Here is a 68,832-nt window from a genome sequence, read left to right on the forward strand (position 1 = left end):
CCCAGTAGGATTTCAGAATTGTTAGAGACAAGCAATTGAAGCAGGTTCCCCTTTCTGCATGGAAATGTTATAGTTTTTCTGTCCCCATTGTATAATGAATGTGGGTGTGGGTATGGTGAGGGAGGCATAGATAACTTTATAGGTTTGTCAACCAATGAGACACCATATTTGTAGCTCATGAAAAGACCAACCTGCAGTAATTATGCAGAAATCTTCAGCTTCAAAATGGATGCAATAACTGCTAGGACTTTGCTTTTCTTTTGGGAGGAAGTTAAGTATAGTTGGTTAACAGAAGAGCAGACTGTGAAAGAGACTGTTAGCATTTGCCAAGCTTTTCATGGGCTTTCTTTATTTCCCAGCTTTTATTACACGTGAATTGAGGTTATGTGACAAATTCTAGCCTATGGACTGTGAGTGAAAATGAAGTGTGTCACTTTGGGTTGGAAATAATTAAGTTTAAGGCAAGTTTTGGACCTGCAAGTGAGGGACCCCAAAATGATGCAGATACAAGATGAGAGCCCCTGGGCAAGTAGAACAGCATGCAGTAAAGTTGCCTGACCTACATGGAACAGTGACAGAAGTAAGAAATAAACTTCTGTTATGTTAATCCACTGAGAATTTAAAGTGACTCTCAGCAGCTGGTTTTAGTTATCTGATTGATAAATAAAACATCATAATCACCATTTGATGTTCAAACCCAAGGAAAATATTCATTTTCTTTTAAGGGAAACCCCTACAGAAATTAGCATTTATTTCATCACATTTTTTTTTTTTTGACCCAGGTGTTAGGACAAATACAAAGAAGTTTAGGGTATATTCTTATCTCTTTTCTGCCAAAGTTCACAGTCCAGTTCCCTCACTTGTTTTTCTATAAAGCAACAAATGACCGAATTCTAGTTCAGGCTTTTTGAGATGCCATCCAAAGGCTTTTCAGAAAGCTCCAGATGACTCTGAGTAAGAAAATACCAGACACTCCACCTGTTCTGAATAAAAGCAGAAGCTTGAATTGATAATCCATGAGTGTGGCTTACCCGACCATCCCCCGCTGTGTTCTAATGACAGGACATGGTAGGTGTCTCAACATGTGTTCTGATAGCAGCATGTATACTCTCTCATAATGCTTTTTATACTATAGTGTGATTGTCTCTATATTTGTCCTATTTTTCACTAAACTATAAATTTCATGAAGGCCAGACAGTCTCTACATAGTGCACCATCAGAACTCTAGTGCTCTTTCTGTTGTTTATTGCTTTTTGAGTATAATTCTCATGTACTATCTGTCTCATGTTCTCTAACTTGTTGAAGATTCTTTCTGTACAGTCATGGAGAAGATTATGAATCTGGTTTTGAACATCTTCAGTGGGAGCCACGCATGGGACAGCAAATGAATACGCACAGTAGATAAGTAGGTAGATGGTTCTGGACCTTAGAAGAAAATTCTGGGATGGAGACATGGAAATCAGTATGGCAACAAAGAGGAGCACTATGAAGTCATGAATGTGTATGAAATCAGCTAGGAAGAGCTGGTGGATTAAGAAAGGGAAACATCTGGAAATGTAAATCCAACATTTACAAAAATCATGCAAAAAAAAAGGAGGAGAATTTTTTTAAAAGGAAGAAGGTTTAAATGTTACATAGAGGTAAAATAAGATAAAAATTGTAACAGTTTCATCACTTACAAGAATGAATAAAGATGTCACTGATGACCTTTACTTGAGTGGTTTCAGTACAGTGGTGAGTCTTAACGTAAGGAGATAAATGATGAGGGAGTGAAAAAGAATTCCAAAAATTTCACAATGAAGAAAAGTGGAGAGTACTCTCACATGTCCTTCAGGACTCAGTAAAATATCGCCCCCTCCCAAAAGCTTTCACAGATACCATCATCACTTCAGACTTCTATCACATACACATCATATTTAGTCCTACCCACACCTTTATTTTTTTATTGATTACATGATCCATTGTAGTCAACAGATGATTTGTCTTTTCCACTAAATCAGTGGTCTGAAACTTCTTGGGGTTACAGATTTCTTTTAAAATCTTCAGCTATCCTAAAAACCAACTGTACTAAGAAATTCACACATGAACATACCCACAAATTTGTGCATAAAATTTCAACAAATTAAATGCAAACCCTGAAATCTCATTCAGGGTGCCCAGCGTTAGAAGCCCTGCATTACACTTCAAACATTTTTTTACAATAGAAATTGTGTATTATTTGTTTTCTATACCTTGTACTTGACACAGTGCCTATTATATAATACATGCTCAAAAAATGTTGAACAAATGATGAACAAATGAATGGATAGATGGATTAATTAACTAATTGATTGCAAATTAGAAATATGCACAGAGAGTGTTGAAAGTATGAAAGCGTGAGCATCCAACACTACCTTGGGAAAACAAGAATCCTTGAGCACAGAAGTTTGAAGGAGGATATTGCTGTAATAATAAAGTGAGGAGGGGCACTTCTTACAGAAAGAACATCAAATGAAAGACTACTAGATTATTTAGAGAGCAGGTAATTTAATACAAATGGAGTACAAGGAGCATTGGGGAGTATCAAAGACAAAATGAGTAGCTGGTGGTTATTCTTCCACACTTTCAAGTGGGCCTAAATAGAGGGTATTTTTAAAAATCTCACAGGTTCCCTTGAAATTATTTCCTAGAAAAATATCAGCTTTTATTATCTAAATATTTGCCCTTAAATCACACCAAAATCATCTGTGTTTTATTAGTTGACTATTTCAAGTAAATATATTTTAAAGTGCAATTTAAAAAATTAATTACAAAATAGAACAATAAAGTAAAAAATTTACCTCTTAAAAATTTACCGTTTTACTTTCAATATATTTTTCTCATAGATCACTATATTCTTAACCATAACCAGCAGTACCAAAATTTATCCAAACAAATAGGCAAATAATTATGGAAATTTGATATAGTAAACCCAAAGTGTTGGATCAGACTAACAGATTAAAATATAAAATTTCCATTGTTTTCCACCTATTTCATCCCCAGTGGGAGGAGAAGAGATTTAAAAAGGAATAGTCATTGCTCATATACACAAATACCATGACCAAATTATTAACCTATCTTGGAGACTTAAAAATCTGTGAAGAATGTTAAGCTAAAATGGCTCTTTGGTCTAAAAGATTTGAAATATATGTGTGTCTGAAACTTCTTTCAACATGAAAGCATCATTGACTCTTTGGAGCCCTTCTTGGTCTATTTTTCAAAGAGACAGATTTGAAAGGAGGATATGGAAAGGGAGATATATATTAAATGGAAAGATTATACCAGAGGTAAAGGATTTCAGATACCCCAGAACTCATTCGAAATTCCCAGAGCTCCAATATGATTAAATATCTATTAGACTAAGCCAATGCGATAATAATCTCCTTTAATTATTTATAATGTTTAATGTATTTCTCTATCTTTTATCTATATGTTTCTTGTTTTAGGCCTAAGAGGTAGTTATTACACCTAATTCATAGCTGAAGTGTTTCAAAAACGTCTGTCTTATGTCCTGCTCAAAATAACACACCTACAAAAAGGCAAAGTAACATCTGAATTTGCGTGGTTAACTCAATTTTAATTAACTCTTTCCAAAGAAGAAATTTGCCTTCTATGATTGGTAACAACACAAATTTGCTATTTAAAATGACTTAAATGGGTGAAATCAGTTCCTACTGAGTCATTCTGTAGTTCATCATAAGAATTTAAACCGATTGATTAATATAGAGAACGTATGTTGATGATACGCTCAAACTCCTAGGATGGATGGAAACAATGTTCTTAGGTTTCATAACTATAACATTTTATCTCTGAAATTTCACTAGAAACTCTTGCAAAATTCTCAAGCTAGTGTGGGTGGTTGTTGGAATTATTAATTAAAATTCTTTGGTTTGCTTTGCTCAGTTCAGTCGATCAGAACACAGTTCAGGGGAAGGCAAGAGTGTGGGTAGCTATGTGGGCCACTTCATTTACTTTAACCTTGCACAGTTGTATCAACAATGGAAAGAGAAAAGATTGTAGCCTCTTAAAATAAATGAACATTTCAGTGGAAATTGAAACTAACGCATCATCACAATTAGGAAATCAGCATAAAGTTCATGGCCCTTTTATGGTTGGATCATCTCAGTAGCATCATTCTCTCAAAGAACAGTACATTTCTCTCGTTAACCGAAAGGTCATTATCAACACTCCATTAGTCACAAGTACACAGTGTAGTTTATCTGAAACAAATATTTGAATGATCAGTGGTGAGGGTCAAGTGACCATACATGAGCTGGGGATAGCGCATGGCTTTAAACTTTTCCTGAATCGATGTAGTTTTAAAAGTTTCTCTTTCTATATCTAATTTAGCACTAAAAAATGTTATTAAACACAAAATGTTGTTTAAGTGAGTCAGGCTGAGTTTGCACTTTGCTCTGTGATTTATTGAGTGATCCCAGACAAATTGTTCACCTCTCTGTAACCTCAGTTTCTGTACCTGACTGAACATGGGCTGCCAGCAGTTACCTACTTCATGAAGATGTTGATCGAATCAAGTGAGAAAAAACATTTAAAGCCCTTAGTATAATGTTGACATATAGTAAGTAATCAATAGATGTAAGATGACATTATTATTACTATTAATTTATTTCTTGTCTCACTGAGAAAGGTTTGAGCCAGAAGAAGCAAGGGAGTATTTAATATTTTCACAAGTGCTGCTCCCTATCCCCATTCCTAAATGAATGGGGAAGCCTTATGGAGGGGAAATAATTGAAGGGCAGTAGGAAGAATATGATAACATTGCCATGCCTTCTGTTTTAAGGTTTCATGGTGTGGCTTTGTTTGGTTTGAAATTAATTCTCATACTTATATGTCCACATTAACTTTGATTGCTAAAAGTATTCCAAAAGCCAAGTGTCTTTATTTTATGTAGATAAAATCCTTCCTGTGATCATTACCACATTCTTGACTTCTTTTGTGCTGTGTTCTGACCAGCACAGCTAAGCAACCAAGACAAAGGTTGTAGTTAATAACTCCATCCACAGTTCATCCCATAGAATTTCACAATAGAGTCTAATGAAACTTCACAGATAAAATATCATGGTTGTGATATTTGGTTCAGTCCATCTTAGACTATATTAATAGAATGCTGCTCATGTATACTGACTGAATCTACCAAAAAATGCTGAATCTTATGTTTTAAAGTTTTGTTCTTAATATATTAACCATATTACCTCTGTAGCAATATAACATATCCAAATTACCAAGTTGATGGGATCACCAGTCAAACTGATTATTTTGGAAAGAGCACTAGAATTTGAATTTTGTTAGCCAATTGAGTATAGAAGGTCTGATTTGGATGATCCATGCAGCTTTTCATTATTTTAGTAATCAATAGTAAGCATAAGCTGGGGCTATATACAAAGGAGACCAGAAATATTAATTAAGAATGTGCAACATTATTTCATTCGCCATTGGTTTTCAAGTAATTTATGTTAATATAGACACATTCCAGAGAATGGTTTCTTTATTTACACTTTATTTACTGTACTATATTTAAGGCCTCAGGAAACAATTTTTGATTTGCACAAATGTTTATGGTTAAAAATGGCATGATTGCCTAAAGACGATGCTGTGTAATGTTGAAGGTAAAGCCAAGATAGATTTGTCTTGCCTGAAAAATGATGGTAATGTGTGGAAGAGGCTAAAGTTGATTCTAGATATTATTTTTCATGAGTAACAAGGATTCTCTTAGCAGATTCATAATAGGATTAGAAAACTATTGTTATAGGAAACATGTATGGATAGTCTTTCTTGTTCTCTGAAAAAAGAGGCCTTGAGAAATTTTATTGCAGTGTACTTTTTGAGCTAGTACATGACTCAGGTTGAAGGACTCTTGAAGGGATATTCACTGCTATTTTCAAAGTTCAAACAATCTTACCCATGGTCATGAGATTTTTACTTCTTTCTGCTGCTTGGATACCAAGAAAACAAGCTCCCACTTTTAAAACTATCATATATAGGACAATTGATGGAGAGCCTAAATCTGATTTCTCGTTAGTGAACATAAACAATATGCTTTGCCCCCCACAGAAAAGTTCAAGTCTTTGGTTCACTTGCACCTTGGATTGTCTCCTTGAGTTAGGATTAGCAAGTGGATAGAGATGGCCCTATTCCAAAAAGACATATAAAGATACTGTGTCTTAATCAGTACAATGACATAACTGCTGGTGTCATTTATCTGCTCTTGTACTTTAAAATACTTCTCTATTCATAAAAATCTCTGAAGATCTTGCTTTGTGAACTTTCATTCATCCAATCAGATTTTAAACTTAACCAATTTGTTCTTTAGGTTTAACTCTGATTAAATAGAGTTGTTTTAAACAGATGCTGTTTAATTTTCTCTGCTTGTTTTATCTTAATTTATAATATAGTAGCAACTGAGATCTTTTTACACAAAAAATAAACTTTTATTTTGTAAAGTTACTGGTGAAATATTTTTTAATCCAAAAATATTCACCCATAATTTCATGGTACAAACTAACAATTTTTCTTTATATTTCATTGAAATTCTTGTCCACCTATAGTCACTGTGTACATATAATTTGGCAAATATCTTTTTGATTTTAAAAATAAATCAGAAGCATTTTACAAGCTATAGCTACATCTTCATATTTATAGTTTACAATATTTTACTATGTAAAAGTATTTCATAGTTTGATAAGATTTCACATGCAGAAGTTTCCATAATTTCATATTGTATGGTAGTCATAGGCTTAAAATAAATATATTATAAGGAAAAAAACTGTGAAATATGCTTCCTTGGGGTTAGCTGTGTTGAGATAAAATTTTGGTGGTGTGAAAAGTCCTACTTGTACATTATCTGTGATGACTCAAAAGTTGGTAAATGAAGATATGGGTATAACATATCCATATCTATCTATCCCTTCCATTTGTATTCAGAAGGATAGATATTATAAGAAAGTTCAATAACAACCACATTACCTGGTGTATTCTACCTTTAGTCTTTACATATACCTCCATGAAACAAACATAATAACTTACAGTCTGGATAGGACTAAATTCAGGGCATGATCAGGACTATGAGTCTCCATAAAATCTCAACAACTTGTTTATTATGCAAGATAGACCAACAGATTTAAAGAGATAGCGTGTGCTATAGTAATGGTTTTTCAGTGTTTGGTAGAAATATGAGTATTTTAAGAATTAGGGTAGTTCTAGTCAAGACAGCAGAGTAGGTAAACACTGAGCTTGCCTCCTCTCACAATCATAATTACAACTAAACTACAGAACGGCTATCATTGGGAGTCACCTGAAGTCTAGCTGAACAGAAGCCTTACAATTGGGGACACACAGAAGAGTTCACCTAGAGACTGGTAGAAGGGGTGGAGATGTGGAACACACTGGTCCCACAACCACATGTGGCAGTTGAAAATGGGAAGGGATATCTTGGCTGCAAAGATCCCACCAGAAGAGCAAGGGGTCCCAGCTCCACACCAGGCTTTCCATACAAATTAGGCATCTTGGCTCATGCTGCAAACTTTCCTAAAATCTCTCAAAGTTTCACAAAACCTAAACAAGCAGCATCTGGCCTCGGTGTGCCCCATTCATCTTGCTGAGCAGCTTTAAGCCTAGCACTAGTTGTAGCCAGCCTCAGTTCACAGTTTGTCCTCTTGAGACACATCCAAGTGGGTAGAGGTCATCTTCAGATTGCTTAATGGCTCATGCTAGGTGGCCTTTGGCAAAGTATAGGCTGTGGCTGAACTTGGCCTGTTGCAGGGTCCCTTCCAGGAGGCCCTAGACAGCACACCTGGTAGCCAACTTTGGTCTGAGCCAGTCAGTGGTGCACCCCTGGCCACATCCGAGATTACATACCCAAAGAGCAGGCTGGGCAGGCACCAGAGTCCCACTAAAGCAAATCTTGCTCCTTAGGGTCAGCCCCAATACAACAACTCCTCTACTGTAGTCATGGCCAGTCCTCACAATGAACCAGCCTGAGCATCAATCCCTCCCATTAATGTGCAAACAGCAACCAAGGCTTAACTGCAACAGGAGGGCACATACAATCTACACAAGGGACATACCTGGAGCACCTGGCTCAGGTAACAGATAAGACTGTGCCACCAGGCCCCAAAGGACACCTACTACATAAGATCACTCTACTAAGATTAGGAGACATAGCTGCTCTACTTAATACATAGAAACAAACACAGGAAGGCAGTCGAAATGGAGAGACAAAAAAACATGTCCCAAATGAAAGAACAGAACAAAGCTCCAGAAAAAGAGCTAAACGAAATAGAGATAAGCAATCTTGTAATGATTTCCCAAGAAATCTCTAGTGAGATCTTAAATCTGGTAGCTGACACCTGGTGTTCCAAAGACATTGAACAAAAGCTATGTGTCAGCAGGCCTAGCATTTTTCAGAGCATAGAGCTACAAACTCTGCCTTGGGATTGAAGCACTCTCAACTAGAGATAGTAGACTCTTCCTCATTCAAACTGGACAAAAGAGGAAGAATGCCAGTTCCCTACAGTTTGAAGCCATTTGCCAGGGAGTGGCTATTGAGGAGCTTGACTCCATTTGCTGAAAAGGCGATATATGGGTGTGGTTGAAGATGGTGAGCATATAGGTCTGATGAGGTTGAATCTCTGGCATGAAGACAGAACCACCTGATTATCCTCCAAGTTAAATATAGAGAAGCATCTTATTGTATAAGCAATAATAGAGGGAAGAAATTTTTAACTTTACTTAAATATTTAAATAAAAAAGACAGTGTAATTTGAATTCTGGTTTTCGTTGTACATTAAATTCTCTGAAAATATAACTTTTGAACTTTAATTTCTCCCTGGTAATTTGACAGAGAAGAAGGCTTTTAAATGTTGGCATTTTATTAATAGAATATCTCAGTCTCTTTAATTTATTGAAGATTAATAAGCTATTTTGGACGATAGATATCAACATAATTTGGAATAAAAATTAAAACGAAGGATGAAGAGGCATGAGTGTAACATAACCTTAAATTTAATTAGTGACTGCTCTGACTCAGCTCGACACTGACTACTAGAGGTTTTTGGAGAATACAGAAAAGAATAGTGGTTGGAATTGAGAAAGAGACCTTATGAAGGTGGAAAAAGAACTTCCCTACCAGACTGCTCACTTCTTCACACAAATGAAATAGCCATGATTTGAGTATGTTAGGAATGAATGTTTGTTTCCCACTTCTCTGGTTTTCATGAGGAAGAATTTGCCTAAATACACCTGGCAAATTCACCAAAGGGTGAACCAAGTACACCCTTTGTTCCTTCTCAAGAAGGTGGACCGAGTTACCTGGTTGGTGAAAGACAACTCTAAAACTAGGCCGCATTCAACTTTCTCAGTGCATTGGTTAGCTTTTTCTGTGGCAACAAACAATGCCAGTATATCAGAGGCTAACATCCACAAATATTTCTCGTTCATGTTGCATAAGAGCTGTGGGCCAGTTGTACCATTACTCAGCTCTGCTGTGCTTGACTAAGCTTGGCTTGGTTATATGTATCTTCGCAGCCTAAAAACCTGGGCAGTTAGAGTATTCCTTATCTGAGTCACGCTGTTCTAATATAAGAGGGCAAAGTACACAACTCAACTTGAAGCTGCAACACAAAAATGACAACTATTACATCCGCTCACATTCCATTAGCCAAAGCATCCTCTAGGACCCAGCCCATAGTCAATAAGGTAGGGACATATACTGTTCCCACATGATGCAACATTTCCCATGACAAGGAGGAATAACATATAATCCTGTCATAGAAAAGAAACAAATAATTGGAAAATTATAATTTAATGTTCCATAATCACATATAAAGGCAACATGTCTTTCCATCTTCCTGAATACTAGGTCTATCATCTAAAAGTAGTGGAGAGCATAAGGGTCATTTACTGAATCTTTTAAAAACAAAATCATTTTTGTCAACATTCCTTAGATCATTTATCTTTTTGTCAATTATTATTAAATTTAAATGTTCTTGGTTACAAGTGACATAGAACACATTTTCATATACTTTTTAGCTACTGGAATACCCCTTCTATTGAGTTGCCTGATCATATTTTTTGCCTATGTTTCAGGTTCTTTTTCTTTTGCTTATTGATTTTTGTGTGTTCTTGATATATTCTAGATGTTAACCCTTTGTTAATTAAATATGTGGCAAATGACTTCTCTCAGACTAAGGCTTTACTTTTTCCTTTTTTAAAAATGATGTATTTTGAAACACAAAAAGTTTTATTTAATGTAGTATAATCAATAAATATTTTTATTTTTTAAAATCTTGTTTAAAATACCCTTCCTCACTCTGTGATTATAAAGGTATTGTATTATATTTTCTTCTAAAACTTTTAAGTTGTGCTTTTCACGCATACACACAAAAATGGATTTTAAGAAATTAGAAATTGATGCTCAGTGATTAAGATACTTTCCTAAGCTCAGAGTTAATAAATTAACAAGCTGGAATTTTGACCCCAATCAGATAGCTTAACTCTACAGCAACATGCCATTTCTATGCCAAGTGCAATTTTTATAGCAGGACTTATTTTGATTTGGGTGCCCTGCTGGGTATTCCCCCATCACCTAGAACTTTCTTCACCTTATTACAATTTCTGTTTAATTATCTGCTTCTAATCAAACTTTAAGATCTGGAAAGGCTAAGACTGCATCTACTTCCTTTGTTGTGCCATCCTAGCTTGTAGTATAAGTAGAGGGGATTCAATATGCATTTTCCAAATGAATGAATAAGGTCGAAGAAAAAAAAGAGACCCGCATGAATGATGTGTTGAGGAGTATGTACTTTTAGGGTATTCAAATCATCTGGAACCTGTAGGCCTGAAGCATTAGGAGGAGGCACCTGTACCTTATATGTAATACCGTGATTTTAATAACAAAATAAAAAAATTTATAAAAGCTATTTTCATTATTTTAAGTGGAAAGACTGTAAGAGTCTTTATTTCATGTATTATTTCCTTATTTCAAAGGAACTAAGAATGATATGTATGTATTATAATATTTATCCAGGTTAATAATTGCTGAACTGCTCCAATGACATATTTCCCCAATGCATTTGCCACAGTTCCATCATACCGTCATTGGAGAACCACAGGCCTGGTGTAGCAAGCAAGACTAGGAAGGGGGAAATTATTTCCAGCTATTGTATATCTCTGGGTTTTAAATGGAAAGCAGGCCTTCTAGATGAAAATAAGCACCCGCAACTAACTCTCCTATAGGAATAGAGCAATGTTCTCTGGGCCCTGCACTGAAAATACCTTGTTTCATACTTGTGGCTAATGTCACCCAAATGCAAAACTCAGTTTTACCATGGCATCCTGATTATGGGCTGTGCCAAGGATTGAATTAGGAATGCTGCTGTGTTTCAACTCTCTGTCCTTGACTTTTAAAATAATTAGTGTGCATCTCTAGCAATCAAAGTTTATTATTAAAATGATTTGATTTGAAAGTCAGTAGGCATATGTACAGAAAGGTTTATCAGCTTCCATAAATACAGGGAGCATTTAAGACTATCTAACATAAAGACTCTGTCTTCAGAAAAAGAAGGCAAACTTTTTTTCAATGGGTACTGGTCTTTATTTCTAACTTTTAGCTAATAAACATTGGTATTAATTAGCACTTCTGCACTTTATATTGGATTGTAATTATTTTAATATCTGTTTCTCCTAGTAGACCTTTTATTACAAGAAAACATCTTATGTATTTCTATTTCCGGCATTCAGGATTATGTCTAGAACCCCTGAGAGATCAATAAATCTTCTGTGAATTTGAGTCTGTAAATATATTTGCATTCTTCAAGCTTTAGTTCACCATATATTAGAAACTCAGTGTCTATGCATATGAGCAGAGGAATTCCTAGTATGACAGGTTATATAATTGCAGGTATTGGTGGAAAAATAAGTTTTGTTTTGTTTTGATTTGCTTTTCAGATATCTGTGCAAGATGAAGAGATTAGCCAGATTCATTTGGATATTTCTTTGTTGCTTTTTAGAGAGTCAGAGAGTTGATATGACTATGAAATTCTGCTTACAAGAGGATGGATATTTCCAGATGCTTGGAAGAAAGAGACACTTCTTTCACTGATTCTTAGTTAGAATCTTGCATGTACAAACCAGAAAGAAATCTCATCTCCACTGTCTAAATGCTTACTGACTCCAGAAAAAGGTAAAATTTTAAAATAGCAATGGAATGCATTTATCATTGTAGAACACCTGTGCAATTGAGGAAATCTCTGTTTAGGCTCCATTTCTTTTCAGGCCTTCCTTACATTTTTGTTGTTGAGTTTTGGTAGATCTTAAAAAACTTTAGCATTTTCTGGTTGTCTGATACCTAAAGTTAGAGCAGAGTCTACTCTAGAGTCATCTCAATCTAGATTCTTCTCCACAGGCTTTGTGTCTTATTTGTGCTGAGCCACAACTGACTTCAAAGTGAACTTTGGACAAAAAAGAGAGATAACCTGGAAAGGAAAGGGTGGGGGGGGCGGTACTTGAGTGCCCTGTGTTGTAAGAAGTTTCTCAAATTTTTCCTAAAAATATAGGAATCTCTCTTTCATATCAATAAAGTATCCTTTTCTGTTATCTCTAAGGAAATAAATTTTCCCAAATCGGAAAGAGAACATTCCTTTAATTTTAAGTCATATATTTGCTTTCTTACTTTAATTCTCAGTGACCATATAATGTAAAAAATAGGGGTCATTCTTGTATGCTTATGAACTAATCTTAACTTTGTATTCTGGATGGTGTAAAATGGTGAGTTATCCCGATTATATGCTCTCATGTCTTCAGTCTCAAACAGATGCTATCTGTGTAAAAGTGCTTTGTAGATTTGTTATTCTTCTAGTTCTTCTAGTACTTAACAGATAATCCAAGCCACAAAGAGAATGTATTTATTTTTTGTGTATAGCTATATATCTTGCATATTGTCTACATTAATTTGGGATAATTATAATGTCTCCACTTTAATTGAACATGCTTATTTAAAGCTGAGATTATGGCTTCTTTGAATATATCTGCATGCTCAGAGAGCTCCAATACAATATCCATAAACATTTGTAATTAGGTGAACTGGTGATGTATACAGGAAAATATATCACTTTATTTGACCAGATGTCCAAAAATTTCACTTTCTCTCTTTCTATTCTATGACTGTTCCAACTGCTGATTTCTAGGTATGTTGTTTCTGAACCACAGTTTGGTGATTTCTGATCTATTAATTAGGTCTCTATATTATTCAGAATGAGATTACCACACTTCTATGAGAAAGGAGATTATTCTGTTTGACAGAGGATTGCATTTCCTTTGCAAACAATACCTTGATCTTAACAGAGCATGGTCTTTTTTTTTGGGTGATACCAAACTTCCAAAAAGCATTCAAATACACCACTGCTTCATGAGATTAGGTCTGTGAGTATAGTTTATACTGTCTGAGACAAATGCTGGGAAATACAGTTCTCTCTCACTCTTCATACTTCAAATACCACTTTACAAAATGTACATGAAAAGTTACGCATGTGGGAGGTGTGATGAGTGACAATTATAACCAGCCAACCTGCCTTGGGAAAGAGTTCCTGGGAGAAAATAATCTGTCTGTTGAGGAAGCATGTGATGCCATATTACTTCTGTCTGAGATAGCTCTTAGTGTCGTGGACTCTACCTGCATGTGTCTGATATAGATGTGCTAACAAAATCATCCCAGACCGCTTGTGACTCATCTCTGCCTCAAGACAAGGCACATAGCTTCTAGACAAGAATGGGAGAAAGGTGCGTCCCATTAAAACATCATCTGGAGAAAAGCTAAATGTGCAGTAGCAGCAATATGCTCTCTCAGTATTGAAAATCTCTATCCCCAATAAAAAAGACAAGAGATTCTTATCTCCATTTCCCTTAGCCCTTTCTTTATGATGAAAGAGGCATGAGAACTAAATGTTAACTCAAGCTATATTCAGAACCTGCAATGTGCTAATCAGCACTACAGCCAGAGCATGAGGAAACCTACAGGAAAAGGAAGATTCCTGCTGGGATTACTAACAAATCACTTACCCATACTGTGAAGAGAACGGAGTCTTTAAGTTGTACCTTACATTTATTTCCTATAGCCAAAACTATAAGGAACCTATGGAACAAAGGGTAGCATACCTTTCACGCTACATACCTTTACTTTCACATTGTATGCACATACCGTCAAAGGAAATAGGTAAACAAAGTCTTTTAACTGTAATTCATAGAAACTAAGAATGATATATAAACTGAATTCCCCAAAGACTGGAGTCTTTATATTTTATCTTTGTCTGTCTGTCTTTCTGTCTTTTTCTCTCAGTGTTTTCTCTCTGTCATTTCTTGTCTCTCTCATTCTCTGCCTCTGAAAGGAGACTGTGCTCTGTCTGTGGAGTATGATAACTTCTCTAATAAAGATTCCTTTTGATTCTAACTCTGGCATGCACTTTAATTGTTTTCTTCACTAAGTCAAGAACCTCTCTCTCGGTGCAGAACTTGAATCTCCACTTGCGGAGATTTGCCCTGCCCTACATCATTTGTATGAATCAAACATCATAATATGGATAAGCTCTAGTGTTGACAAGAGATATAATTTACATGGTTGTTGGAATTCAAATGGTACGACTTGAAGGTTGGGAACAATTTGACATTATTTATCAAAATGTAAAGTGTGTATACTTTAGGTATGGCTCTAGGAATGTCCTCAAGAAATGGGTGCTAGAGCTAGCCAGAGCTGACTGTGAGCATTTTGGCTCACTTCTATGTATTTTAAATACTAATAAGCTACTGTGAGTGTGTAAAGATACACATAATAGAAGTTAACATTTTTTGAGTGCTTTTTGAGTGCCAGGTATTGTTTTAAGTATGTGTGTCAATTTACTTAATTCTTATGAAAATATTAGATATTATTATCACTTTCAATCTGCAGATAATGAAATTTAGAGGATAAATAACATGCTTAAAGTCACACACATAGTAGATGGCAGGCTAAAATTTCAACTCAAAAAATGTCTTCCAAGGAATCACTAAACTTAACAACTTGCCTCTTCCTGACCAAGTTGCTTATTTCAACAATGTTTGTAATAGGGGAAAAAGTGAAACCATCTAAGTAGTACCACTTCCAAGTTATTGGAATTTTAAGCATCCATTAATATGAGCTATATAGAGCTGAATGAACTAATTGAAGAGACAACCATTATGTGTTTTAACTTAAAAAGCGAGCATTAAACTATATATACTATGTTCTCACTTTTATACACTATCAAAACAAACAAGAAAAACAGAAGTAAAAACCCTATATCTATGTTTGAATAAGAATAGGAATAGACCTGGAATGATACACAAGAAATTATTAATAGTGGTTAATTCTGAGGTGTGCAATTAGAGGTGGGAAGGAAGAGAATATTACTTTTACTTTAAAGTTCTCTATATTGTTTTATTTTTATTTCCATGAGCATTTCTCACTCTATGATTTGAAATTGAAAAAGAAAAGATGAAAATATATCCAGAGAGAATAAATGCACTGCTCAAATATTGAACTTCTGAATGCCACACTTAAATAAGCACAAAGTGAGATTTCTATATCTCAAAACCCTTTTGGAATCCATCCTAAAAAACAAACAGACAAACAAACAAAAACCTGTATCTGCATTGAAAATTTCTCATAATTATTTCTCATGGGCCAACCTCACAATGTTGAATCGAGATGTAGCTAGCCCTCATTTCCTAAACCTCAGAACCCAACTCTGTTCCTCTGATGATTTTAAAGTGAACAAGAACCCTGATTACTCACAATAGCAGTGACCACAACAAGGTAGAAATGAAGCTTCTGAAGAGCTCATGTAACTGGTGCTAGGCTGCACCTGCAACCTATGACCTCAGTCAAGCAGCGCTTGATCCAGAATGATTAGACTCAGCGTTTACAGTCTTAGCACTTAAGAGGCCCAGTGAGTAGCTAAAGGTGATTCTGGTTTGTTCTTTCTCAGATATTCCACTTTTCAGCTAAGTGGACCACCTACTTTGTTCAGAAAAGGACATGAGAAATATCCTCAAGCAGTGGTGTGCTGAGCCAGCTGGGACTCATTTGTTAAAGCCAGTTCTATGCATTGCTTCCAACTTTGAATTTAGTGACCTTGCAACACTGAAATTGGTCATAATGGCAATATTTACAGCAAACAAGTGTGAAAGCTACAAATCAAGGCTCCCCCAGCCAGTTAAACATTTATTTGCATGCCACTGTCCTCAAAGCATTCTACTTCATTAACACAGGAACTCTGAAAGTTGTTCAAAGGCTTCAGAGCCATACTACCTACCTTGAGAAGCTCAGATTTTACTTCCACTCTCTTCTTATAAAGAAGTTACATAGGAATAGAGAAAACACTTAAGTATTGCTTGTCCAAGAAAGCAACCATTTTCCAGAAGGCTTAGAAGTAACACCAGAAGAATTAGCTTCGTTCTTACTTTACAAACTCTCCCACGATGCCTTACAAAGCCTCTATCCCTAAAATGAAAGAAGAAAGAAAAATACTTATCACAATGATCTGGGTGGTAAATGAACTTGGAGGAAAAAGAGTACCATCATAAATCCACAGTGAACACCTAAGCCCTGTCCCTCTTGAGGTCCACATACACCCATGAAAAAGTTCTACTCAGAATATTTCTTCCCAATCTTTTTACTCCTCTTGACATTAGTTATGGAGGCCTAACCGACAATTCTCGTGAGGAAATCTGTTTATTTAAAAAAACAAATCATTAGGCAATAGCAGCCAGCACTTTGTATTTTCTCCTTACCGTGAGTATTTAATAAGAAGTAAACAACTTTAAACCAGCAGCAACAGACACTACACGAGCAGCACTTCTCCTCACCAAACCTGTCTAGGAGCCCAGCCTGAGGGGATTCTGGCTTCAATGCACCCCTTCACCTGGCACACAGTTCTCATTGCCAACAATATTCTACATCTCAGTTTTTATCCGATCAGTCTAAAAAGCCTTAATACCTACCCTTAGATCATTGAGGTAAATAAAATCAGAATAATGAAGTTTTCAATTTTTCAAGAAGGAATTTGAATCACCTTGCCAGACACTTCATTATATAGATAAATAAATAAACACAGAAATGTTAGATAACTTGCACAAGGTCATGTAGTGAAGCAGCAGAGCCCCTACCAGATCCGGAGTTTACTCACTTCAAAGCCATGAGGCTGCAAACAGCTGAAATCTTTATCATCCCTCAGAGTTCATCTGAAAAGACTGCACCCTTTATTCCTTGGACCCCCAATGAGTATCACCCCTGTCTCCACTGAACCATCATTATACTTTGCATAATTTTATCATGCTAAGTCTTATATTAAAATCGACTGTCTTCTTCATTTTTGTTTTTGTTTTTGTTTTTGTTTTTTTCTTCTACTGGAAGATATATTTCTTGAGCTGGAACTGGATCTTACTTTTCTCTCTCTCCTCAGCAACATCTGGCTTAGTGCCTTCCTTGAACTTGGTACGTGCTTAATAAATATGTACTGAATAAAACTGAATTAACCTAATATTTGAGTTGATTTTTCTGCAATAGTTCTCGATTACACATATATAAGAAGCAACTAAAAAGCATATTAAAATGTAGAATCCTGGAATTCTGATTCAACAGCTCTTGAGAAGGTTCCAACAACCTGCATTTTCTTCAAACAAGTGATTCGACAGCATGGATCTATCTATGCTTTCTTTCTGAGTCTCTCTTGTGACAACATATTTATGAGATAGTTGGCTAAGATTAGAGGCATCATTGGGTTCATAGAGCATGGCAAAAAGTACAGGTCCGTACAGAGTTGAGCCCTAAAATCTTAGCATGATTACCAGAGATCTCTAACTCAAACGTTCTCAAATTGGCTATGAGGTAAGGAACCTCCAAAGCTGAGATAAAGTTCTCTAGGAGTGAAAAAGGGACAAATAAAGGCCTTCTGTCCACTGAAGTCAATGTGGAAGTCATACCTTCCATGAGTAGTCATGCATTTTAGAAAGAATAAAGAGCTCAAAGAAAGACTCATTACAACACTGACACTCTGCAATGTGATATGCTCAATTAGTTAATGTTTGTAAAGTGCTTTGATCTCATAAAGCAGTGAGATAATCCCAGGACTTGTTTACTGAGTGCCTCTCTTCCCAAGGTTTTGAAGAGATTTACAGGCAACAAGCCCAAGTCTTTGCTATCCAGTTCAGAGCGGCACTCAGATTCACTGGCGAGTGGTGGTTGCTTTGGTGCTGCACTGAAGGAGGGCATCAAGGGTGTACTGGTGGTCCATGTGGAAGAAGATTACAGACTCCTGTTCAGTTCCAGGAGGTACAGCCGATCTTCTGTGCTCACTTATCACCTGTAGGTTGATACCAGGGCATTTATCACACCATAGAGTAGAGTAAACATTTGTCAGAGAATCTGCCTCCTGCACTAGATGATGAGTTACTTGGGGAGAGAACCCAGGTCTTTTAGCTTTGTATGACCTGGCCATTGCCCAATTCTCCAAGTTTAACTTCTACAGCTTTCCTTCTCCAACCTTCAACCTCCAACCAGATTGGTTTTCTGTTGTTGTTGTTGTTGTCATTGTTGTTTTTCACACATACCAAGGTTGTTTCATCCTTTGGCTGTTTTACACCAAAGTTGTTCACCACCATGGCTGCCTTCTCATGTTTCTTATTCCAGCTCAGCTGTCACTTTGTCGTGTGATTCTGACCATTTTTATTTAAATATGTTGCTTCATAATCATCCTCAATCATATTACTCTGCTTTATAACAGTTTGCTTTCTTCATAGCACCTATATTTTCTGATATTATCTTATTTTTCACTTCACATTACTAATTTATTTTTTGACATTTTGATATTATCATTTTGGGGGAGTGGTTGCTATTTTTATTTTTTTCTTTATTTCTTTTACGTTTATTTCTTCTATAATATTCTGTAATCTTGAGAATAAGGACTTTATCTACTTTATTTACCATTGTAATTTTAGTACTTAGATTTTAAGTGGTCAGTAAAAATTGTTGATAGAAATGTTCATTGTTTCATATCTTGTATAGCACTTAATAAATACTTGTTAAATAAGTAAATACAGGAACAAATGTAAGCTACAGAAAGTGCTGATGCTTCAGGATAAATTCCTTACTTAATTAAGTTATTAATCCAAAGTGTGACAGGGTTGGATTTGTATTCTTCTGGTATAAACTGACAATCTTTGATTCTTAGCTATCTTTTAACCAATGATACATCCAGCCCTCAAACTTGTTTAAGAAACACTGTTTCTTATATCTTTCTTTTCCTTTTCCATTTCAATTGCTCCTCCCTAGTCCATGATTTTAAAATTTCACATCTATTATCTCAATAATGTCCTTAATTTGAATATTGCCTACAGAAAACCTCGCCCCAATGGCTTGTACATTATTGGCAGATTTAGCTGTCTCTGAGTCTCTCATTTCCCTTCTCCAAATGCTCCAATATTAATCCTCATATACTCTGGCATCTCTGTTTGCCAACTGTGAGGCTGTAGGCAAGTTATTTAACATAATATCACTTTCTATAAAAATTAGTCTGATTTGTAGTACCTAATTTATATCTTGCTAGGAAGATTAAAAGAGTTACTTCATATAAAAGATGGTCACAGTTCCTAGCATGGAATAGGGAATCACCAATTGGTAGTTCTTATTATTTTCTCATTAATAATAATAATTATAGTAACAAAGCTGAAATGCTATAGTTAGGGTCTTACACATTGGTCCAGGATTTTCTTTCTATCATAATTTTTTATGACTTTCCACAACTCTTTGCTTTTTTCCCCCATCTTTGCTTTTTCAAATCCTAACTTTGATTCATATTTTCTCAGGTAGAGACTATTATTTCCTCTTGCTGAAAATATGATAAAGATGGTGTTTTTAATGATACTGACCTTTCCCAAACTCTGTTTTCTCTCTCCCCTCAAGCTTTTCAGTTCTCTTTGCTACTTTCTTAGCATATCATATTGACTCGTGATACCTGTCCCATCACTGTATTTCTTTAAGTTTAATTTTTTATTTGTTTTTTAACTATAACTAGACTGCTGATCTATGAGACAGTTTTCAGTCTCAAAGAACCTAGCACAATGCACAACATCTTTTCTTTCTCCTGATAATTCCTTGTATTAGCCAACCACTTACACTGAAAGTAATGACATGAAAAAAAAAGGAAAGATAGGGAGGCCCATAGTTCTTATCTTTCAGTCTCTCTTTACCCATCAGGAAGCTAAAGGTAGAGTGTTGGCAGAATGTGTGCATGTATGGAAGTGAAATAAAAATAGTTAAGTTAGTTTTGTCCAGTGTTTCCTCTATTCTAGAAACAAAAAATTGCATACATATGTGCGATCTACAAAGGAAGAATTGTGTAATTTCACTGATTCTGCAAGCAAGTGAAGTGCTATTCTATTTACTTTTCGAAATCAGAATTGCACAACATAAACATGGATGGTAGAACGTAAGCTAATAATATACAATTTTTCTTTGTTTTCTTTACTCTGAAGGGTATTTTAAAATACTATAATAGGTCAAAAGAGAGACTGCAGAAGAAATGAAAAAGCTTTATGCTTTAGTTCCTTTAATGACATTTCCCCCTGCGTTTTAAACAAGCAGCCCTTCATTTTTACTTTGCACTTGGCCCGACAAACTATGTAGCTGCCCATAATGAGTATTAATATGTAACTTCATTTGAAGCTTGAGAATATTTGGATTACATATGCATTTTGTACTCATTCTTATGATATTGACTTATAGGACTCAGGGTTTGGGGTACACTTTGGAACAAGCTTTTATCTATATGTTCTTCGTTTTAGCAGAAAATGGTTTTAAAATATGGTTCTTGTTTAGCTTTTTTGGTTTCGAAAAGAAGAAATAATCTTGTTTATTTTTCTCTTCCTTTTTGTCTTATTTAGGTTCAAAGAGTTATTATATTGATCCTAACCTTATTGCAACAAACCAATTGCCATTTTATCAACAAAGCTCATCAAGTTAGGACTATACATTCTCTGCAAAGTAAATGATGACTGGACCACAGCAAAGCCTGCTGGATTTGGATGGCTCTTGACCTAAAGTAAATTCACTGTACAAGCATATGTAAATGTGTCCAAACATAGAAATCAAAGTATTTGGAGCTTCTGACCTGCCCTTTTCCTCTCAAACATCCTTCTTTATAGATTGTTTATAGGTGGCATACGTCCTACCTACAAGTGTCAGGCCCTGCTTATGGTACCATGCATAGGAGCATGGCCCCTTTGATTTCTTGTGTTCTATGACTTCAAAACTATGAACTTGGTTCACACTTCCTGAAGCTACACCTTCCCCTGACAAGGCCAAGGACTCAGGGCCAAAAGCATAGACTCACGCCGAGGCGGGTTAGATGAGGGCACATTGCCCTGTTTTAACAAGCTGTCAACAACTTAAAGAGAATTGCAGAACATTTCAGTTGGCAAGGTAAAGAAATCAACCTAAGCTGTCAGCTTGCCCAGATTAAGGGAGTCTTAATTACATATATAAAACTGAAAAGATCATAGGATCTTTTCTCTCTTCATCTCTCCCCCTCTCCTTCTGAGCTTTACAAATATATTTTGTACAGCTCATAAATTCCCATATCACTAATATGGTTAAGGATTAAAAAAAATACTAATAGGCTTAGATATATGTACAAGGCCCCAGTTGGAGCATGAAAAAAAAAAAAACTTTGTGGTTCCTTTTTTGATTCATTACCCAACAATGTAGGAACACTTCACTGGGTCTCCTGAGCGCCCACAATGACAGTACTTCCTGGAGGGGGTGGAGAGGCATGAAGGTGCCCAAAACATTTGTGAATCTTTTATCAAAATTACAATTCTGGTAAGACACCTTGGAAAGTTGCTGGATAGACAATCTAAGATTAATTTCTCACTTTGTTCCAGTATTACTACTTCAGTCCACACTCATCTTGGAAAACTACCATGTAAAATAACTTCCAGGCATGTTTACGTACTGAGGAAGGAGCAGTGTTTTGATTCTAGGAGCTAGATTATCCTGACCATACAGAAATTAATGAGAATGGGTATGTTGACTTTGAGTTAAAAAGTAATATTCTCTCTGCTGTGTAGAAGTTGCTGTGTTATATAGTGATGATGGTAGGATAGATGAGGAACCTAATCCATCAGAAAATAAGAGAGTGAGTCCCAGGAATGATACTGGAGTATAATCCCAGGATTATATTTGTTTCCACTTTAAATTTCCAGACAGGTAGTGAGTATGCAGGAATGGGTAGTTATTTAAGAAATATCAGAGAATAATGACATTGGATTTTTAATCAGGGAAATTATGTAACTAGTAATATTAACTAGGCAATTCTATAGGTTAATTGAGGGGATGGGTAGTAAATAGTTGAGAAGCGGGGCATATATTGGAAGACTTTGTGAGTATTTAAGCAAGAGATAGTTGGGGCTATTGTATTGCAGTTGAGATAAAAAATAGGAAAACAACATAAATTTTTTTGTCTTTATTTTCATTCCTATCCCCCCATTCTCCTTTGGAAACCATCAGTTTGTTCTATCTGTGGGTCTCTTCCTGTTTTGTTTTGTTTATTTATTTATTTTGTTTTTTCAGATTCCACATATAAGTGAGATCATATAGTATTTGTCTTTCCCTGTCTGACATTTCACTTATCATAATACCCTTTAGGTCCATCCACATTGTCACAAATGACAAGAATATATCCTTTTCTATTACCGAATATTTATTATATTTTGGTGTTTTTTTTATGCTGTCTCCCAGTATTTTCAACAAGTTTTAATCAATGTATTGCTATGCCTAATCTAACATGACAAGATATCATAGTAAAGTGTGTTTGGTGTGATAACCCTTTCAGCTAATTGTTTTCAAGTAATTTTTTTTTAATTAAAAACTTTTAAATATTTTATTTTTCTTTTTGCTTGATACTCTTTTCAATTAAACTCGGATTGTAGATTCAAACTTCGGTTCTGATTAATCTTGGTGAAATTCCTAAGACTTTTTGGATCTTATTTCCCTCAGTTTACTACAATAGTATTTTTTATTTCATAAATTCAGTGTAGGGATTAAGTAAGCTAATTTACATAAAAAGATAGAACACTGCTTGGCTTATAGAAGAAGCTGGAAACCTATTCATTATTATTGTTCTATTAAGATGAGCTTTGAGCCCTCTAGCCGGCAGTTTAGGTGTAGCCGCTGAAAGGATTGCTGTTGTCTCTTTGTTGACAGCTTGGTTTCCCTCAACTCATCCTTACATAAAAGAGCATGGAGCCACTTTTGCCTTATGTATAAGAAAAGGGACAAATTGTTTTCACTAAGTGAACACTGCTAAGTGTTAGAATATACTATTTGAGTCAAGGTATATATCTCTCTTTACAGATCACACAAAAGAGGACTAGATTTGTAGGGGATGAGCTGGAATCAACACTAATGAGCTCTTTACAAGTCACAACCCAGGTCTGTGTCTGGCTCATAGAAGGATCCACGTGTCTTTAGAGGCCTGATTAATGTTAAGTCATTTAATTGACCAATTCCTCCAAACAGAGGAGGGAAAATTCTGTTTCCTCCTCTTCCTCAATGCGTGTTACCATATACAATCACTTCTCTTTTTGTGTATTGGGTCAACAAAGAGCCAAATAATCCTGGACATCAAGGAGAGACAGTAGGTAAAATTTTTCTGTGAAAACATAAACTACGCAAATGGTCACCAATACCAATAATTTCATTGAGTGAAAATGAGTCACAAACATGTTATTTAAGACCATAATGCACAAGCATATGCCAAAAAATGTGTATAAATGGACTCAAAAATATATCAAATTGTCATTTTTTTACCAATGTATGACATTGTAGTAATTAATATTCCTACTTGTAGGAATTCTGTACTTGCAAGTAATATATCTACCTACTCTTCACTAAGTGAAATATTGCCTATATGAAGAGGTAAGCTGATGTGGACAACAGTATAATCACATCACATGCTGCCTTATGGGCTGCGATGCAGCTTTCCATCCACTGTCTTCCTTACTGTGAGCTCCTATGGCCCCTGGCTCATATATCTGTCACAACAGTGCTTCTCAAACACAGTGGGACCCCAACTCTCTGGGAATCTTGTTAAAACGTAGATACAGATTTTTTAGGTCCAGCATAGGGTCTGAGATTCTGTGTTCCTAACAAACTCTCAGCTGTCACAGTCAAAAAAATATTGTAGTTAGTTTACAATTAGTTGTATGCAAGCCTTTCTCTCCTGCTAGATAAAGCGTGTGATCGAGAGCAGAGAAAAATAAGTGTTTATTATTACTTACTATTAAGCTAAGCTTTGAGCCTTTGAAATTCCATTTCATTATTTGTAGTTAGTCATCACTAGTTTACTATTTTTAAACTAAAATATGGTAGGAAAATGTGTATTCAGCTCATTAATAGCATGTATGTATCTAGCATGTTTCTTCCTAACGATGCAGGACAGGGCAAATTCCCCTGAGTGGAGGGCACCCAAGCCTTGCTCTGAGAGAGTTCTTGGCTGAGCACAAGAAAGGATTCAAACGTGCACCGGAGTTAGAGTCAAAGGGAAAGTTTATTAGAGAAGGGGTGACATTTCATAAACAGAATGTGGCCTCTTCTCAGAGGCTGAGAGTGAAAGAGTCTAAGAGGGACTCAGAGAGACAGACAGAGAGAGACGGAGACAATGAGACAGGCAGAGTGAAACACTGAGAGGGACCGCTAATGTTAGGGGAATTCAGTTTATATAGTATTCTTAGTTTCTATGAATTAGTTTAAAGACTTTGTTTACCCACTTTCCTTTGATGGTATAGACATACAGTGAGAAAGGATAAGAGTATGTAGAAAGAAAAGATAAGAATACGTAGCATGAAAGACCTGTGGCAATTCTCAGCCTTCGATCCATAGGTTCCCTATGGTTTTAGGTGTAAAGAATAAATGATTTTATTCTGTGAAGGGGGCTTAAAGAGTTTGTTTTTGTGTTTTTCCTTTATGGTGTGGAGGAATGGTTTGTTAGCAATCTCAGTGAAATCTTCCTTTATTCTCAGGTTTCTCTATGGTCTAGCCATGGGGCTAATCAACATATTGTAGTCTCTGAATATATTTTGATTTAATACTTTAGTTCTCTTGCCTCCTCCCTACATTACTAAGATTTAAAATAATTTTATTCATTGCTCACTATTACATCCTTAGTATACCAAAAGGAGAGTGGGGAGGGCTTCAGGATGGTGTCTTGTCTGTATCTGCCTCCGTGGCTCCTATCACCACATCCAGGGCTCAGTAGCACGTCAGTAAAAGACAAAACAAAACGCAAAAACAGATTCCTCTGCCTGATTTTTTTCTGTTTATTTACTTTTTTTTAATTGATGTATAGTTGACATATAATATCCTATTAGTTTCAGGTGTACATCATAGTGATTTGATATTTATATTTATTATGAAATTATCCCCACGATAAATCTAGTTACAATATAATTGATTTGACATTTAGATTCTTCATCTGGATGTATTTTTTCTATACAAAGATATCATCCTACTCACTCTGAAATATACAACATACACCTCCATTCTTTATTGACAGATCCTGCCTCAGGTTTATTTGTATGAATAGCACAGGAGGACACCAGCCTAACGCAGACAGGAACTCAGAGGTCACATCAGCAGACAGACTTCTACTCTAGAAATGTTGTGGGTCCTGGGTACCTTTGGGAGCCGGAGCCTGAGCCTGAGCTGGAGGCAGAGATGCAGCTACAGCCTGGGCGTTGTTTTGAGCTTTGGCCTTGAATTTTGACGGGCAGCGCCTGAGACCCTAAGCAATACAAGCACAAGCACATTTCCCAAGCTTGGGGTGAGTAATGTAGGCAAGTCAACTGAGCTTGTGGCTGCACCCTTTGGGACCTTGGGGTTGACCTCGGGCTTGACTTCCTTGGGCTTTACGAGAGCCATGATAGCCTCAGCACGTGTACTCATGGCCTCGGTATTATTGGCTTGGATCTTCATCAGCCCCTTCTTGTGCTTCTTGGCAAAGCTCATGTTCCTCAGGAGGTTGGGGTCCACTCCCTTACGAGATTCGTATCTTTGTGATCAGGGTTTCTTGATGCCGTTTCTATGTCATGTTCAGGACTTGTTGTGATTCTTGGACTCGGCCGTGACTACACCGAAGCCCACAGCTTCCAAAGTGCCTGGGCGTAGTGTCCATTCTTACTGTCAGTTTGGTCTATCTGTAGGTGGCAAGTATAACAAAACATAGAGAATTTCTGATTTGCCTTCTCTCTTTAGTCCATTATCATCATTTACATGGCATTTTATGACATATCATGAGGTAACATGCTACTCTATTTACCCTATTTATTACATCATTCAACAGGTAAGATTGAATCTTTAATAAGAATACTCTCCACAGTGCCATTTCGATGGAAAGGGGATAACAAGAACTAACATTTAGTAAACTCTTATCATGTGTAAGGTCTCTTATTAATCCCATAACAATCTCATGAAGTAGATTTTTAAACATTTTACAACTTTCCCATTTTCTAACTGTGGAAACAGGTTTAACAAAGTGGCTTATCTTGTTCCTAGTAACATAGCTAGTAACAACAGTTCAAACCTGTTCAGCCAGACCATTGGCTTAGGGTTTCAGTGAGTTCACTAACACTTATTGAAGATCTACTATGTACATGAGATTTAATCACAACCATCTTGGGTAGTAACCATCATCTGTCTTCAAATGAGGGAGGTTACTGGACCCAGCTGAGTCATTTAGCTGGAAAGAGGTAAAATTTGAGGTAATAATTTAGATCTGTCTGACAATAAAGGAATCCTTTCTTGTCACCTCTTGGGAGAAATCATTCCTTTAAAAATTACTCTTCCATTGCTATCCCAAAGAAAATAGCAATGGAAAAATTAGAGAAAACAAGACTTGAAAGTCAATGAACTTGCAACAAATATTGGAACCGAAGTAGTTTCTTTGGACAAGTTTCGTTCAGGTTAGTCAAATCTTTTTCTTTACCCATTCTTCCTTCCTGATTGATCTCTTTCCTCCCACTTCTACTTCATTCTTCTCTCTACAACTTCTACCCATGTGCTAGTTGTTAGTTCCATAACTAGCTCAAATCTCCTTGCCCAGATCTCATTTTTTTGTTATCTTCTCAAGCCCTGAAACTAGTTGTCTGTCAGAGGACTTGGGTGTGCCTCAATGCCTGAGGCAATTTTTGCTTTTAAATAGAAAGCTTTATCCAGAGACTGCAATTCTACCCTGAAGAGCTTTTGCGGTTTTTTTGAAAAACAATTTTTTTTATTTTTAAAAAATAATCTAACTAATCAGCTAGGCCCTCCCCGAGCAAGTTCAAACAGTGTTTTGCTGGATCTCTGGGCTTTTTCTCTCACCTCTCTCCTACAGCTATTTCTCCCAAAGGAAGTGTGTTGATTGTTTTCAATGATTTTCAAAGAGATCTTCTAACTAAGAGAATAAACTTTCAATAAGAATAGTTTTGATTTATTTATTTTTATTACCTGTTATAATTATTTCCTACTTTAGCTTCAAAGAAAAATACATGAGTTTGAAGGTGCCAAAATCAAATGGGGATTTATATGCCACATAGGGAAGGGTTTTGTTTCCAGAAAATAAACATATCTTAAAATCCTTAATTATGACTCTTCTGTTAAAGAGTTTTGATGGAACTATATAATTTTATTTTTTCTCTTTCCAAATGAAGGCGATATGCTGGCTGATCACAGTGTCTGTCCAGAGTTAAAAATTTGTTCCTTTGGCAGTCTAATAATATATACATCTTTGACTAACTTAAGTTATTGGCACCTTGAGCTTTCTAGTTTCTATTTATTTTATAAGATAATGATTTAGAATGTAAAGTGACATTAGTGATTTTTAATTTTTTTAAGTTGTAGAAGAGTTTATTCAAATGAGAACCTTCTTGGTAGGCCAATTCAAAACACTAAAATAGGCAGAAATTTCTCATCGAAATGGAAGTAGAAGACATAGAACTTTATAGAATTGCCCCCATCTCAACCCAGAGGATAATTCGAAAGCATCTCCCACTTTTATGTTTAAAAACCACTACAACAAAATAGCCTAAAAATGGCATGAATCAAAACTGTCATACTAAAAATGAGGACAATAAACTCCACACTGAATTTTTAGCTGACAAGATTCTCTACCACACTATGATTTGAGATGTATATTAACTGATGCATAAAGGTTTAAATAAGGTTTATTAAAATTAATTTAAAGATGTAAGTTTATAATGCATTAAAGCGAAGGTTGAAAATTAAATACATGGAAGTCCGGGACTGCCTTTATAAGATGAAAAATTAAACTATTTGTTTATTTATTTTAAGCTCTTTATTGTCTTTGTATAATTTCACTGTCTATCAGGGCATCTGGCATATAGTAAGTAATCAGTACATGTTTCTTAAAGTGAGTCAAATAAAATAAATTTCATGCATTTTACAGTATTGATGTGTAATTTTTTTCTTCATGGATTGTATTAATGGAGCATAGGATGCATCTATTTTCATTTAATTTGAGGTGAAATTAGAAAATATATGAAGACTAATTTCTCCAGTCTTTAATAGTGTATAGGTTGAATGATCATACAAGTGACATCTTGCATTATACTTCAACTTGCAGTTCCACTACGCATCAAAGGAAGCCTGAAAACCTTGAAGTAACAGCAAAGAGGACTAGGAGGGCTGGTGCTTCATGTTCTGGTAGAAATGTATATTATTTAGAGCAGAGTCTTCTGATTAGATTTGAGTAGTGTCAAACAAATTTTTGAGGTATGTAAATAACTTTCAATAAGAATAGTTTTTATTTACTTATTTTTATTACTTGTTATAATTATTTCCTACTTTAGCTTCAAAGAAAAATACATGAGAATGTACCATCCACAATTGGAGTATTTGGTGGTCACATAACATAGTTAAATGTTCTTTTGTCCATGGCCACACAAGCCTGTCCATCTATAGTTGTACTTTATTGCTCAGATACCTGATAAAACAGAAAAATGCTGAAATTATCAAAGATGTCATCTATTCAAATGGACTGTTAATTATGACAAGGCAGCTAAAGAGCTAATTTTAATTTAAGATAAAGCTTATTCTGGAGGAACTTGATTAGAATAAAAAGTTAATATATGAATAATAAACAGAAATTGAGAAAACATGACGTGTGTTCTAATTTTTATTGGATCTTGAGCAAAATAATACTGCTTTAGATGTCCAGAAAGTTTTGATTGGATGCTGGACATTTTGATATTACATCGTTGCATCACTGAGTGGATTTTGTTGTCTTCCTTTTAAAATTTTTTTCCTTTTTGTTACATAACTGTTACTTCAGATCCATTTGGTGCTTTTGTGACTTGTTTTTAAGCTTCATTTCGGTTTGTTTAAAGTAACTTTCAGTCTAGTGATAAGACATGACTGTATCGAAGTCTCTATTAAATGTCTCAGATGTTTAACAAGGTTCACAATAGATAGTATGAACTTGAAAATCTCCCAGCTCTGTTGGAACCTTAGGAATTGTTCCATTTACAGATATATAGTAGTTGTTCTTTGCCCACACTGTGGAATGGCATCTTAATTATAAAAAGTTTACTATGCAATCAAAAGCTTAGGGAAACCCCCATGCAGTTTTCTGGACCTTTTGTTTTCTGCATATTTTTTACCTATATGGTACTCTGCCCCATAAATTTCAGCTGTGTTCGACACCCTGTACTCAAATCTGTGTTTCCTCAACTTAGTGAGCACTCCATGCACTGCTTAGGTTTTTCTTTCCAGTGCTGAGATTCAAAAAGTACCTCCAGGCAGAAGTTCAGGATGATAGTAAGCCCCATCTCATTTGCTTTCCTTCTCTCAAGGATCACTATCCTGTACTGTCTGTTGTTTATAATCTGAAAACAGGTGTTTCATTTTTTTTTCTAGTTTTCTAGTTGGTAATATCAGGAGGGCAGGTTTAATACTAGTTAATAAATCATGTCTGGAAGCAAAATTTCCACTATAAATCAGAAACAAATAGGTAAATTTTTCTATGGAAAATTATGCCATTCCAGACACAATTGTTATCATATTCAAGTAACAATGTTTTACATTTATGTTTCCATAATCCTATTTTTTATGGAAAATTTATTTCACAACATCTTACAGTCATAAAATAGAGATTACAAACCTTTTGAGAGGTTCTGTGAGTTGTGAAAAGACTTATTACAGACTATTTTATTAGCTTCTACCTTGTCAATATTCCTATATATTTTTTACAACAATAACAACAAATATGATAACATTTTTCTCAGCTTGTATGCCCACTTTATTCATCTGATTTTTTTTTTGATGCAGCATATGGGATGGGTATTGTTATTGATATCAATTAGCAAACGAGAAAAGTGAGGCATAGAAAAACCACATGCCTTGTCAAAAGTCATTTAGGTCTTATACCTTGGATTTCTGTTGGCAAATTGAGTATTCATTTCACTATATTTCATGTCAACCTACTTGCAGCAAACTTTTATGGTAATATATTTCATATTGCAAAAAAAGTCATTCATACCTTCTACATGAGTTAAGAAGCTCTCATTTATTCATTTACTATTATATTAAAAATAAAATGTATTGGATGCGTACTGTGAGTTTGAGGCACTGCAATCATAAGAAATGTCCAAGCCTGTATAGAATTTTTATAATAGTTTATTTGAGCTAAATTTACAATAATTCTGAGAAACAAGATCTCAAATGCTCTAGAAAATAACAGTCTTGCAGTTTCTTTCATACATTGGGAATTAAGGAGGGAACATAAGGAAGATTACACGAAGGAGGGAGAAAGCAAGATGGTGATTGAATTATAGGATGGATAACAAGATTATGTGCTTTCTTGAGGGTGATTATGCTTCTGAGGGGTCTGAAAAGAGGTACTTTAAAGGTATGTTAGCATAGATGCACAGAGATGCACAATTAACAGAGATTGCTTAAGTCTTTTACTAAAGAAGTTATATGACTACCCACCATGACCTGCTCAGTTAGGAATTTATAATCCAATCACCTTGTGAGGTTACTTTCGGTCACTGAACTTATCAGATTTATTATAGTGCCCCCTTTTCATCCACAACACTCTTCTAAATACCATAAGGAAGAGCCACCGCTAAAATAAAGAATTCTTAATTAGCTTTTAGGAGTGGCCTTTTAGATATGCCCAAAGAGTGAGGCTAAAGAGTTAGTTTACCAGGCTCAAGTCTCCTGACTCAGGGTTCCTTGTTCTTTCCAGTATTCCTTTCTGCAAAGTTTATAATATTTTAAAGATAGCATCATTTTCTCTCAGTGGAGGGGCCTGTACCTTTATAAATAAGGGAAAACGGCACATGGAAAGGAAAAATGCAAAATCATACAAGTCCAGGATAATCACGAATGGACACAAAATTCGTAAAGTCCCTCCTCATTATATTGGGCCTTTCAGTGGGCACACATGACAGGATAAACAGAATATCAATAGAACACTTTAGCACTGTGCCTATGGTGGTCCAGCTCAGTCAGCTATTTGGTCTCCATAAAGTCTTCTGATTGGTTGAGTGAGAGTCAACTGATTGATATTGAATTAAGTACTTTGTTTTCTTTGTCCATGATTTGTCTCTGATCAAATCCTGGCCGATTAAGATTCTCCCTGCTTTCTTTTCATTGAAAGCTACTCAGTGAATCACATCTCCAGCCCTTATCCCTAGCACTGAGGTTATTGGCTCTCAAAGCCTCCATGGAATGAGCTTGAAATGATACTTGGGAAAACTTCAACAGGCAGGCTGCCAAGTCACTTGCAGGTGACCGTCAACTAAGAAAAGTACCTGAAAATTAATGGGTCACTGATACTTGGAATCCCAGATTACTTAATTAAATTAATCAATTAGCTAATTAAATAATTAATCACCAAGCACTGGGGGTATTAAAGAATCTGTGTTTACATGGATGACATGGTAGAGTCATTAGGAGCCAATATCCTGGAATAAAGCTCTTGCTGATGTGTCCTCCATTTGATGGGTATGGATCACAGAGGTATACTGTACCTTATTCTAGAGTACATCTATTACTATTTCAGAAATAAAGTCAATATATATTCCTGCTAATTGGGATGTGTATGAATGTACATGTATGTTCATGTGTATGTATGAATGTAAAATGCTTTTCGAGAAATATCGTACTCTGGTATATATACAGTTATTTTCTTAACAGTGAAGTATGATTTCCATCAAACCTTTGGCCTGAAAAATTAGAATCCTGCAAGAAAAAAAAAAGTTCAGGAGTTTTTTTACTTGTAAAGAATACGTATCAAATGAATTAGGAAGGAGAAGGAAGGATGTGAAAGAACTCACTGGTGTATGCAGAACCTCAGAGAACTTTTGTTTTAGGCCTGAGCAAGGGTTCGTGTTGGCCCTCCTGATATTTGGATCGTGTGCCCAGACCTGTTATTTTTCACAAGGTACTTTGCACATTTCCAATAGTAAAAAGAAAAACTTTTCCGTGCCTTTGAGGGTCCAGTGCCATTCTTATTCTACCAATCTTCCTGCACTAAAGTGGATTTCCTTCTCCACTTTATTGGTACTCTACACCGCTAAACTGATTTATTTTTCCAACTGCCATCCCTAATCTTAGAAATTTCCTTCAATCTTTTTTTCCATGAATAGAAGAACCAGCTTCTTATGTGTTCCACCAAGCCACCAAGCTTTCCTATGTTCAATAGAAAGTTCAAGACTAAGATTGAAGTTTTTATTTGCTTACCAAACTCTAGAACTGGAGTTGTGTCTTTGAGAATACTAAACAATTTTTAGTGTATTAGAAAGTTAAAAAAAAAAAAAATCAAGGCACATAGGACCTGCATAGCATTTGAAATCCAGAGTTTCTTAATCCTGGCCCATGGACTCATAGGTGGCTAAAATATGAACTTCAGAAAGTCTTTGGGGCCCTGTCATTGGAAACAACAAAAAGTGTAAATGGGTGGGGAAAGCTTTCATTTATTTTCAAAGGATTTTATTATTCCAAAGGGTTCCACAGTTGGCCTTATAGTAAAAAATTCAGCAAATGTAAATGTCTGGAGGTTTGGAGTTTTAATCACTCTCTTCTCCTATCTCTGGGCCTCAATCAAGTGGGAAAAAAAAATTAACCAAATTGGGCCCCAAGAATTAATGATAAAGAGTGGTAAACCTGGACTGGACAATGGTGGTGAAATCTGAGCCACAAATGAGACTTTGACTTCCTCCTTTTCAGAATTAAAGAAAGGCAAATCTAAAGATGTGGACCCACCTGTCCTACCCACTTACTTACAGGCAGAGAAACTGAAATTCAGCCTGTTTGCTCACAGGATCCAAGACAAAGGAAGGGAATAGAGGTAGAGCAGGTCAGGGAACCTTGTCTCCGCAAGCCAGTGACCACGCTTTCTGATAACCATGGCGCAGTGGATTTTTACTTATTACTACCAGTAGGTAAGTGGTCCATTTTATTTTAGGTAGAATAAGAGGGAAAAAATAGAATGAGAAAATATTCCAGTGCTAAGGGGGAACCACTTCGCTTCTGTTGAAATGTGGTATGGGAATAAGGGTCCTTGGCAAACAGGAAATATGATGTGTGTTACTTACAACCCACTTTTCATTGACCCCTGAGGAAGTAAATTTAGTAAGCTCAGAAATGTAACCTTTGCAATAACCAGATGTGAAAACTACTAATATCTGTTTTTTACCCATTCTGATACTGTGCCTAAGATGGCACAGCATGAATTTAGTTCTACAGAACTGGAGCCTTACCCCTGCATTCCGTTCCTAGATTCATAACTTGTGTGGCCTTGAGCAAGTTACTAAATCTCTGTTCTTTAATATTTTCGTGTATGATATGGGCAGTTATTATTTAATAGAGTTGTAAGAAATGAATGAATTCGTACATGTAAAGTGCCCAAACCTCACTTGGCACATGGTAAGCACTCAATTAAAATAAGTTACTTGCTAAGGCTTTGGAATTTGTCCTGTAAGAAAAATTCTTTAAATATTTTTCTCCTATTCATACAATTTTATAGCATATGTCTTACCTTTTATTTAAAAAGTCTTATCCATACTGTGTCCCATCATCCCACTTTCAAAATTATCCATAAAATGTCCAAGGATTAGCTGAACTGATGGGATACTCTACAGTATTTAAAGTTGTATTGTAGGATGAGATTTAATTATATGGGAGAGATATTTATAACAAATTTTAAATGAAATAGAATTATTAAAGTAGTATGAAAAGTATGATAAAATTTTTCCTTGATGACAGAGAAATGTTGATAAAGTATTTGGAAGAATTTGCAACAGAATATTGTGTTATTTCTGATTGGTTAAATTTGGGGTGATTTTTATTTTCTCCCTTCTTAAAATTCTACAGCCCTCCCCATACCCATAATTTAATCACAATTTAAGCCTCATATTTATTAACTTTATTTATTTAGCATCATTTTATGCATTCAGTTTTTGTCTGCTCCTTATTTTGTTTTTGACCTCAGGTGCAGAGAGTTAATTTAAATATTTTTCTCAGTTTTATCTCCTGTTGTTTTATTTAGTTCGTTCTCAATACCTTCCCTGCCACTTCCCTGCTCTTATCATCCTTCCCTCACTATTAGGCAACCATTCTCATCTGGTTTATAGAAACTTTTTTTATATTTAAGTAACGTAAGCATTACTTAGTTAATATAAGTAGTTTGTGACCTATATAAACTATATTTGATTAACATAAAGAAGTAAGAAGTATCCTGGCTTATTGCTTACTTGCTTCAGCATCATCTTTTAAAATTTTAACATTAAAAAAATCTCCCCATATTACTGTGAGAACAACTTCTTTGTTTCTAATGGATGTACAGTGCTTCCCAGTGTGAGCCCACCACATTTGACTTTTACATTATCCATCGATAGAACTGGAGATTGCTTCTAAGTCCCCACTCTCATAAACAACACTGTAACAAACATCCTCATGCAAGTCCTTATATGGTCATAAATGTTTCAGGGATATATTCACTCTGGGTAATAGAGTATATTTATTTGTAATTTGATTAAGTACTACCATAATGGGAGTTACAGGCTGACCTTTAACTAGTAATGTTTAAGTGTTTCTATGTCCACAAACTTCTGCCAACATTATTCATCTTTCTATTTTTGCAAATCTGATAGGCATAAAGTAATATTCTATTGTTTTGATTTATATTTCTGTATTTTAATAAGTCTGAGCATCTCTTTATATGCAGGGCCACAATGTATAGATGGCTGCTAGGTACTTAGGAAAGAGTGCTCAGCTAAAGATGTGAGTGAGAGCTGAGATCCAGCCTATGTTCTGCATGCCCTAGCATGCGGCCATAGCTATCTAGAAGAAGGGCTGACTTTTGCTAATTCTCACCAAAGCACCACATGAACTATCGTTAGTCTAAGTCACATACTATTAGTCACTTAGGCTCACATCCTTTTCCCTATTTAAGTTGAAAGTCCTGTTTTTTCTTGTCGACTTTGTCATAATCCCTTTGAGGTTTCAGACATTGCGTATTTCTTCTTGAATTCTGTCAACTGTCAAATTTGTCCATGACATTCTTCTTTCAACAGAACTTCTTCATTTTGACATAATCAAAAGACAGTCAATATTTTTCTGTATGTTATTTAATTGTGGAGTTTTGCTTAAATCCTTCCCAACCCTAATTTATGAGTATATTTTCCTGCATTTTTCATATTAACTTTATAATGTTACATCTCACATTTACATATACAATCCTCATGGGATCTACCTTTGATTATGATTGAAGGTAGTTGTCTGATTTTATTTTTCTCCACATTCTAAGATGCTTTTCTCTACATTTACTAAGCAGTCAATTCCCTATTAATTTACAGCTCTATCTTTATCATGTAATAAATTGTCTCTGAGCTCTTTGTGTTGTTCCATTGATCTATTTGTCCACACTTATGCTAGAACCACACTGTTACTACTTTAGTTCATGTCCTTATATACAAGCTTTTATGCTTTTTTAATGGAAGATTTTCATAGATTATAATTTTCCTGGACAACAGATATCTAAATTTTTCTTAAATGAAATCATGTATTCATTGTTAATACACATTTATCTTACAGGTTTTAGTAGTTGTGAATGTTATTTTTTTATTTTAAGATTGAGCTAAGTTGTCATTAAAGAAAAATCTTATTGATTTTGAAATTTTGTATTATGTACGGCAGTCTCATGAAATCATCTTACAAATTCTAATAGTTGGCATAATGATTCTATTGACTATTTTAATAGACAATCGTATTAACTACAAATAAGAACATTTATTTCTTGTGAATTCTTATATCTCTTATGTATATTTCTTTTCTTTCAACTTTAGTTAGAATTTTTATATGGTGTTCAACAGCAGTAGTGATAATGGACATTCTTGCCTCATTTTTATCTTAAAGGGGAAGCATCTATAGATTTGCTATCAAGTATAAATTCTACTGCAAGTTCTAGTATATAGCTTTTATCAAGTTCAGGAAGTATTCTATTTCTAGTTTTAAAATAATTTAAATTATAAGTAGATTTTGCACTTAAATGCTTTCTTTGCCTTTATAAGAAAATGCTTTTTAACTCTATTACATATAACAGAAAAATACCATTTTTAAAACTCTATTGTATTTAACAATGATATACTATATGATGTTGAATCATCCTTGCATTCCTGACAAAAACTCCACTTTCATGATATAATTTTTAAAATACACTTTTGAATTTTCACATCTTTGCCTATAAGTAAAATGTTCCATGATTTTTTTTTTCTTACATTGCCCTTGTAGAGGTTGGCACTAGCATCATATAATAAGCTGGGCAGATTTCACTCTTTCTTTACATTCTTAACAGCTATAAAGCCAAGGGGTGGCTATGAACTCTGATCACCTCTTCAGTTTTTTATGGCTTATTGGGTTATTTAAGCTTTTTATATTTTCCCATTAAACTTTTCGTATGTTTATTTGTATATTTGTAGAAACTTATTCATTATATCTGGGGTTTTTATATATATTAGTACCATCTTGCAGCCATGAGGACAGAACATCAGCAAGAGGGAAAGAACCTAGACCTTTAGCAAAATTATTGGACTATCAAATTAAGCAAACTTTAGATCGTCCTACCTCTGCATTTAATTTATTAGAGATAATAACTTATCTCTCTAAGGCACTAGAATTTACTTAGGTGTGGGGATTCCAGTACTCTCTTTTTCTTACTTTTAAATTGTTGTTCTTACAGTTATTTCTTTTTTTCTTTTGACCTTTCATTTTTTGTATCTTATCTTTATTTTGATCAATTTTAATGAAGTCTTATCTTATTAATATTTCCAAAAAATAATCTTTGGTTTTGTTTAAAACTGTATCATTTATTTCTGCCTTATTTTAAATATTGTTCTATCTTTATTGATTGTGTTCTAGTAATCTTTCACTAAATTTTGAGTTAAATGATTAGCTTAAATCACTTTTAAGCTTTACTTATTTTCTGATAAATATATTTAAGTCTACAAATTGGCTACTAAATACTATTTTAGCCGTGCCTCACAAATTTTGAGGAATAAATATTTTTATTCAGTTCTAAGTATGTTTTAATTTTCCATAAGATAATTTTTAACTCAAAAGATTTTACATTAGTGTTCAGACATGTGATAGCTTTTGCTATTCTTTAAAATTTTTCTAATTGTGTTGCATTATGACTCTATGACCCAAGCTGCCAACCACTTCACCATCCACACACACACGCATACATGACCAGAGAAGTTTATTACAAATTTGGTCTTCCCACAAAGACCTGGAAGAAGGTTTGATTGCACTGTCCAAAGCATCACTATTTTTATGCCAGATAGTAATAAATATTTATTAAATTAATGATTAAATCAACATAATAATATATTTGTAATTTGTGAGATTGGAGGTTAATGTAAACATATTTGCATGAGATATTACTAAGTAATTACTTTGATTTCTAAGACACCAAAGAAAACCAGCATCATTACTTTAGTCATACCTCATAAAGGTCAAATCCATCTAACTAAGTGAAATATTAATTATTGAGAAAATACTTACTCATTTGGTGCTATCTAAATCTTATACTCTGTCATTTCTCTTCTGGTTAACTTTAAGGATACTTCCTAGAATTTATGAAATGTTTCTTTCCATAACCTATGCTTGCCTTGTGCACAGAGAGTTGAATAATTACTTGTAATTGATTATTGACTGTATGACAAAGTAGCCAAAAAGTACAAGTTACATCGTTCAGCAATAAGCCAGCTACTTCGGCAGATGCTCTTTGCTCCCTACCCATATACCTTAGGTTATATTTGTTTCTAAGCACATTGTGGCCCTTCCTACAGCTCCCCATTGCCTAGATCTTTCTCTGGCCACTAGAGTTAACTTTGTTTATACATGAGCCAGGCCAAAAATTCCAGGGAATTGGTCTCTCCCACCCCAGGAGCAAATCTTAACCAATTATTTGAAAATTTGTGGATAAATCTTATTTAAAAAAATTCCCGCTTTTTTACTCCTTGGATGAGTTAACTCTAAGATGTGTATTCGATACTGGGAAGGAGGGTATAGATTGGAAAGTTTTGTGAAGACAGCACAGGTAGAATGTGTCATCTTATCTGAGTCTTGAAGAAATAAACCAGTTATTTTATGAAGGTCAGTTTTAAACCACGCTAAATTGGTATGGAGGCAGTATTCTCCAAACCCAAGACAAACACCTTGACTGTAGAAGTAGTAGTAAAGAACAAAGTTTAAGTGAATCAGCTTTGGTGCCAGAGAGCCTGACACTGTCTTTTACTAGCTGTGTGACCCTGGACAAGTTACTTAATCTCTTGGAGCCTTACTTTACTTTTCTATAAAATGTATTTGCTCTAAAGAAATTATAAGAATTCGAAGACTTACTATGTGAAAAGCACAGAGAATAGTTCATGGAGTATCTGAATACTCAATAAACTTAAGATTATTATTTATATTATGAAATTAGTTTTTTTCCTTCTATTTCACTGTAATGAACTTTTATTTTAAGGGCTAGAAAAGTACATGGGATAGCAGGCAAGTGCTTAGAACCTCCACAGTGGCTGTGAGTAGCCTGGGTCCTCCCTCCAAGTGTTTGGTAATGACTGGGAAGATTCGTCAATACAAATATATTTTCCTCAGACTCATTATAGCTTCCTTAGGTAATCTCGGGCACTTTCGTGGTTTCGGTTACCATACACATTTTGATAACTCCCAGTCTATAATTCTTCTCTTCCCTGAACTTCAGACTTTCATATCCATTTACCAGATATTTCCTGACATCTCAAACTCAACAGATTCAGAGCTGAAATTAAAACACTTTCAGACCTGGATTTTTCATTTGATTTTCTCAATCTGAGATGTGAGGTAAAGACCAGGGTTGATTCAATGGACTAATTGGCTATTTGACACTTATTTCCTCATAAGTCCATTACAAATTAGAAATGTTGACTTTGCAAAACAGGGAAGAGCCATTCTTCAGTCAAAGATGAATAAAATCTAGAATATTCAACAAACTAGAGGTTACCTACTTAAATTATGTCTCCATCTGCTGAGCCACCAAAGCCAGGAACCTGAAGGTCATCTTAAATGTCGTCTTTTCCCTCATCCTCTCATTACCTGTGGCCTTGCTTCTATAATAAATCACCTTGTTTTTGTGTTTTTAATCTATAAAAAAAATCTTCAAATACACTTTGAGTTTCTCTTTTTGTATTTGAAGAAACTCCTCAGCTTCTTCTCACTTGAAATATTTCAACTGCTTCTAAGTCAACCTTCTGCCCCTTGGCATAGGCTCAAGTCCCTCTCCCACATGACTGCCTGTGACCTACTTGAAAAGCAAATCTGATCAAGTTCTAACCCTGACCAACTGGCTCGAATGGTTACTTATGGCCTAAGTATGAGTTTGTGGCCTTCTGTGACCTTGCCCTTACCATTCCAGCTTCCTTCGTAGCCTGCTGATTTTATATTTTCTGTTTCGGTAATATTGAACTATTTTATCTATTTTCCTTTTCAGGTCATACTGTGTGATGAGTTTGTAATTTTTCTTATAATGATCTATTCTACATAACTCTTACCTATCTTTCAAAGATAATCTCAGGTAGCATCTCTCCAGGAAGCCCTCCATGATTCATCAGGCTGGTCTAGGTGAGGTCTCTCTGGATTCCCAAAGATCCTGGTACACACCTCATCCAGTTATTTACTGCACTGTATTGACAAGATATACTCTCTCCCACCAATTAGATGGAAAATTTCTCAAAATCAGAGATTTCTGTTTTATATCCTTAGCACTATACTTGAATTATCTATAATAAATATTTCATGAGTAAGGTTGAGAAAAATGTGTGCTATAGATGTTCAAGTGTAGTTGAATAGGAGGTTCTCAAGACTGGCTATATATAGAAAACATCTATAGATCTTTTAAAAATACAGATATCAATAACCCACCTCTGTCCATTTAAATCAGAAGCTCTTGGAGGTGGCACCTGGGCATGTAGACATTTAAAACTCAAGTGAAAATGTGCAGGTGAGGCTAGGAAGCAATAATGAAAGGATCACTGGGCAAGGATTTGGTGAATTGTATGCTAAAGACAGATGGAAATGTTGATGAGTAAGGCACCTTTCATTCATGCAATTCTATGAGGTGATTGCTGGAATTATGTTTATGATTGGTTAATTTCCTCAAGATATTCCCCCCATATTATAAAGGTTTTTTTTGTTTTGTTTTGTTTTGTTGTCATTTTACATGCAGGTAACTTAGTCAACAATCCAGGAACCAGACTGTGGAGATCATCTTAAAAGAGCACCCGCCCCACCACAAAGACACATGTATTTGTTTAAAATAATGTAGGAAAAATAGCAACAAGGGAAGAAAAAGGAGGCATGGGTTTTAGATGCTTTAACCATTCATGTCATGATATTAGGGAAAATCTCAAATCTAAATGTTTCCTGATTCTCTTGAAATGCCACACTTGTAATAGTCAAGCCTATTCTTGTTTCCTTCTTATTTATAGTGATAATGATAATGAGCAGTGGATTTTTTAAAAATAATATCTGCATCTACTTAATAGAAAGGCAGTATCATATGTTTATTTTAGAAGCCTTTATAATTACCCGGACTTGGAATAAGTTCTATATGAAATAAGAAAAGCCTGTTTGAGATATTAGTATTTATAGGAGGATTAACTGGCGCTAGCTTATAAGTTTCCCATTAACAGTGCTTTCTAAGAAAAGGGATAAGTTTGGAAGATCAACATAAAAACAGTAAAAAGTAGAAAGGAACTCCTTTTAAAATGACCACCTAAGTGTTGGAAGAGAAATACGCTAGAGTCTTACAATCTCAAAACTAATATTCAAACTCTCAATCTGTTTGATTAAAAAAGTTTAATGAGCTATAAAATAAATACACTTCCATTAAATATTAAATAAATTATTTACAACTTGAAAAAATACTTTTTCTCTCTATGCATCTTTATGTACAGAAATAAGACTTAGCACAAAAAGTGACAATTAAAAGTTTTAAACCATCAGAACAAAAAGGTTCTGTTTTCTTAAGATCCACTGAAAAGAGGAACCAACTCATCACTCATGGTTGTGACTTGGCAGTGACTTGGATCTGATACCCTGTACAAAAATAAAATAGTGTTAGACAGAAGCTCAATTCCAATATAACTTTAAGAAAATGTCAAAGAATAATTAAAAATCAGAATTTCTGTCAATTTTTCTTTCTAAAATGAAAAATGCTGTGAGTATTTCAAAGACGAACCATCACTTTGTGAATTCTCCTTTCACACCTCCTTTGGTTACATGCCTACTTAGAAGACTGCAAATGCTCAAACCTGTTCCATCAAATTCTGCTTAATAAAAAAGCAGCAGTAGTCATGACGAATGATTTCCACAACCAAATTTATGCAGTGGACATAATTAAAAATACAGATTAAGTGTCTCAGTGTATTTGTGTTATACAGTTAATTTAGGATAATTAGTACCGACAGCATAATAATAGTAGCCACCAGTTAATAGGCAGCCACTATGTGTTGGCACAGCATATTCTTTTTCTTAAAAACAGCTGGGATCTACTCTGAGAAATCTCAGTTGCACTAAGTAACCAAAAATCTACCCTTGTTCATGTTGGTGGTCTTAGCTTCAGCACATTAAGCTCATATATTAATAAATTTTGATGCAATAAGTACTGAGTATAGCACTGGCATGGATAATTACCCATTTCATGAGGTATTGAGCTAATTCTATAATAAGCTCAGAACATAATACCTGCACTTAACCCATGCTAAATGTACTGGTTCTCCAAGCATCTAGAGTGGTAATTAAAGATGGAAATACTGATTTAGTCAATTTAGGATTTGGCATATTTAATAAGCATTGCAAGTAATTCTTAACCCATTGAAGGGAGGAAATCGATGACGTAAGGATGTGACATCTTTCCTGAGTGTCTGAGGAAATGGAGTTCCTTCTTATGACCAACTTTAAATTTGTCCTTGAGCTCTTCGCCTCCCTCTTCCTCTGGATGTTTGCTTCATCAGCTGTTCATTTTCTTATCAATTAAGTATCTCTTGGCATATCTTCTTACTTTCTCCCTACAACATGCCTATCTCTCTCTTTATGAATAATTAAAAACAAAAACTACAATATATACTCTAACCAAACTCCCTCAAATTTGTACCACTTCTCCCTTCCTACTTCCTTTCTTTAGAAGGATGTTCAATGTACTGTCTCCACTTCAAATTTGTAGTGCAAGCATTCTGACTTTGGCTTACCCCAAGTGAGTGCAACCTATCATTCCACCTTATTTCCCCCAACATTCATTTGAAACAGATCATTTTTGACAAGTTTCAAAAACGATCTAGTGTCTCTCACAGTATTAATCTTCCTCTCCTTTCATAATTATTTGTCCCAATCTCATCAGTCCTTTGAGGCTCACTTTCAATGCCACCCTATCTATCCATCCTTTTCTACTGTCTAAATGCATTTCATTGGATACTTGCTATCTTTCATTAGAAACTCCTCATATTCCATTGGTTCCTTCCTTATGACACATATTTTACTTCCCTTAGTATTCTGGCTCCTTACCTTATTTTCTAAACTAAACTAAACTAAACTAAACTAAACTAAACTAAACAACACAACTAAAAACGACACACAGAAGAGGATGTCTATGTCTCCCTCATCTTTAAATCCCTTATACTATAGTCATTTCTCAATATTAAACTTCATCTCATGCTCAAAGAATAACACTTTAATGTAGCCAGTGTTCACAGTGTATCCATAATTAAGACCCCTTACTTTCCTCATTTTTCTTGAGATAATGGATGCTGTATTTTTCAAAATTATAGGATATGAACTAAAAATATCTTTTAAAACACAAACCTGTAATATTATCTGCATTTATGCTATGGCTTGTGCATTTCCATTTTCTTGTCGAAGTTTCTTTCGTTCTTCAGCTTCTCCTTCATAGTCCCTGAAGTATCGTTTTCGAAGCCTTCAGAGAACAAAATATACTACTGTTATCAAAGTTCCATTCAACCGTGTATTAGCTGGGGTTTTCATGAATATAGGGAATTTCTTTTTGTGAGTCCTTATAGATCATTATCCACTGTACTTGATGCCAAATCAAAATGCAAACCCAGTTGTAAAATATTACCAATTTTTTTTAAAGGAGATGTTTATGGTGACTTTATATCAACATATTTCCACAGTATTAAGATTTAAATAAATGTGCTTTAAGATGCAAATTTTCAGAAGGCATGGAAAATATCAATATATGTTTTTATTTTTCAAAATCTAGCGAAGTGCATGCACAAATGGAGGCAGAAGATAGTATAGTTTTACCACAGAAGGACTTTATGTTTGAACAAACTAATTCAAATGATTAGAATTTTTTAAAACAGGCTTACAAAATAAGTTGAGTTTTATTTCTAAATATAATACTTCCTTCTAGTTTTATTTATTGCTACTTTTTATTTTTAAAAACTCGAAGGTGAAGAATAAAATATTAAATTAAAAAATCAATGATTTAAAAATGTCTTGGTGTTGTAGAAACAATTTTTAATAGGTCTTTAATCCACCTACTAAATGTTATTATTAAATAGTAAGAACTTTTGTTGTGACGCATAGGAAAAAATTCACTTCAATAATGAAAGAACAGCAACTGTGGCTTAGGCTAGTGTTTTTTATGTGTTTCAAATACCAGGAGAATATGGGAGAAAGGGGAAAAAGTCACTGCTTAGTTTTAAGAGTGCCAACACGACAAAGTTTTCCATGCTTTTCCAAAGGATTAAATATTTTAACTTGAATTTTTTTTGTTTGTTTTGTTTTGTTTTGCTTTTATGGCTATCCTATGTTAAAGAATAATGGCTTGTCTGATGTATCTTGCCTCAACACATTTGCATTAATCTGGCTTGAGGTATTTAACAGGTCAAAATAATTTCTAGGGCGTGCAAAGCGAATTTAAACTACAGATCAAACTTTATGTGCATCATAAAACCATTTTTTTATGTGTCACTTTATCATTATCTGATCTGCATTTAAAATAATAGTAAACAATGGAAGAAGATAACCCCTTGTTTCCTGAATGGCAAGTGTGGTAGATCATGTATACAAGCCAGTTGTTAAAGTAATTTACAAAGACCTAAAATTAGAATAATGAGTCTATTGCTTTTTCCCAAACTCTAGTAGCACATGAGTCATTATAGAGCCATTCATGCCCTCCCCCAACTTCCTTAATTCACTGACTCCTTTTGACAGACAATGCCATTTTGACATACCAACCAGTGTCTACAAGCTAGAACAGCCTAGTTCTAAAGTTCGTTGGTCAAGAAATGAAGTATGTGATCTCTTATTATGAGCATAGGGAAGATACTGCAAGAGTGAAACAGTAATAGAGTTGTCCCTGCTTCCTACGCCATACCATATGGAGGAAATGTGTGTGATTTTTTTTTTTTTGAGTTCTCATATCGCATGTGACAATAACAAAATAGGCACAAGCTCTAAGTAAATCAGTACCATGCTACGAAATTCCTAATTCAGAATTTTGCATTCTAATAGGGCAGAAGACATATCTTTTGTGGGCTCCTGTTTTGAAGCTCTTTGTGTCAGTATCTCTGACAACCAGCCTTAATTAGCTTCTGGGAGGTTTGCTTAAGCTTGATATTCATAATAGATAGCAATACTCTGAGACATGAGAAGAAATACAACATGAAAAAAATATTTTTTAGGTTCAAAAAATTTCTAGATTCTTTAAAAAAAGGCTTTACATATTAAATTTCAGTGACTAAAATAATATAAACTTGGACCATATTTTGTGACCTTTGTCAATGAAGTGTAATGATATGACCAAAGACCACATGCCACCAATAGAATAATTCATCTAAGACATGATAGTACATTGTGACAGAAATACTAAAAACAAATTAACTTGGTGTTATTTTATGCAGAATTTTTAATTATGCCATACTTACTGAATTGTAATAACAACAGCAATAGCTGTGAAGCTCACAGCTGAGATGAAGGCAGCTATGGCTGCTAATGTAATTTTCGATAAATCACCATCGACCATGCTGTGAGTCTTCATGGACTTTTCTCCACACCGTTCACCAAAGTAATCCTGATGGCAGCTGTAAACAACCCATATTCCAAAATTATAATAACTTAAAACATTTTGTATATTTTAGGCTTACTTTCCAAGTCACAGCCATTTAATTCGAACGTTTAAATAGAATCAAAATCATGAGGCAGAGAATCCATTTGAGTCAAAGATCTATTCGCATAAGAACAAGTGATTAGTTTGGATGTGATACTCTAGGAAGACACAAATTATTATTTGTGCTTTTTTTATGACCAATTGCTGAATTTAGTGATTTGTTATGCAGCTAATACATTTCACTATTATTTCATGTGCTAGCAGCTTTTTGGTGGTGAGGAGAATAGAACATTATCTGAGAAGTATATTTAGGTCCTTTTTTAAAAAGAGGTTTTGTAAAATACAAACAGTAAAATGTTGGTTTATACCAGGGGTCAGCAAACTACAGCCCCATTGTTTAAATTTGATGATTTGCCAGGTTTTTACAGTGTGCAGCCTAGAATGGTTTTTACATTTTTAAATGGTTACATTTTAATCAGTTATATAAATATATACATAATCTTGACCCAGGAAGCCTAAAATATTTAGTATCTGATCCTTTAAGAAAAAATGTTTGCTGACCTTTGGTTTATACATTGGAAAAATAAATGTTTTTTTTTTGCAGCTAAGAATTTTAATGTGGTGTTAGAAATACAAAATTCTACATAATTAAGGAAAACTTACAGGCATGATGTTGTTTTCAGATGGTCTATATATTTGCAATCTCCGTGAATGCAGAAATTTTGAAACTCAGCATCGCATGGATTTTTCTTCTTTCTGTTTCGTCTATTTTTTCCATTTTTGCTTCCTTTTTTCTTTCTTTTGGACTTATCTGAAGTCTTTTCACTTTCTGTTTTGTTTTTCTTCGGTTTAACTACCTGTTCAACTAAAATTAAAAAAAAAAATTGTTGACAGCAGTCTCTCTTCATCTTGAACATCATTTTGGAGACATGAGAGAAAGTAGTCTTAGCAGTGAGAGCTAATGGAGATAATCACCATATTTGTCTCATTATTAACTCAGCTTATATACAATAAGTGGGCAAAGAGAGTATCTGTATTGTATAGCACTTAAATATCTGAATTTCTCTGTTATTTCATTAGTTAAGAAACATTTTGAATTTACTTCTATCATTATTATTATTATTATTATTATTATTATTATTAATATGAGTTATCTGTCTCAGAAAAATCTATAAAATATTTTAAATGTTTCTTGAATTTCTGATACATACCAAGTTCTCGGTAATAAGAATTGATTAAAGTAAACACAAATCACATTTGAATGTGTTGTTACCAACACGAGATAGACGAGGACATTGAAGTCGAGTGAGGAAAACAAGTTACTCATCCTAGGACACGCGGCTAGAAAGTGGCAGTGCTGGATTGTGAAAGCCTATTATTTCCCCAACTTTATTATATTTTCTCTTTGAAAAGGTCAATGTCATTAGTTAAAGTGGGATGTGGGTATATTTGTGGATTTTATTTACTCATATCAGTCTAGTGCTCGCCGCCATAATTGACAATTACTGTGTACTACTTGAGGGTGGAAAAAACTGAGACTTATACATTAGAGTTCATCAGTTTTCTTCAACTCTCAGATTATAACATATTATAATTAATTGATGTTCTTTAGGGGACTCATTTATGTGATCAATCTATTTGAAAATATAGGAGACAGATATATTTGAACTTGACACTTTAGAGATTCATCATAACTTTTCATATCCACAGAAACATTTGTTCAGTGTCATAGTTATGCAGGATATAGTTTACTACATGCTAAATGTAGGAAAGAGGAGTTTCCACCTTAGAGTTGTGCATTTTGTTAAACTAACTCTCGAATAAATTAATCTGAACAAGTAATTAGCAAACAGCCTGGTGAAATGAAACAAATACTATAATGCCATAATCCCATTAGTCATAATAGTCCTATAGCATCCATTAAACAGAAAACATTAGAAACATAGGGAAAGGTATCCAAGATAGAACCCTTTGATTAAGAAAAGAACAAATAAATATTATGACTATTTTAGCAGGTTATTATAACATTAACAATAGTCCAATTAGGAACAATGTTTAATAAAGGGGTATGCAATTTTTATGTTGACACTTTCCTCTAATGATAAAAAAAAGTACCACAAGTTAGAATAAGTCCACCAACAGATACATTTTAAATGGCTATTACTGAAATTTATCAGATATATTACAAAGTTTTGACAGAGTCAAATAGTCACTATGCTGGCCCTAGCCATTTTCACCACTAACAATTTGGCCTTTTGAAATGTTAACAACTTGAAACACCTTTAAGAGAATGATTTTGAGAATCTTGACCATCTAATCATTCTTCCAAAAGTAAGAATTATAATGGATCCTTTCCCCACATTACGTAATGGCATAAGTTCCAAAGCAAGGGAGTAATGTGGTGCGTTCACTTAAGCTTTTCCCACCTGCTACTTAACCCCCAGTCACTGTCTCTATGGTATCACCTACTCTCCCTTCACCAGTTCTGGGAGCCAGGCAGAGGAGGAGGATTCAGGGACACTAAGGCTAGGAGAGAAGGGGCCTCACGTCCTGCCTCCACAATGGATGCTACTAGGATATTTAAATCTGATTTACTGATGACCTCATCTGCCCTCAAACTCCAAAGTAATATGAGGGCACTAAACAGTGCTTACCTTTAATGAGGGCACTGAACAGTACTTACCTTTTACTTTGGAACCCTCAGAAAACAACATGAGAAGAAACTATGGGTCACTATTAGGATTTGAGGTTAAATTGTAATTTAGCAATATAGAATCCATTCATATTTCCAGAAAGATTATTATGATGTTTCTCAACACCTAGTACTTACAGCTGAAGCCCAATTGCTCCTTTCCCATTCCTTCCTTCTGTTCTTCTATTTGTGTTAGAACGCAGTTTTTTAGGGAAGGGTGGTGGTGGGGAGTGGATACAGAATTTGAGACACAGAGTAGAAAGGGCTGGTTGGACAGAATGGAGGCCATGTGGACAGTGGGAAAAAGCATAGCAGCTGGAATCAGGGATTGGATTTCTCCTTTTGTCTGTGAAACTTGGGCAGAACCCTTAATCTTTTTGTGCATCAGTTATCACATCTGTAAAACAATTCCTACTTCATGAAGTTGTTGTGAAGATTAGACATAATAGACATAAAATGTTTGTTAGTGCTCCAGATATATAGGATGTGCCACATATAGCTCTTTTCATCTCAGTTTGTAGCCTACCTACCAGGATAAAAACAGATATACACATCAGAAAGCCACTAGAAGATTTGGGAGTGTCTTTTCTTCTAAAGCAGCTTTGCTCTTACAAACACACATCATAAGGCTCCTTTTTCACCTTGTCCTCTACTCACCTCTGACTGAATCATCTACAATATAGCCAGATATTTGTGGTTCATTATCATACTCTTCTTCATAGTCATAGTCGATCCCTGAGGACAGTTTGCTAGTAGAAGGCATCTCACTCACAGGGGAAATCTCACTTCCTGAGGACATCTCACTTCTTGAGGTAACTTCAAATCCATCAGCACCATAGTCCCCAGAAAATGGTTCCTCTTTCCCAGAGAAGGTGTCATTAACGTCCAATCCAGCAGCATAATGGGCTATGGGAGAAAAGAACAAGAAAAAAAGGTAGAGTGCCTCTCTCACCAGTCATCTGCAATTCAGGAGAAATGTTTATCTTCTGATATCAAAGCAGTTATTGCATATATGCTATTGTTTGTGATTGAGTCACTTATGAAAGCAACTTCACATTTTGCCAACAAGCAAACTCATCTGTTCCAATTACAGAGCTTCTTTCATCAAGGTTTTCTTTTCCATAGATACTCTACATTAATTTATACATCAAAAAAAAAATACTGCCAAATAGGCAAATTAACCTAATATACATACTTACTTAACAGGTATTGTCTAAATGATCCCATCATTTCACATACCAAATGCATCTGTGTTTGGTAGAATGCCACCTGTTCCATTATATCTAGAACCATAGGCAGGTTCTAAATATAAATATCAGATTTTCTTAACACATGCTCACATTGAAAGAAGGCTATGTACATAAACTATAAAAGTATTATAAATGGTAGTTAATAATAGTAATTACTATCGTCATTGTTTCATTATTATATTCTCACATTAAAAAAACAAAAAACAAAAAACTGGAGCATAGTTAAGATGTGAAGCCCTGAGTTTCAGGCCTCTGCTTTACCCTTTGGATCTCAATAAAACAGTCAGAGAGGTGCTTTTAACTTCTCCCTGGAAGGATGCCAGGCCCTCTAGGAAGGTAAAAACAAAATCAGTAGACAGAGGAGATAAAGAATTTAGGCAGGAGGCAGTACTCTTGCGTCCAGGACTCAGCGACTCTAAGATCTCCTGAAATCACGTCACCTCTCTGGACCTCGGTTCCTTTACCTGTAAAGCGAAGGGCTTGGATCACATGATCTCTAAGGGATCCTTCAGCTGGACTAAAGTTAAGAGTACAGGGGTTCTCCGGTACCCTCTTCCTAGCCTTGAACATCTGGGACACCTGCCCACTTTTCTCTTCCTCCCAGGGAGTAATCATAGGGAGGGAGCTACCGTGAGCACCTCCCGCGGAACAGAGTTGGGGGCGCCGAAAGGCGGTTTTTGGAGAAGCCGCAGCAAAACTCAAGAGGCGACAGCTTTCGCCTGCGGTGGGAGAAGCGCCCCGCAGCTCAGACTTGGGATGTTCTCACCTGAGCCGATGATCAGGAGCGACAGCACCACGGGCGCCAGCGGCAGCGGCGGGGCTCTCATTGGTCCCTCGGCGCGGCGGCGTCGCGGTCTCTGGGGCAACTCGGCGGGGAGCTGCGGCTGGAGGAGGAGGCGGTGGAAGACAGGGAAGGGCCAAGTCCGAATGAGCCGCTGTGCTCGCCGGCCCCGGCGGGCTCGGGCACCGAGCGCTGCTCAGGGAACTCGCCTCGGGATCTCTGGCTTCCGACTCCCCGCGCAGGAGGAACAAGGCGTGAGAACATTCCGAAGGTGCGGCGCTCACCTGCTGCTTTATAGGGCGGGCGGGGACCGAGGCATCGCCCGTGACGTCACGGCCACCGCCGTGGGTGGAGGAGGCCGCCGCCCCAGAAGAGGTTACTACCCCAAAACCATACACGGATGGCAGACACCCCGCCTCCCTCGAGCCTACGTAGAGAGCCGCTGGGAGGAAATGGAAATTAAACCCCAAGCTGCAAGCCTGAAAAATACGAGATCCATAATTTCGGGTGGGAGTGGTGTTTGGGAACTAGTATCTGACAGTCCCGATTTTCCAAACTCCCAACAGACAGGGATTAATTAGAAAAGTTCCGTATTCATATGTAAAAGTACTTTAAGACCAAGAGTGAGGTAATGATAGCCCAATGTCTTTAACAAGGATGAATGAAATTCATTAAATGACCAGAGAAAACACACCTCCTCAGGAGGAGCTTCTTTATTTGTGATGGGCCTATATCACAATCAAGGGCCCTTTCCCACCCACTACTATGAAATGGTCACAATTTCAAACCACCTTCTTTCCCATTTTTTTAGGTGGCCAAGGACTCTCATCAAAATTAATATTTATTGATCACTTACTATTGCCAAACTACACACTTAAAATATTGTTACACCATCTCAATCAATAATCTCGTTGGGTAAGTATCATCTTCATTATTTTATAGAGAGGACAAATTGCAGCTTTACAAAGCAAGGACTTTACACACCTGATTATGCCAGAAGCTAGATGGATTTAAATTCAAGTTCATTTATAAAATATCTTTCCTCTCTGATAAAGGAATTTAGACTAAACCAATGTTTGAAATGAGAGTTTCTGGGGAGAACAATACTTAGCATAAAGGAATACTCTCTGCTGGATGAAGGGTGATGCCCAAGACTGTGCCTTTCAAAATCGGTGAGAAAAGGGCCAGCTTTCAAGATCCACTTAGAACCTAGCAGGGTTGTAATCCTGACAAGTAGATAAAATGAAGAGGAGGGAACTGTTTACTATAACTAACCTTGATGTAGATACAACTCCAGAACTAGATTTTTCTTAATTTGAGGAAGAAGAAAAAAAGCACTGTTCTAAGTGTTCCCTTGTCCTGAAGATACATATCTCTTTCCTGAGTGAGAAAAGCAGCCTTTCTAACAATGTGGGTCACCAAGTATCTGTCCTAATTCTGGGAACCTTTTTTAAAAATTTATTTTAATATTATTATTATTTTAGTCGAGGCAACCCTTGATTGACCTCACAGATTGCAAGGACCTTGTCAGCTTACAATCCCTTATTATTATTTTATTATTACTTTTTATGCCTATACACCTAGTCTTCCTAGGTGGTCTCTCATTCAAGTACTAACCAGGCCTGACCCTGCTTAGCTTCTGAGATCAGACAGAATTGCGCTTGTTCAGAGTAGCATGGCCATAGACTGTGAAACTTTATAAAAGCTACTTACTGTTAATGGCATATCATAGTAGGTAGTGTAAATAATACCATTGATTTAGTCAGATGAAATAAACAGTTATGATTCATGCCTTCTCTCTTGTTCGGTGTTTGTTGAGAGCATATTTTGTGTAATCCACTGTTTTTTTTTTTTTTTTTAATGGGGGCAGGGGAATGGAGACAATAAGCAGAGAGATTAGATGATGACTAGTTCTCTGCTGTCCAGGAGTTCAGTGTGCTGTGGGCCAGATACATAGAAAATGAATTCTGTTATCAGATGATAAGTATTCAGAATACCATGGAAAACAAAGATGCACTTCAATTTTGGCCATATATCATGGAAAGTAATGTGGAAAGATGGAGAGACCATTCACTGATGTTCTCAGCAGAAAATTTAAATGGAAAGAATACCTGATGACAAGGTACGCCCAAGAATGGAAAATAAAACTAGAAAGGTGGCAATGTCCATTGGAGGATGAAGTAGGAGCCTGCATCATCTTCCTTTTTGGTGGATGAGGCAATAGTGATTCAGAGATATTCAGAGCTTTGTCTGCAAATTTCAAAAAATGGTGATTTTGTTTGTTTAGAGTTCAGGCTGTCAGCCTACACTTATATTTTTCTGCTTTCAGATTTTCATTTTGTTCTCATCCTGTTCTTTCCTTTTTTAATTTTTTTCTGTCATCAGAAATGTTTAATTTGTTTGAAATCAAAGTGGCCTCTTTACATTGAGAATCGCTTTGTCTTTTTCCAATTGGAAATTTAGAGGGTAATAATTTATGTTAGTGTGGAATATAACATAGTGTCATAAGGGTGCAATAGCTAGTGCTTAGTATGAGCTTTAGAGGTAAACCAATTAGATTTTAATACACAAGTTTCACCACATACTAAGTCACTTAATATTGAAAGACTTGGATTTCTCATCTGAAAATAGGAATAAAGATACCTACCTGCTGCCAAGCAGATCAAATGAAATAAGATACATAAACAAGTAGTATATAATGAGTGCTCAAGAAATGGTACTATTATTACTAAGCACGATATTATGATACATTATAATAATCTTAGTAAAGAATTAAGTAACTCTTATAAATGGAGATACTCACAGAGCAAGTGAAATAATCTTCGATATTTTTCAACCATAAACTTTGTACCTACTTCACACTAAGACTAACCATTTTGAACATTTTATGGTGCATCATAGTATAACATGGGGCATCATCATAATTGAATCACAATGGCATTACCCCTTGGTGACTCACGGCATTCTGGAATATATTCATGAGAAGCCACCCAACCCCATGTAAGTGTGGGATTCTTTACATTCTGCATGTTAAGCTGAGATAAAGAGGAACAATTTCAAGAAATTCAAGTAAAGAAGTAACTCACCTAATATGAAGTTAAGGGCAGCCCTGAGAGCAAATTCTCCTATCCAGCCACTTATTTTAGTCCCTAGTATTTGATTCCTGATAATATGTTATACATGTTGTAGAAAAAAAACTGACTTTGACTCTGCTGAAAGATGTGCTATAAAACAAAAAGTGTAATTACAAGTTTGTTATATAATTGATCTTGAGTTTTTACAGATAGCCAAAGTCTGAGAAAGTATTACATCATGGTCATTTTTATGAATTAATACATAAAGCTCCACACTAAAATTAAGAAATTTTCTAATGTATAAGTAACATTTCCTATGTTCTTAGCAATTGCTTTAGCTCCATTTAGATGTCTATAATTTTTTACTTTTCACTTTGGAATTTATCCATGCTAAAGAATATATGATTTCTAGTTCCATTAAAAAGAGGCCTACATGAACTTGATTATTTTTCATCAGTACAATTGGCCTGAGCAAATCCTGATACATTGGTGAGGGTTGGAGGTTGCTACTTACGTGATAGGAAAAAAATAAAAGAATGTTTTAGTGGAAATAGAAATTTGATCAAATGTTCCCGTCTCGAAAATGACATTTACTAAAATTCTTGTAGTTATTAAAATAGAAACTTTAAAAATATATCTTGCCCCAAATTATATCTTTGAAAAAATTTATGTAATTCGCATGCTGAAAAGTTATTTTAACTTTCATATAACTAAAAAACTTCTATGTTAAATTTTATGTTTCTAAATTTGCCCAATTTGGGTATTTCAAGATATGCCTATACTAATTTATAAAGTATGCTTTATTTTCATTATCTTTATGACAATATTGAAATCTGCACAAAATAATTATTTTCTGGGGTGAGTTAGAATTGGATATTTCCGCATTCATAGATTTTGGGTGTGATCTCTCTCATACACACACACAAAAGAAGAAAGAAAAAAGAAAAGTATAAGAGCAAGTTCCACATTTTAAAAAAATCATTATTTTTAAAAGTAAAACAAAGAAAGAAATATGGACATATATTTATTAATATTTTTATAAATGTATGATACCTGATATATAAAAAATTAACAAAAGTGTATACAGTATGCAACTTTTAATGTATTTACAAATATTTATGTACATATGTAAATATGTATATATTGATATATATGCATAGAAACATTTTGAAAGGATAAATAAAAAATTGTTAACAATGTTTATTTTTGGTTGAGGAATCAATTGCTTATCTTGATGTCTTAATATGTGTACAAAGATTGTGTCTTCTATTTTTTTAATTTAAAAACTCTATGCAAGATGATTTCTCAAGCAAACTGATTTTACATGATTTCTATGATCGATTATATCAGTTTTTCCAATGAGGATGCATTGTGAAAGAAAATGATCATCTGAGTCATCTGCTTTCACCTATCCTTTCTTACTCTTGTACAGTTGCTCTCAACATCTGTGCTGTTTTTTGCAGTGTACTGTAAGGAGAAGTAGGTAGATGAAGAGAAGATTAAGGCTTCTGGGGTTGAGACTCCTGGATTTAGTAGCTCCTCCCTTTACCAAGTGAGGTAAATTATTAAACAGTGGCTCTAGGTCTCTCATCTCTAAAAAAAAAGAGATCATGATAACAGTACTAGAGTCAATGGGTGTTTGTGAGGTTTAAATTTAATAATGCATGTAAAACATTTGGAGCAGTATCCGACCTTTCATAATTCCTATAAATATCTTATGCATTTTTATTATTATTAATATTGATACCAATGAAGAAAACACTAAAGATTTCAATGAAAAAAATTCTAATGTGTATTTGTGGACAGAGATAAATAAGTAAATATTGTTATAATGGATTTCATAATTTGAAAAACCTCTGCTTTCTGTGACAGATAAGCTTGTAAGAATTCAAACTTTTTTTAGAATGATGAAGGCCACAAGAGTGAGACCTGTTATTAAAGTCTTGTTTCAAATTCCTTGCACCGCTGACTCCATGGACATGACATTTCAGATCATTACTTGCTTTTAAACATCTAAATTCTGTATAGAAGATTCCATTTCTCGCTTTTTTTTTTTTTAGCTGTGTGACACTTTCCTACCATGTGATGTTCTCATACCATAATTTTCTACAAATTAGGCCATTTCTGTAGTGAATACTTTGTTAGTGAATTCTTTTTCATCATAAACTAACAGAATTGACATTGAAATAAAAGGGAGAGCTATTTTTTTCAATATTAACTACCTTATCAATAATTTTGGCGTAGATTCTACTTAATATCCATTCTTATCTCTTTCCTTAGTAACAAAACCCTGATATTATTCTGACTGGTAATGTGCCCAGCTAAAATATAACATTTACTAGGTTTCCTCAATGTTAACAGTGGCCGAGTAACTAAGTTCTACTAGTGAGCTCTGGTGAACTTAAGCAGAAGTGATATGGAGAATTTCCTGGAAGGCTTCTTGAAGGGAACTAATGAAAGTGGAAGCTTCCCTTTTATCATGTTTCTCCCTTCACTCCTTTCTAGTTGCTTAAAATATGGACACTTGGCTGCATCTCCACGAATCATACTGGACCCAACCCTGAATCTGAAAGGCATGTTCTAGAATGGCAGAAGAGAAAGACATGAAGAGCTTGAATCCCCAATTGGAGCTGCCACATCAGCCCTCTCTGACTCTTTACCGTCACACTTTTTTACATGAAAAAGAATAACTTCTACTTTGTTTAAGCCACAATTGTTTTAGGTTTTCTGATGATATGATAATAAGATACCCTGTTGTATTCATTACCCTATTCCCTTCTATTTCAATACCGGCCAGCCAAAAGACCACCAGGAACACAGCTGAACAAGTTGCAGTGAGGAAGAATGTACATCATGGGGAACCACTGGGTATCTCAGTAAAAGACGAGTGTGGAGTAAATGTTAGAAGGGACATAGAAGATTTAGATTTGTATTAAGTGACTTAGGCAAGGGTTGAAGGATCAACATTTTGCTATAGATTGGATGCTGTCAGGAAATGGGCAATAAATCTATGACTGGGTATCTTAATAAATCTTCTATAGAAAGAGAGACACTAAAGCTATAATTGTTAAGGAATCAGCAATCACCTAGTTGGGATAGAAGGGTGTTTGGTCACAGTCGTGGCTTGGACAGTGTTTATGTTTTGTCTGTTTGGTCATGATTATGAAAGATCTTTTGCCACAATTCATCATGGCCATGCAGTGGCCTTGTTCGATGTTGATGTTCTGAGAAGTTGTTTATGTTCAAGAGGAGAACATTAAGGCCAAGGTAATAGTACCAGGCTTGCTCCTGGATGTCAGGGGCTGCTTCTTTCTTTCTCATCTGTAAGAATGCTTGGTGCGGGGTAGGCGCTCAATGTTGGTTAAATAAATGGAATGAATTAACAAGTGTTAGTAAACACTTAAACATCCAGTTACTATCTTTATTTCACAATTTCCAAGATAACATTTGAATGAACTTATGTCATTTTTTAAAATAATTTTTTTATGTAAGAAAACTGTGTAGTAATTAGATTAATATGATTATCAAAGTTAAGTGAAAGATATTTGAAAAGCTACTGAGAATGAAAATTATTTCTAACATGGATAATTTGTAAGAATAGGGGAAGAGATGTAGTCTCTTCATCTGTTCATTACTTTTAATTCCTAGCACAATTTTATATGCATTGGATGATCTTAGTAAATAACAGTATGTACTATTGTACACAGGTCCTGAGATAAGAACAAGTCCGTTATGTTTCTTACACTAAAAAAAAAAAATACTCCTAATTTATTGTTAATTCTGAAACCATTAGTTTGGGTTTCCATTCTTTTAACAGTAAGAGGTGTTTCTGAGGGCAGGAGTACCTTTAAGATGTAAATATTATATAATTTAGATAACATTTATTGAGTCTATGTTCTAAGAATTTCATAGATTCCACCTTATTTGAGGTGAAACCCTATAAAGTGTTACCATTCTGATGTAACAGATAAGGAAATTGAGGGTTCAAATAACTTGCTGGAGGTCATATATTTATTTGATAGAGGTGGGATCTGAACTAAGGTCTCTTTGACCCAAAGCCCATGCATTTAGTCACTACTATATATAATGGTTAGCCTAGCAGTAGGCATACAGTAAATGCTCAATAAATTTTTTAAATGGATATTAATAAACTGAAATACTAATGATACCATAGTGTAAAAGAACCTAGAAATAAATTGACCTCTGAGTTTATAACTAATAGAGAAGAGCAGACATGTGAAATAAAGATAACAATGCTCATAGGTCTATGAGACATTGTTTAAAAAAAAAACCTGAAGTACAAATGTACCAATAAAAAGCGAGATTTAAGAAGGCTAAAGTTGGCTCTGTTCATCCAAAACATTTCCAAGAAGAATCCTCTGGCTCAAAGAGTCCATCTCTTTATTCTGACAGCTGACACATCATTATTGAAAAAAAAAAGATATATCCATCTCAATCAGTCTAATGCCATTGCAACCTTCTGACTTGAATTTGTCTTCCTCTCTAGTTGTCCAATATCAGTACAGGCTAGAAGGAGTCCTATAAGTCTTGTGGTTATCAGCAGCCATAATTCTCACTGTAAATTACTAAACTGACATGGATTTCCACCTGCACTCTGTGCAAACTTGGTTAGACCACCTCTGAAAGTCACCTTTATCCTTTAAAAATGACTGTGGTGGTGTTCTGAACTTGCAAGTTGTTTGTTCATTTATTCAACACTTATTACCTATTACATATTAGTATGTATTATTTATTACCTGTTATAACCCAGGTGCTATAGTCCCTAGTGATACAAAAATGAACAAGGCAATTGTTTTAAACAGTTTACAGTGCAGACACAGATTCAGATGACAACTGTAATGTAAGTGGCATGATTCTAAGGAAATGACATGGTGCCAAGATTTACATAGTGTGGGAATGTAGCCTAGACTTAGGAGATTCAACAAGGCTTCCTGGAAGAAATGACATCTGGGAAGGATGCATTGAACTAGTTAGATGATGAGTAGGTGATTGTGTATATAAGTTTATTGTGAAAGTTGAGGTGAAGGTGAGAACACTAATGTTCTGGGTAAAGGGAGGAAACTCATTTGCAAAGGCTGATATTTAATCAGGAGCCAGGGACTAGAGAGCTCTATTACCTAGCTGGGCCTCTGTCAGAAGCCTTACAAAGTTTCGACAAAATAAATCTAACTTTTAAAACATACTTGATTTCTCATCCTTATGACAACAAATACTCTTCTTCATTGACCTCTTTTCTTTGTCACCAGTCATACAGACAGGAAATCAAAGCCCGGGCAGTCAGTGGCACTCCTGTGGACTTGATCCTCTATGACATCATCTTGCTTTGTTTCCTCATGCTTTGACAAAGACTGTTACCTACCAAGAACTGTTGCTGTGGCAGTTCTATTAAACACGAGTCATTCCAGAGAGCTTAACATATATAGCACCCTTCATGCATTCAAGTGTTCTCAATATGTGTACAGTTTAAGGATTTAGAGGCTGCAGTTGGAAGCCTTTAATATTATTCTGCAAAATTTTGTGGAAGGAACCAAAGAATGAGATTCCACAGTGCAAGCTGAAAATAATATCTTTAAGGATTTCAACATATTGGGACTAGTGTAGAATAAAAGGGAATATTGACATATCCTACATGTGAAAGTTTAGGTATGTGTCACAGAATGTTGATCTGCCTTCTGCTCAACACAAGGGGTGTCAGTGGTGAAGTAGAAGAATGGGGATGTGATTGTCTGACAATTTCCTAAATCATTAGCATGTTGCCTCATAGCAACCATGTATTTCTTTTAAGAACACTTTACCTTCAACTTCTTATATACTCAAGATGTCCAGAGCATATCTTGAAAAAAAAATTCAAATGTTTTGTTTATGAGAGAAAAAAAAATTAATACACAAAAAACTTATGGAACTGAGCCTACTTAAATTATTTTTAGAATGTCAATAAATAAAAATAACAGACTAGATCACAGAATTTAAAACAAGTTATTTCATTCGTTTCATTGTTAAATTTTCAAATTAATATTTGGACATAATTAAATCAAATTAAGAGTAAAAGTGCACATAAATTAATTTGGAAAGATCTTCTATCTCCATTACCACTTCCCCCAATGTTATTTCTCAGATGTGATCACTGGTATCTGGTGGTTATTACAACTTTCTATAATTCAATAGTAGCTCTATTCTTATCAGTTTTAGACATTATTAAATTCCCCCAATGAAGGAAAAGAAATATAATACCTAACACTATCTTCCAATTCCATTTGGTTTTCGGTTGTTCGTAAATTATAGTATAGCTCCCTTTTTCTTTAATCGGTTGCCTTTATGACTTTAAACAACATACTTAAAACACTCTTGAATATCTTGACTTTACATAGAAAATATTGACTCCTTTAAATAAAAAACAGAAACAAATTCACTTTACTCTTTTTCATTTCTTCACTTTTCACTTCTGAATCTCTTTCCAATAGTTATTTTATTACATTAACTTGATCTTATTTCATAACCCTAACATCGTATCTTATTACTATAATTAATGTCATTTTGCTTTTTTATACAAATGATTTAAAAATTGAAAATTAACATATAGCATTTTCAACATTATAGAACCAACCAATATATTTCATCTGTTGAGAAAAATGTCATTTAAATTCTGCTTCTCAAAGGAAGATTTTCTAAGCATCTCTCTCCATCAGTTCATCTTAAAGTGTCTATCTATTTAGTTCCCTTTGTTTCTCGTGGGTTATATTCTCTGCTACTTTCATACCATGTGACATTCTCTTTCATGTTCTTCCATTTAGTTTTTTCTTTCCCTAGAGTATCTCCTCAAATAAACTTTTTGAAATAGAGTGTGTTAGCTATTAATTTTTCAAGTTCTTATACCTCTTAAAATGTATTTTCTTTTACATGTGCTTGATAGTTGTCTGTGTATCATATTCTAGTTTCAAATTATTTCTCAGAACATGAAGTCACTACTTCATTACCTTTCAATGCTCAGTGTTGCTGCTGAGAAATTCAACATCATTAGTCTGACTCTCGGTTGTTTTTTCATATACCTTTCACTTATTTCTGTGAATGGTTTTAGGAGTTTTTTCTTAAGGCATATGGTTATGAATTTTAGATATTGTTTTTAAATTAAACAGAAGATCAGCATTCTATTCTCGCATGAACTGTCAACACAATCAAGTGTAAGTAAATTTGAGCTTTCTAAATGTAAGATGTAAATAAGTGAAATTCTAGTGCAATAAATAAAAAGTTTAAAAATACCAATGACGAAATGCAGAAGGGTAGAATTAAAATTTCTCGATATATCTTTAAATGGGAAATGCTATGTATTTTTTCCATTTCTATTACTAAATATTCTAGACAAACAAAAGTATATTTATAATGTCCATGTAATTACACAAGAAAAGTGTTTAAAAAGAAAGCACACTTGTGTATTCATTCTCTAGCGTCAGTATAATTGATTGTCACTTGCATGATGTTAAGAAATCATTTGAGACAGAGTCCTAATCAGATGTGATGTTTTCTTCCCAAATGATTATTACCTAAACTACTGGCTTTCACATTTATTGTTTCCTTTGACATATTTCTTAATGCATTTCCATCACAGAGCTTTAATTGACTTCCAAAGAACTTGGCATAAAGAGGAAATATGTGGGATACAAAGAAAGAGCCCGACCTGGCTTTCTATAAACATTCTGAGCACTGTCTGAGTCATAACCATTTTGTTGACTGTTTACTTTCTCTGTTGTCAGCACTCTAGAGCTAACACCAACGACCTGGAAGTGAGTTACATGCTATTCTTAGTTTATTACAACTAGCTCTTGATAACTTGGGGACTCATTATGTACTCTCTGGACTGGTTATTTTCCTTACTGTGGCTTGAAATATGGCCTTGCCCTGAGCATTAGACCCTTTCAAACTTTTATCACAGTGTCAAAGTGTGAATAAAAGGAATAAGAAAAGACTAAATTCAAACTACAAATTTGATACTGACTTAACTCAGGTTAAAAGATTTGACTAGTCTTCAGTGGGCATAGAATTCTTTGCCTCTATGGTACATTCTAACTCAAAATTCTTTAATATTATTAGAGAGAAAGCTTAAGCTTTTGGTTAAAGTGAAGATAATTATTAGTCAAGAAAAAAGATAACTCGATTCTTGATGAAGAGGATCTAATAATTACGCTTTTTGTTTTCTTTAATATATACATTTGCCTAAATAATATACCATATTACTAATCAGCAGGGAAATGCAAATCAAAACTTCAATGAGCTATTACCTCATACTTATTAGAATCTCTGTTATCGAAGAGACAATAGGTAACCAGTGTTGTCAAGGATGTGGAGAAAAGATAACCCTGTGCACTGTTGGTGGGAGTGTAAATTGTTAGAACCACTATGGAAAACATTATGAAGGTTACTTAAAAACTAAAAATAGAACTACTATATGATCCAGCAATTCAACTTCTGAGTACGTTTCCAAAGGACATGAAACCATTATCTCAAAGAGATGTCTGCATCCCCTGGCCACTGCTGTATTATTCACGAAATCCAAGACATAAAAACTAAATATCCATTGATGGCTAAATGAATAAAGAAAATGTGAAAAAATATACACATACACAATGGAATATTATTCATACATAAAAAGAAGGAAATCCTGAAATTTTAAAAAAACATGAATGTAACTTGAGTGCATTATGCTAAATGGAATAAGTCCAAGACCAAATGCTGTACGATCTCACTTATGTGTGGAATTAAGAAAACGAACCTCAGAAACAGAGTAGAATGGTAGTTTCTAAGGGCTGGAGGGTGAGGAAAATAAAGAGATGTTGGTCAAAAGGTTTAAACTTTCAGTTATACAATGAATGAGTTTTGGAGATCTAATTCATGGCAAAGTAAATCAATACAGAATAATTAAATATCAAATAATATTAGTATTATTGAGTAATGGATAAAATCCTGGCTTTTGGAGTGACAGCCTGTTTTCAAATCTTGGTATTTCTACTTATTACATGCATGAGTTGCAAAGTTACTTAAACTTTGGTTGCCTTAATTTACTTGTCTACAAAATGGTGACATGTTTCTTAATAGATTATTGTGAAGGTTAACTAAAATAACCCATGTAAAGCACTGTGTTTGGCTAATTGTAAGCACAGATTCTTTTTTTTCTTAGATGTTTTTCTTTCTCTTCTTTTGAATGAAACACATTTTCTCACTCATTGACTACATTTTATTCTGCATATTAGACACTATTTCCTCTAAGGAAGGCTTCTATGACTTCTGCCCCACATCCAGATTTCACGCCCTCTGTATTTTCCCTACCATACTGCTCTCCCTCGTGGCTGCCCTGTGTTCCTAATTGCACTGAGATCTTAATGAGACCAGGGAAAATAGTATCTTGATTGGACCTTCAATGAAGGACTCTTTATTTCCTTAGGTCTTAAGCATACTCCCTAGTACATGAAAGTGCTAAATGAATAATTGTTCAATATTTATATAGTTCATTAAAAGTCTTTTTTCATCCACACTTATACAGTCACCTGATTTTCCATGAACATGCCAAATCAATCCATGGGAGAAAGCAAACTCTTTTCAACAAATTTTGCTGCTCTAACTGGATATCCACATAGAAATAAATGAGCGATAATACCTTCTTACTCTGCTTATGACAATTAATTTTAGATTCATCCTAGGTCTAAATATAAAACTCAGAACTTTTAAAACTTCTTAAATTATTGTGTGTGGTATAGTAGTCACTAGTCACAGGTATCTACCTAAATTAAATTTAAAAACTTGTTCCTCAGTCATACCGGGCACATTCAAAGTGCTTAATAGCTAGATATTACCTAGAGAGTACTATATTGGATAGTGCAGATATGGCAGAAAGTTTCATCATCAAAAAAGTTCTTTTAGATTGTTCTAAAAGAAAATGTACAGCGATTCTTTAAGACCTTGGCATGGGCAAAGATTTTCTGGACAGGACACAAAAACACTAAACCATAAGAGATAATAATTGATATTTTGGATTTTCTTAAAATCTCTGATTCTTAAAACTCACCATTAAGAAAACAATATTTAAATAATGTATTAAAATATTTAAATAATAAAATAATATTAGAAAAATATATTTATGGCACATACATCTGACAAAGAGTTTGTATCTAGAATATACAAAGAATTCAATCAAACTAACAATACAACAATGAAAAACTCAATAAAACAATGAACATAGACCTGAAAAGACATTGCACAAAAGAATTTATGAGTGGGTAATACATGAATGAAAATTACTCAATATTATTAGTTATCAAGGAAATAAAAATTAAAACCACAATGAGATATTATTTCACATGCATGAGAATGGCTAAAATTGAAAAGACTGACAACATAAAAGATTGGTGATGATACAGAACAGCTAGTCTTGCCTTCATTGCTGGTGGGAGTGTAAAATGGTACAACTATTTGGAGAACTGTTTGTAGGTTTTAATAAAGTTAAACATACATCTAACATATGATCCAGCAATTCCATTCTTATGTATTTACTGAAGAGAATGTACAAGGCTATTTATAGAAACCATGTTCATAATTGTCCTAAACTGGAAACAAGTCTATGTCCATCAACATAGGAATAGATAAACAAATTCTAGTATATTTGAAAAGTGGAATACTATTCAGCAACGAAGAAGAATGATACATACAACATGGCTGAACCCAAAACTCATTATATTAAGTGAAAACATTCAGACATAAAGTTTAAATACAGTATTATTTCAATTATATGAGATCCAAGAATAGGCAAAATGAATCTGTGTATGTGTTACGTGATGTTGAGTCTGCTGCGACTCCTAGAGACTCTATGGATGCTGATGTCCACAATGTCCTGTTCTCAACAGCCCTTCTCTGCTCCTGTACTGTCAATATCTATAGCTTCTTTTATGGAGTCAATCCAGCTCATATTTGATCTTCCTTTTCTCCTGCTGCCTTTTATTTCTCCTAACATTACCATCCTTTTCCAAAAAAATCCTGCCTTCTCATGATGTGTCTGAACTAGGACAACTTCAGTTTGTCACTTTTACCTCTAGTGATGTTTCAGGCTTAATTTACTCTAGGACCAAATTGCTTATCTTTCTGGTGGCCCAGGGTAACTGTGTTCCAAATGAATCCATAGTAACATCATTCAGAAAGTGGATACTCTAGGAACAGGGGAAGGATTGAATTCATTGGAAAGAGTACTAAGGTGATAAAAATATTTAGATATCATTTTGGTGGATGGCTACATAAATTTGTTATCATGTCAAAACTTTTCAAACTGAGATCAGATGGAGATTCAGAAAGGGGATAAATTCATAGACTCAGGAGAATGACAAGATAAAGTTCTAATTCTTGAAATATATAGGCATATAGTTACCATAATCAGGGAGGGCTGGAGGAGGTACCAGTCATAGAATGACCAGCGGCAAATATGGCTTGATATTGAACCACCAGCATACCAGTAGTTGAATACACTTTTTTAAAAAAAATATTAATTTTATTGGTATTAAAATACTGCAAGTTTGCAAAGAACCACGTTAGACACCATTACATATTATTATAAATAATCTCATATTATTCTTTGTAATTCTAATCTAATGATCCTACGAAGTTAAATTTTATCTTTTTTGTTTTGTTTTGTGTTTTTAATTAAATTTATTGGAGGTGGCATTGGTTAATAAAATTGTATAGGTTTTGAGTGTACAATTCAATAATATATCATCTGTATATTGCATTGTGTGCTCACCACTCAAATTTCCATCTGTCACCAATATTTGGCCCCTTTATACTTATCCACCTCCCTCTCTCCTCCCTTTCCTTCTGGTAACCACTAAAATGTTGTCGGTGTCTATGAGTTTTTGTTTGTCTTATTCATTCATTGCTTTCAGTTTTATATCCCACATGTGAGTGAAATCATATGGTTCTCAACTTTTTCTGTCTTATTTCGCTTAGCATGATTGTCTCAATATCCATCTATGTTGCCACAAATGTCAGTATTTCATATTTTCTTATGGTCGAGTAATATTCCATTGTATATATGTACCACATTCTCTTTACCTAATCATCTATCGAAGGACACTTCAGTTGTTTTCATGTCTTGGCTACTGTGAATAATGCTGAAATGACCAATAAACGTTGCCAAAACGTTTCCAAATTTGGTGGTAGATACTGAGAAGATGGATTACTGGATCATATGGTAGTTTTATTCTTAATTTTTTGAGAATTTTCCATACAGTTTTCCATAGTGGCTGTACCAATGTATATTTTCATTAGCGGTATATGAAGGTTTCTTTTCACCCATAATCTCTTCAACACTTATTATTTGTCTTGTTGATAATAGCGATTCTTACAGGTGGGAGGTGGTATCTCAGTGTGGTTTTGATTTGCATTTACCTAATAGCTAGTGAAGTTGAGAATATTTCCATATGTTTGTTGGCCATTTGTATGTATTCTTGGGAGAAGTGTCTGTTCAAGTTTTCTGCTCATTTTTTAATTGGACTGTTTGTTTTTCTGTTGTTGTGTTGTATGAGTTCTTTATATATTTTGGATATCAGCCCCTTTTCTGAGGCATTGTTTGCATATACCTTCTCTCATTCAGTTGGTTGCTTCTTTGCTTTGTGATGATTTCTTTTGCTGTGCAGAAGCCTGTCAATTTGATATAGTCCCATTAATTTATTTTTGCTTTTACTTCTCTTGCTGTTGAAGTCAAATTTATAAATTTTTCTCTAAAATCAGGGTTCATGAGTTTAGTCCCTATGTTTTCTTCTATACTATTTATTGTTTCAGATCTTACATTTAGGTCTTTGATACATTTTGAGTAATTTTGGTGTTTTGTGACAGATATATAGTTTCATTCTTTTGCATGTGGCTTTCCAACTTTCCCAGCACCATTTATTGAAGAAACACAAAAAAAGAAAAAGATATTCTATGTTCATGAATTGGAAGAATCTACATAGTTAAAATGCTCATGTTATTCAAAGTAATATACAGATTTAATGCAATTTCCATCAAAATCCCAATGGTACTTTTTTCCAATGGCATTTTTTAAAGAAATATCAGATTTGTATGGAATCAGAAAAGATCCTGAATAGCCAAGGTAGTCCTGAGAAAAAAGAACAAGGCCGAATATATCACACGGCCTGACTTCAAATTATACTACAAAGTGACAATAATCAAAAGAGCATGACGCTGGCTGAAAAATAGACACACAGACCAGTAAAACGGAATTGAGAACCTAGAAATAAACCCCCATATATCAGGACAAATAATTTTCAACAAAGGAGCCAAAAACATACAATGGAGAAATGAATACATTTTAAATGCCTTGGACAGTGCTAGAAACACAACTGGTCCTAGTATATGGTACAGGGATGGGGCTATCATGGAGAGTGGCTGTGAGAGCAAAGTGCTGACCAGGTACATTTGGACTTTAAACTTAGATCCCACACTAACATGGCAAGAGTTACACTAGATGCCCCTGCCCATTTTAGGTAACAGTTCCTCCTACTCCACGTCTTCTTTTCTTAAGAGCTGAGTTGAGAGAAGTGAGGTTTACTATGTACTCCTTTCCAAAGTTTTTCATGTAAAACTAAATTTCAACATTATTTCTTCCCCTCCTATCTCATTCTTTCCATATCACATACCCCAAGTTCTCTCTAACTTTACTTAAAGATACGATTATATTCTAAAAAAAAAAAAGTTATAAAAATAATAAAGAAAAAAATCTCACTGTTAAAGGTTATTTGGCAAAGAGCATAAAAAGAAAATCAGAGGCCAGAAACTGAGTGAAAGGAGAGTGATATCTATGGTAAGAGAAAAACACAAAATTTAGATTGATGTTGAGCCAGATATTTTGGTGCAAGATGTAAACGGAGTAAAGGTGGCTCTCTGTTTAGCCTAATTTTCTGCAATAGGAAATATTGATTCCTATATAAAACAGGCCAAAAAATATTTTTTAAGAAAAATGATGGTCAGCATCTTGGTGCCTAGCGCCTTAATATATGTTTTCTTCTTTCTGCCCCTTTTTGTCGCACTCTTTTTTTCTCTCTCTTTCCTCCTCTTTTTCCTTTCTTTTTTTCCTTTATAATGGTGATGGTAAATCAAGTCAAAGTCACAATGAAAATGAGTAATAGAATTTAAAACATTTTATGTTATAAAGTACTTCACAGTATACAAAGTGTTTTTACATGTGTAAATTAAGAGCACCTGGAGTAATTACATGGAATTACTTGATCTCTACGAAGGTAGATTTATAAACATTTCCTGTCACCTGGTCCCAAATTAATAGAATAGACTAAGATTCTTTCAGTTTGATTGCCTCACATCCACAAAGAGAACCATGTTTGTGTGTCTCCAGAAGATATTTGGTGAACTAATATAGTAGTTTCTATTAAATTTTATTCTTTGACCTTTTCTACTACTTGGGTAAGTGTCCAGAGAAATGTAGTAATAGATGAGTTTTGTTCACATACCCTCCTCTGCTTTCACCCCACTTCCTTTCTTCCTTTCTACAGAGGCAGCTGTGACATTCTGCATGGATAAGAAAATGATGTATATCTTCTACCACCTACTTAGAAATACTTTGGTGCCATTGGCCATGATTGTTTTTCTCTTATCCCCATCCCCATCTCTAGCTCTGCCTACCCAGTATGAGAACATGGAAACTCATTTTGGAAAATTCATTTAGAAAGTGAACTAAGTGGTCTCCAAACTTAACCTTCATTATCCTTGGGTGATTATTCTAAGGATGATATTTTTCATTTTATTCTATTGTCTTTTGCAATAAATAGAAAAAGTTATAGTTTTTATATTTTTAGAAGATATGTTACCTCACAGAACTAGATAATATCAGAAAATAATGAGTGGGTAGGACTAAATCTTTACTTCATTTTATTTATTTTAAAGCATTCTTCAGAGACTATTTTCAGTAGCAAAGATTTTGTAGCTTTTTTAAAATAAATTTGATTCAGTCACAAATGTTAAGAACATCTCTAGTACAAAGGGAATTAAATTTGCTGGGTAAAGCATGAGCTAGGGATAAGATAAACAGTTTGCAAAAGGATGTGATATCACTCATCTCTTTAGGAAAGCATTTCTCTGTCTTAGAGTTAAAGCTCCAGGCGGAGGAAATGGGAAGGCGGGGAGAACATGGACCAGTTCCAGAGGAGACAATGGGTCATGGAGAATGAATGAGTCAACAGGCATCAGAGGGCGT

At 34.8% G+C, this 68,832-nt stretch overlaps 2 protein-coding genes across 3 annotated transcripts; one reads left to right on the forward strand and one right to left on the reverse strand.

Moving 5' to 3' along the window:
- Positions 1-27,672: 27,672 nt before the first annotated feature.
- Positions 27,673-51,927, forward strand: LOC118608676. Its single transcript, XM_036227851.1, has 2 exons — positions 27,673-28,870; positions 50,320-51,927. The coding sequence occupies exon 2, from the start codon at positions 50,472-50,474 to the stop codon at positions 51,075-51,077; it is 606 nt and encodes a 201-aa protein (XP_036083744.1). The 5' UTR covers positions 27,673-28,870; positions 50,320-50,471; the 3' UTR covers positions 51,078-51,927.
- AREG (amphiregulin) lies at positions 41,521-50,192 on the reverse strand. 2 transcript variants are annotated; one of them, XM_036227853.1, is made up of 5 exons: positions 49,123-50,192; positions 46,437-46,638; positions 45,592-45,747; positions 43,502-43,613; positions 41,521-41,740 (listed from the first exon to the last, which is right to left on the reverse strand). In XM_036227853.1, exons 1-4 carry the CDS (start codon positions 49,262-49,264, stop codon positions 43,520-43,522), a joined length of 594 nt encoding a protein of 197 aa, XP_036083746.1. In that variant the 5' UTR covers positions 49,265-50,192; the 3' UTR covers positions 41,521-41,740; positions 43,502-43,519. The 2 variants fall into 2 exon arrangements, with proteins under 2 accessions (XP_036083746.1, XP_036083745.1); XM_036227852.1 differs by having other exon boundaries at positions 41,521-43,613.
- Positions 51,928-68,832: the final 16,905 nt, after the last annotated feature.

The sequence above is a fragment of the Rousettus aegyptiacus genome, unplaced genomic scaffold, assembly GCF_014176215.1.
Source record: "Rousettus aegyptiacus isolate mRouAeg1 unplaced genomic scaffold, mRouAeg1.p scaffold_m13_p_10, whole genome shotgun sequence".
Classification (NCBI taxonomy): Eukaryota; Metazoa; Chordata; class Mammalia; order Chiroptera; family Pteropodidae; genus Rousettus; species Rousettus aegyptiacus.

Excerpts from the sequence above, each read along its gene's own strand:
- AREG (XM_036227853.1), bottom strand. The coding sequence starts at position 49,264 with ATGTCCTCAGGAAGTGAGATTTCCCCTGTGAGTGAGATGCCTTCTACT. Across the intron at positions 45,748-46,436 it reads CTGAAAACAACATCATGCCT|CTGCCATCAGGATTACTTTG; the intron begins GTAAGTTTTCCT and ends GGTTGTTTACAG. Across the intron at positions 43,614-45,591 it reads GCTGTTGTTATTACAATTCA|GCTTCGAAAACGATACTTCA; the intron begins GTAAGTATGGCA and ends TGTTCTCTGAAG.
- LOC118608676 (XM_036227851.1), top strand. The coding sequence starts at position 50,472 with ATGTTCTCACCTGAGCCGATGATCAGGAGCGACAGCACCACGGGCGCC.